Here is a 66547-nt window from a genome sequence, read left to right as displayed (position 1 = left end):
TCTGCTTTCTACCTCCACGAATTTGACTACTCTGTATACCTCACATAAGAGGAATCATACAGTATTTGTCTTTTTGCTTACTTCACTTAGCATAATGTGTAAAAAGTTCATCCATGCTGTAGTGTATCAGAACTTCATTCTTTTTTAAGTCTGAATGATATTCTATTATGTATATATACTACATTCTGTTTATTCATTTATTGGTTGGTGGATATTTATATTGTTTCCTATTGCTTAACTATTGTGAATAATGTTGCTATGAACATGGGCATACAAACATCTTTTCAAGTCCCTATTTTCAATTCTTTTGGAAGGCAACTACGTTCGCCACTATACCACCAATGCTAGTGCTTTTTTGGGTATATACCTAGAAGTGGGACTGCTGGATCATATGGTATTTCTATGTTTAATTTTTTGAGGAACCAACATGCTGTTTTCCACAGTGCCTATACCATTTTACATCCCTTTCAACAATGCACAAGGGTTCCAATTTCTTCACATCCTTTCCAACATTTTTTAAGGTTATGCTAATGAATGTCCCATTAGTGTTTTTAAATATGATCTCTCTTCATTTATGAAGTGCTTCAAAATAAAGGAAGAGAAGAAGTATGGAAAGAAAACCAATGAGGAGTGGTCGCTGGATACAGAACCAAGCATTTTGTGAGATGACAGCAACCAACATCAGAATCTCTTTTGGATCTGAGAGGGTACACACTCCAGTCTTTGGTACTTCTAAAACTTTTCCTGCATATTGTCAAGCAGCAACAAGATGAGACCATTGTCATTCTTTTATTCTATTAGCTCCACAGAACTAAAATATATTTATTAATAATAATGTTATAAAAGACTGATTCTCACCTAGGAGAAAATATTTGAAATATCTAAAACTGACAAGGGTTAATACTTTAAATATACCAATAACTCCTGCAAGTCAACAGGGAACATAAGAAATCCAATGGAAAATAGGTGAAGACTATGGATAAGCATTTCACAGATAGCGAAGATTGAAATTTATGAAAAAAGTCCTCAACTTCGCTAGAAATTAGATAAATAAAAATTAAAACAAAACACACATTGCACCCCTAATAACAGCAATATTTTAAATGTGAAAAAATAAAAACAATGTTGAAGAAGATGTGGACAGACCAAGAACTTCCATGCACTACTGTTGGAATGTAAACTTAGACATTCTGGAAAATGAACTGATGCTGTCTTATGAAATTAAATATGTTTAAGCCAAAAGAGGCAGAAATTCCTCTCTTGAATATCCTAGAGAAATTCTTGGACAGGTATGCAAGAAAATATGAACGAGAATCTTCATCACAGCATTGTTTGTGCCCCCAAGGTGTAAAGAAAGACAACTTACTGTCTATCACAATGCAACAAGATAAAGAAAATTGGTGCATGCACAATAGAATATGACGAAGCATTAAAAGCAACCATCTAAATGTATATTCAGCAGCGTGAGAGACATGATAAAACAAAATGATTAAAAATTCAGGCAACAGACTAATATATATATAGCATATCACCTTTAATATCATTTATGTGCATTAACAGTTCACATAGATATAGAACAGCACCACGTGTTTTTAAAGGTACATGCATATTAGGGATGTAATCAGCACATTAGAATGGGTGTCTAGGACAGGGAGAAGAGAATAGATATGATAAATAGGAATACAAAGGGAAAAACAAAAATAAAGCATATGAGGGGCCTTGCAGTGGACTGCTGATATCACCATGATGGTGATAATAACAGAACTGATGAACATGGTTAACTCATGTTTCCTTACCCGAGGTCCAAACAAAAAATTTAAAAAAAAAAAAAACAAAAACAAAGCAAACAAAGATCCAGTGATCAACAATCAATATCTTAGCTGATCATTTATCTATCTGTTTTATATCATGATATATATATATATTTATATCTATATCCCTCAACCCAGAACATTCCAGCATAGATAGCCAGCAATTCTACATAATAACAATAAATGCTTTCATTATACTTAATAGTGAGAGACTAAATGTTCTCCCCTTAAGATCAGAAATAAGACGAATCTGTTCTCACCACTTCTGTTCAATATTGTACTGGAGGTTCTAGACAGAGTAATATGGCAAGAAAAAGAAATACCATGCAGCCAGATGGAAAAGAAGAATTAAGCTATCACTATTTGAAGAAGGCATAATCTTGTATATAGAAAACCCTAAAGAATCCACATAGCAAGATTGCAGGATACAAGATTAATGAAAAAAAAAATCAATTGTATTTCTATGCACCAGCAAGGAACAATCCAAAGATGAATTCAAGAAAACAACTCCAGGCAGGGAGCTTCGGCTCACACCTGCAATCCCAGCACTTTGGGAGGCTGAGGAGGGCTGACCGCTTTGAGCTCAGGAGTCTGAGACCAGGCTGGGTAACATGGTGAAACCCGTCTCTACTAAAAATAAAAGAATTAGCCAGGCATTGGTGGTTCACAACTGTAATCTCAGCTACTTGGGAGGCTGAGGTTGGAGAAGTGCTTGAGTCCAGGAAGCAGAAGTTGCAGTGAGCTTAGATCTTGCTACCGCACTCCAGCCTGGACAAGAGAGTGAAACCCTGTCTCTTGAAAGAAAAAGAAAACGAAAAAGAAAAAGAAAAGGAAAAGGAATAGGAAAAGGAAAAAGAGGAGAGGAGAGGGGAGGGCAGTGGATGGGAGGGGCGGGGAGGAGGAAAGAGGAAACAATCGTATTTACACCAGCATCAAAAAGAAAGAAATACTTAGCAATAATGTAACAAAGTATAAAAGTTATACTCAGATGCAAAATATTGTTGAGAGAAATTAAAGAAGGCACAAATAAATGGAAAGACATCTCATTCATGGATAGAAGGAAAAATAATTAAAGGAAATATAGATGATACAGTAAAAAGATAAGATGGCAATATTCCCCAAACTGACCTACAGATTCAACACGATCCTGATCAAAATCCTAGCTATCTTACTTGCACAAATGGCCGAGCTACTTCTAGGATTCATATGAAAACTCAAAGGACCCGGAATAGCCAAAACAATCTTGAAAAAGAACAAAAAATAGGAGATTCACACTTTGCAATTTCAAAACTTACTACAAAGCTACAGTAATTCTGTGTGGTATCAGCATAATGATAGACATATCAATCCATGGCATAGAATTGAGAGTCCAGAAAATAAACCGTTATATTTATGGTTAATTGGTTTTCAACAAGGGTGCCAAGACAGCTTAATGGGGAAAAGAAGAGTCTTTTCAATGAATGGTTGCAGGAAAGTGGAATGTCCGCATGCAAGAGAATGAAGCTGGACTCCCTCCTTATACCACATGCAAAAATCAACTCAGAATGAATCATGGATGTACACGTTAGAGCTCAAAATTACAAATTTCTTAGAAGAAAACAAGCAAGTAAATAATTGTTGCCTTGGGTTAGGTAATAGTATTTTGTTGTTGTTGTTGTTTGTTTTTTGGTTTTTCTTTTAAGTTATGGCACCAAAAGCACAAGTGACAAAAGAAAAAAATAAATTGGATTTTAACAAAATTTAAAACTTTTGTGCGTTAAAAGATACCGTCATGAAAGTGAAAAGACAACCCACGAAATGGGAGAAAATATTTTCAAATATTTGCAAATTTTATGCCTGTTAAGGGAATCCGACAATAAGTTCAGAAATAAAAAGACAAGTAACCCAATTTAAATATAGGAAAAGAGTGTAGTCATTTCTCTAAGGAGATATACAAACATCCGACATGTACATGAAAAGATACTCAACATTACTGGTCATTAGGGAAATGCAAATTGAAACCACAATGAGATACCAGTATACACCTACTAGGATGGCTGCAATCAAAAAAATTCATGATAACAAGTATTAACAAGTCTGTGGAAAAATTGAAACCCACATTAATTGCTGGTGAGAATGTAAAACTGTCTGGTTATTGTGGAAAACAGTTTGGCAGCTCCTTGAAATGTTAAACAGAGAATTAGCATATGACCTGGCAATTCTACTACTAGGTTTAAATTCAAGAGATATGAAAGTATATGTCTACTCAAACTCACACAAATATCCATAGCAGTATTATCGAATAATAGCCAAAAAGTAGAAACAAACCAAATGTCTGTAACTGATGAAAGGATAAACAAAATATAATATATCCGTGCAATGGAATAATACTCAGCAATAAAAAGAAATAAAAAGAATAACACTCAGGTGTGGTGGCTCAGGTCTGTAATCCCAGTGCTTTGGGAGGTGGAGATGGGAGGATTGCTGGAGTCCAGGAGTTCAAGGCTGTTGTGAGCTATGATTGCACCACTGCACTCCAGCCTGGGTTACAGAGTGAGATTCTGTCTCTTTAAAAAAAAAAAAAAAGAAAGAAAGAAAGAAAGGAAAAGAAAAAGAAATGAAGAACTAATATGATGATTGAACCTTGAAAACATTTTGCTAAGGGAAAGTAGTCTGTCATAAAGGATCACATATTATATTATTTTATTTGTATGAAGTGTGCTGAATAGTCAAACCTATACAGATAGAATGTAGATTAGATGTTGCCAGGGGCTTGAGAGAAGAGAAAACAGGAGTGACTGCTAATAGATAGAGAGATTTTTAGGGGATGATAAAAAGGTTCTGAACTTACACAGTAGTGAAGGTGGTACAATTCTGTGAATTTACTAAAAACTATTGAATTGCGTGTGATGAATTGCTAAATTGTACAGTATATTAATTATATCTCAATAAACCTGCTTAAAAAAATACAAATTCTATTTGTTTGATGTTGTTTTTAACATCACTGTATGCCTTCTTATGCTGAAAGTCAGCACTGGAGAGGAAGAAAGCAAACTAATTCAATGCTTTTAAAGAAGCATGTTAAATACCTCACTTTAAATGATCAATCACTTGGGGGTGAAGTAACACACAAAGTAAATATGGAAATAAGATTTTTCTCCTTCTGTTGCACAGCATGAACACATTGACTACTATGGAAAAGAAAAAGAAAAGTCCAACCATGTTTGGCTAAAATGTACAGTGATATTTAACAGCACCAGGAAAAATTTCAGAGCATTGGATTTGGGCACATATTGAAAAGCCCTTCAGATTACCTTTTGAGATTCAATACTTGTACTAGTCACCTCAAAGAGAGTGAGGACATAATAAGCCAGAAGGGAAATAAGAAAAGGGGCTGTTTCATATGTGACCTTGGGAAGGATTATCCCCTGGTTGGGGATAACAGCAGTAGAAACTCACCATCAGGCTACTGCACTATCAACTTAGCTGCGGGGTACCTAGAAAGCCTGGATCCAGGCTGGGTGTGGTGGCTCATGTCTGTAATCTCAGCACTTTGGGAGGCCAAGGAGAGCAGGTCACCTGAGGTCAGCAGTTTGAGACCAGCCTGGCCAACATGGTGAAACCCCGTCTCTACTAAAACTACAAAAATTAGCCGGGCGTCCTGAGTTCCCAGGAGCTGCCTGGTGGCCCTGGTGATGGCCCCTGAGGCTGCAACCCCCATGGGCAGCCCAGCCTAGCTCTGTTCTCTGTCTTCTCACCCCACCCCCACTCCCCGGTGGCCTGAATCCCACTTCCTCATGGCCCGACTCCCAGTTCCTGGTGGCCCCATCCCCCAGTTCCTCATAACATGGTTTTTACTTCTGTGGATTTAATAAAACTTCACCAGCTCAAAAAAAAATTTCGCCAAGCGTGGTGGTGCACACCTGTAGTACCAGCTACTCAGGAGGCTGAGGTGGGAGAATTGCTACAACCCGGGAGGTGGAGGTTTTAGTGAGCAGAGATTGTGCCATTGCACTCCAGCCTGTATGACACAGCGAGGCTTTGTCTCAAAAACAAAAAAAAGAAAGAAAGAAAAGACTGGATCCATTATCCATAGCCGACCTTGGTCATCTTCACCAAGATAATAAAAGAATCCTTTGTTCTAATTCTTGGCTGAAAGAAAGCAATCTGTTGTGTCTCATGTTACATATGATATTTCTCAAGTCCAAATAATTATCAGTGTCTTTCATTTACATAAGGCATTTCCATAGTTAACGTCCAACAAATACCTATGTGGAGTGCCATGTTTATCAGACTTGATAAATATTGAAAGTACTTATACATTTCATAATTAACATACTGACCTTTATGGAAAAATTAGCTTTCTAGTGGTAATATGTTTGTACCACATATTTCAAATTAAATAAATAAGCACTTCAGAAGATGGAACTGTGTTTTATTTTTTAATATATTTATGTTCTCCTAACCCCTTAGAACCTAGAATAAGGTCAATCTATATTTACTTAAAAAGTTGGAAAGAAATCAGGAAGGATCAGGACAATAGACTTCCAAAAACATAGAAATGAAATGATAGTAATAGAAGACACACCCAAGGGACATATCACCATGCTTATTGAGATACTGTGTTCCCTGGCAGCCTGAGGTTCTTTGCTTAGAAGAAAGCATTTGCTTATAAAGTTCAGTATGATAGGTGAGTGGCATTATTTGTGGAACAAAAAACTTGCAAATGGTATAATTTAGTATTGCTTTATAACATCACTTGTCAAGTTTGTTTTCTTCAGCCTGAAGAATTTCTAATTTAAATTTTTTGGCATCTTGTTATATCTGCCTGAGAAGTCTTTGCGCTAATCACAAATTTGGACAGAGCTGAATTATTCAATCTGTCTTCTTTTGTGGTTTTGTGATTCTAGAAAGCTCTCAGGGGTAAAGATTCAGAAGTATCCCAGAATATCCCAATAGATACAAATAAAATAAACTAAATGAAAAATGTCAAATTAGCTGGGTGTGCTGGCACGCACCTGTGATCCCAGTTACTCGGGAGGCTGAGGCAGGAGAATTACGTGAACCTAGGAGGCGGACGTTGCCTGGGTGAAAGAGTGAGACTCTGTCTCAAAAAGAAAAACTTTTACTTTTTATCATTTAAAAAACTGTCAATCAGAAAACCTTCCCATTTCCTTTTAAAATCTGAGATTGACCCCACTGAGTATATAAGTAATACCAAAATGCATGAGTAATTGTCAAATTTGTTTGATCGTCATGCGGACAACCAAGTCAAATACTGTAAGGCAAAGCAAAACAGAAAATGTTAAAAGTCCTTTTTGGGAAGCAACCAAGCTTAGTGGATGCTGGATATATGGCCTAGCCACTACGCTATATGTATAGTTTCCTAGGACTTTCAGTTACTCAGACAGGCCCACGTGCTTCCGCACCACAATGCGTAAAGCTCTCTCCCATGCCTCTGCCATCTGCTCCTGACCCTGCACCCTGTCCCACAAGCAGATGTGAGGAGATGGGAGGAGAAAGCATATTAGAAATCAAATAGTGTCTGTTCTGCTCCCAAAACAATGCCAAGATAACACCAGGAGAGAATGACAGGTGGGAGAAATTTGAGCCTAAGATTCATTTGGACCAGATTAACTGGCTCGTGAAGATGGGCAGTTCATCATTTCAAATTTTATTCAAAACAAATCAAGAATTGCCATTCAATATTGATTTCATTTATTCTGTACTGAATCCACACTTACTGAGATAACTATTGGAGGTGTGGTCCTTGCTTTAATCTTCCAGTTTGTTTATGGAGATGGGGATGGATGTAGGAATAAACAATGTCAACATCTTGCAGAGGTGCTAAGGTAATAGGATATTACATTGGGGGTTCAAAGAATTAAGATGCTTTCAACTCAATCTTCAATTTCACTCCTGTCTACTAAAGGAGTCCCCAGGCCAGGCTCAGTGGCTTATGCCTGTAATCCTATCACTTTGGGAGGCCGAGGCAGGTGCATCACGAGGTCAGGAGATTGAGACCATACTGGCCAACACGGTGAAACCCCATCTCTACTAAAATACAAAAAATTAGCTGGGCGTGGTGGTGCACGCCTGGAGTCCCAGCTACTTAGGAGGCTGAGGCAGGGGAATCGCTTGAACCCAGAAGGCAGAGGTTGCAGTGAGCCAAGATCACACCATGCACTCCAGCCTGGGCAACAGAGTGAGACTTTGTCTTTAAAAAAAAAAAAAAAAGGAGTCCCACTTTGGCTGGAGGTAATTAGGTAAGTAGAGGGCTTTGTTCCTCCACATTAAGGAGTGGCAGATGGGATGGATGGTCGACCTATCTTGCTGAAAACATCTCAGGTGCACCGCAGAAGAAAAACACACACTGGGCTTCTGATTTGTCAAACGTGTTCCAGGGTTTGTTTGATGTGGCAAGAATATACATTGTCAGGGGAGGGGGATCCCCTGCGTGACACACAGCCTCCAGAGATTCCATTTCCATTCCAGTAAGCACCACTTACAAAGGTGAAAGAAGTTTAGGTTTATTCCCTAATATTGCTATTGACCACTGAGAGTGAACGTCAAATGTCTCAGACTCAGTAATCGCAGAAAAATGGTACACCAAACTCTGAGGCCCTGCTCTCAAGTCTTAAAGCAGGGCAAGGAAACTCTGGAGGGCTCCAAAAATGCAGAGATGGGGAGCAGGTACCTGTGCATCTGGTCTATGTCCACCTGGAGGGGAGTGCAGGGGCCCCCTATTTATTGCCCTCCATATTCACTTCAATTGGGAGGGAGTTCCCATATTTGGTAGGCCTTTCCCAGGATAAACCCCTTAGCCTCACAGTGAAGAGAGATGGTCTACTCCATCAAGTACGATTCATTCTATTTTTTAGGGTTTTTTTTGTTTTGTATTTTTGAAACAGAGTCTCATTCTGTCACCCAGGCTGGAGTACAGTGATGCTCACTGCAACCTCCACTTCCAGGGTTCAAGGCATGCGCCACCATGCCTGGCTAATTTTTGTATTTTTTGTAGAGATGGGGTTTCACCATGTTGACCAGGCTGGTCTCGAACTGCTGACCTTAAGTGATCCACCCACCTTGGCCTCCCAAAGTGCTGGGATTATAGGCATGAGGATCTGCACCCGGCCTAGGTGGTTGGTTTTGTTTGTTTGTCTGTTTGTTTTTAGAAAAACACAGTATTTTTAAAACTCTGTCAGAATTATACTATAGTTACGGAAGATTTTAACATTGGCAGAGGAGGAGTGAAGGATACATAGAGCTTCCTCGCACATTTCTTTGCAACTTCCTCTGAATCTATAATTATTTCAAAGCAAAAAGTTGAAAAATATCTGTTGGTACATTAGATATAAAGTAAATAAATAAATAATAAAACAATCTCTCTTCATTTAAAAGTGCTAGATGCATATTTGTCTGGGGTGTGTGTTACCTTAGATAATGTTTTGATACAACTCTATTATATAACATCTTCTGCTCATTTATACAATTATGTATTTGCTTACCGAATTTCTTCATTCACTGAATTTTTAAAAAATGTTTATTTCAGAGACAGGGTCTTTCTCTGTTACTCAGGCTGAATTCAGACTCCTGGGCTCATTCTATCCTCCGGCTTCAGCCTCTCAAATAGCTCGGACTACAGGTGAGCACTACTGTGCCCAGCTCATTTACTGAATATTCATTGAGCACCTATTATTTGTCAGAGCATTACTGTAGGTGCTAGGCATAGAGCTGAGTGAAAACACAAAATTTTGTCCTCATGAATCTTATAGTTTAATAGGGAAGACAACTATTTTTTAAAATCTGAAATGCATAATTGTTATTGTGACAAATACTTTGAAAGACAGTTATGTGGGGGAACAATCAAGAGTTTCCTCTGGCATTTTTATAAGAACTAAATGAGGTCGATACCCTATGTGAAATACTTTTAAACCATTAAGTTCTTTACAAATATTGGTGGTCATTAATATTTGGCACAAACATGGAAGTTCATTTTCTTTTAAATTCAGTCCTTCCCAAAGTGTCCCAATTACTAGCAGGTTTTAGTAGTCTCATCCCTCTCTCTGGCTGGACATCATTCTCCTACCTTCTACCCTGGGAAAACCAGATGCCACCTGCCCACACACCCAGGCACATAGTCTCCACATCCACACACCCTGAAACATGCACTACACAGAAGTATAACTTGGCTCAGGCTCCTGAAAAGTTGGCCCCGGATTCTCTGAGCAGCTGGCTTCCCTTACAGATTATTTCAGGACAGTCAGGAAGCCCGATTCTTTGGAGGGCCTGCTAGCATGGCATTGGGGATGATCCAAATGCTTTTGAGGAATCGCCAAGTTCAATTTTCAAAGAGCAGTGCCTCTGCTGACACCAGCGTCTATTCCCAAAGGAGAAACTTGACCTACTTTTCTGTCCCAGAAATCCCTTGGGGTCTTCAGCGTGGCCAGAGCCACTCACATTTCAAGTACAGTAATGGTTCTCAACTCCTACGCTCAGAGGCATGGGGCAGACATGTGGATTGTCATGCAGGGACCCAGATTTTGAGGAATGGGGCATGGGAATGTCAGTGGAGAAAGACACATCTGGCAGGGAACCCTTGGAGCCAAGTCATTAGACAAGAGCCGTAAGAGTGAAGAACCTTGGGGTTCAGTAGGATGTTTTGGAGATGCAAACAATTCACCTTGTGTGCAACTTCATGTTGGGGGTGGGAGAAGCTGACGATGAACTTAAAATAAGGCCAAAAATGGAGATGAGAGAACAGGAGTGAAATAGAAGATGGAGTGTGGGTGGAGGATGATAAATTTGGTACTACTGAGCTTGAAGTGCTGGACACCATCAGTGTCCAGAATACAGTTGGCAAGTCATGCCTGTAACCTCAAGACAGGGTTGAGATGAGACGCCATGTGAACAAGAGTCCATTGATGTGATAGAAGCAGTCAAGCTAGTTGGTGCATGTAAGTTTCCAACTCTACTGTTTCTCCCAAGCCCAGCTCTTGTGTTGCAGATTGATCCATTGCTACATCCTTGCTCCCTGCATCTCCATCCAGTTCCTGTACGTTGCTGGCTTCCATAGAATCTATTTCCCTAAACTCCGTTTGATGCAGAGACAGAGATACAACCTGCCATGGCTGACTTTTAATAATGTATTGAACTCCCCTAGCCTCAGTTCGTCATCTGGAAATGGGGATAATAGTAGCTCCTGCCTCACAGTGCTGTTGGCTGTCTTCAAGTCTTTAATACAGTATTAGTCAGTGCTCAACAAATGTCACTATTATTAATAGTTGGAAAGGAGGAGAGACAGGATATGCATAATGAAAAAGTGATTGGCTGGGCATGGTGGCTCCTGCCATTAATTCCAACACCTTGGGAGACTGAGGCAGGTGGATTGCTTGAGCTCAGGAGTTCGAGACCAGCCTGGGCAAAATGACAAAACTCTGTCTCTACAAAATAAAACAATAATAATAATAATAATAATAAAGATACAAAAATTAGCCAGGCATTGTGGTATCCACCTTCAGTCCTAGCTACTTAGGAGACTGACGTGGGAGGACGGCTTGAGTCCCAGAGGTGGAGGTTGCAGTAAATCCAGACTGTACCACTGCACTCCAGCCTAAGCAGCCAGACCCTGTCTCAAAAAAGAAAAAGTGATTGGTTACATTTATTCCAATGTTACATAAAAGTAGCAGTTTGGTTTAGATTGTTAACTGTTGACCAATAAAATTCATGATGCCGCAAATACAAAAGCACAAGTATGGCATTTGTATATACCCATATATGTATGTAGTCACACAAGTGTGTGAACAGACACATGCATATACACATATGTATTGTATATACATATATATGCCTCAGTTCTTCAGAAAAACATCACTCTCATTGTTTTTCTTTAGGGCACTTGCTATAATGACAATTTTGCCTTTTTGTGTGTGATTATTTGTGATGATTTGTCTTTTCACCAGATTGTCAGCACCCACCATGGCATGGGATATGTGTGGACTTATGCAGCACCATAGCTACTGCATAGCACACAGTAGGAGTTCAATGACAGCTTGATGGATGGAGAGAGAGGGTAGTAATGAGTGGAGAATGGCATCAGAACATTAGCTGCAAATAAAGGCTTATCTAGACAAATATTATTCCATCATTAAATAATTTGAGGAAAAAGTGGGTTTGTTTACTTCCCTGATTCCCTAATAGACTATTAAAATGAGTGATGAATAAATCAGAATGGACTTCTAAATTATAACTATGTGCTGTAAAATCTATAAACAAAAGCAAAAAACACAGTCATTTCCCTCAGCCCCGCTTCCTTCTAATTTAATGTGAGCCAATTCCTTGAGAGGGGGTGTTAAACTCAACCAACTCAGCCAGTAAGTATTTACTAAGCATCAATTATGCGTATGACATTACACTAGCACTGAGTGAAACTGGCAAGACGTGTGACCCCACAGGAGCTATAATGTTCTAAGAGGTGCAGACATATTTTGAGAAAATTAGCATTTGCAATAACTGACATTTATTGAATTCCATGTTTCAAACACTGTTCTAAGTACTTTTCAAAGCAGATCTTTATTAAACTTCACAACTCTCTGAAGTAGGCATAAACTATTACCATTTTATATTGAAGAAACTAAGGCACAGAGATAATAAGTTTCTAGCCCAAGATAACACAGCTAGTCAGAGGGACAGCTCTCGGGAGCCTATGCTGTTTACCACCACTCTTTATTCTCTCTCAGCAGAGCAGCTGAAGGTGGGAGCCGGAGGCAAGTTCAAAAATTAAGTGTACAAGCCGGGCATGGTAGCTCATGCCTGTAATCCCTGGGAGGCCAGGGCAGGAGGATCACTTGAGGCCAAGAGTTTGAGACTAGATTGGGGAAAATAGTGAGACTTCCTTTATACAAAAAAAAAAAAAAAAGAAAGAAAGAAAGAAAAAAAAATTAGCAGACTGTAGTGGCAATGCCTGTAGTCACAGCTACTAGGGATGCTGAGACTGGAGGATCACTTGAGGCCAGAAGTTCTAGACCTGGGCAACACAATGAGACTCTCTCTACAAAACAAAACAAAATAAAACAAGTGTAAAGAATTAGCTCATCTTTTTTGTACTGGTTTTTTTTTTTAATAGAAATTAAAATAATCTCCTTTTTTTTGTTTTTAGAAGTTGGCCAGCCTTCTTGGGGGCTCTGAAAGTTAGTCCATTTCAGGAAATTTGAACATACAATGGAACATTGGCCCAAGAACATTTTAAAAATTGTTTCCCAATATATCAATAATAATCAGTTGCAATTTGATCCCTTACAACGTATATGAGTTTCATTTTGTGGCACTGAGGGTGACCATATCCCAACGAGTCATTCTAAAACAAAGAATAACATAATTGGCATAGCCAAAGAAGAATTAAATGTCTCATTATTGACTGAGATGTAGACATCTCCAAAATCAGCTTGAAAGTCTACAAAGAGTTCTTGACCATTTACACAGCTATTTAGAGTTTCCATGTAACTGTTTATTAGCTAGGATACAAAATAAAAGGCATTTATTTGCAACTTATTGTGAAATATCTGTGCGCCATCTTACCTTTCTCAGCATACCTGAAGTTCTATTATTTCTTCCTCTGGAATCTTCAAATATAATTTGCAAGTAACCTCACCAAGCCACTCTAATATATCTTATTTTTTCAGGTGAAAGTGATCAAGTGACTTCCTTGACATTTTAACGATACTGTTCCCTCTGCATGAAAGCTCTTTCCTTACTTTATCTGGCAACCCCCTGCTCATTTTAGCAAATGCTTGTGCAATTATTACTTTACCAAAAAAAAAATTACATTTCCTCCTTTCTGATCTAACTCTTTCTGATCCCTTGTGTCAGTTAGGGATTGATTTTGGTGACAGACAACATCAATATAATAGACATTTATTTTACTGTCTTATAGCTTGACATTCAAAGGCAGGGTTGGCATGTTGGCTCCACAATGTCTCCCAGGACCTGGCATTCTTTAATTTTTCTGCTCCCTCATCCTTAATGTGTAGCTTTCCTTCTCAGGATTGCCTCGTGGTCTCAAGATGACTACTGGAGCTCCAACTCTGTCATCTGCATTCCAAGCAGGGAGAATAAAGAAGAGGAGGAGGGGGAAAAGACACTTTTCAGAAGAGTACAATATCCTATGAAGATTCTTTAAAGTTTATAAAAGAACTTTCCAAAAGGCTCATCCAATGACTACTCCTTTCTTCCCATTGGACACACATCTTTAAGGGAGGCCAGGAAAAGTAGATTTTTAAAAATCTGAGTTAACTGATAACATAGGGATTCTGTTACTAGGAAGGTAAAAATGGAACCTAGTTAGATAACTAGCAAGCTGTGTTTGCTCCCAATCTGTGGTGGTTTCAAATATGTCTACAAATTCTTGGACACATCCCCATTAAGAGGTGGCATCTGTGTCCCACCCTTGGAATCCAGCCTGGCCTTAGTGACTGTTACAACATATGGAATACAGAGAGGGATGACACTGCCAGACTTCCGAGGTTAGGTCACAAAAGGCAGTGCAATGTGCACCTGCTTCTACAGGAACACTCACTGTCTTGATGCCCTTCTGGGATGTTCCCTTTTGAGAATCAGCTTCTGTGTTGTGAGAAGCTCAGGCCACATTGAAAGGCTATGTGTAGGTTGTCAGTCCCAGCTGAGCTCAGTCTTTGAGTCATCCCAACCCAGACACCTGACATGTAAGCGAAGGAGCCTCCAGATGACTCCAGTCCCCATGACATCACCTTCAGCCTTAGTGACTTTTGAGATGCTGAGAACCAGAGACAAGCCATCCTCACTGCACCCTGCCTGAATTCCCAATCCACAGAATCTGTGAGTTTAATACAATAGCTGTTTTAAGCAACAAGGATTTGTTACGAAGTGATTGTAACTGGAACACATCCTTCCTCCAGAAAAGAGGCAATTGCTCCCAAATGTTTCCATCCCACTCTAGGTCTGCCTCTGCACTTTCTGCAATGTCTATTACCTAGGAAATGATGGCTCTCCATAAATGTTTCTTCAAGGAATGGGCTATATCCAGGATTCACATTTTTTTCTGCTTACTCGCTAACATGCCCATCTTCTCTGCTAGACTGCAAATGCTAAGGCAGGAACTGTTTCTAATGGCACATAGTGGGCTCTCAATAAAACCGAAAAGTTGAGCTGAATTTACAATGGATGACAGGGATGGATTTAGCTACTCGCTGTTAACACTGACTGCAAAAAAGTTACGTTTTATTTTTAGAGGAAAGCAAATAGGTTGTTCAAGTAATTTAAACCCATGGGAAAAAGCAAATTGGGACAAAGGCATGCCAATCACAATTCAGTAACCTACACAGCCTGGCCTTATAGCCCAGACTATATCATCTTCTGGACCTCACCAACAGGCCCTGCCTGGGCACACTTACTCTTGGAGGTGTCTGGCCCTGGAGAAGAGTGAAAGATGTGTTTGGTGACCTGAGCTCACTTTCCTTTGGCCTTCAAGTCAACAAGTGCTCCCAGTAAGTACAACCAAGAGATGCTGGGTACACATCATGTGTCCAAGACTCTGGCTTGGTCTCTATGGTTATAGAAGAATGCTGGGGCACAACAATATGGTGCATGGCCTCTCAATGGTCCAGTGCTGCTGGGCATGCAATTTTCAATGCCTGAAATCCATGACATGTTTATCAGAAAGAGTATGCTAGGTTATGCTGCAGTAACAAACATCCCCCAAATCTCAGAGGCTTAATTCAACAAAATTTATTCCTTACTTCCCTACAGGCCTAGCATAGGTCAGTATCAGGATTGTGCTCTTTTTGGTCACTCAGGGATCCAGACTGAGGGAGGCTCCACATACTGGTTCTCAAAGCTTCCACCAGAAGTGACTCATGTCATTTCCATTTCCATCATATTGGCCAAAGTGGGTCACATGGTCACCCTGATTTCACTGGGATGGAGAAATTCAGCCTACCATGTGGCTAGAAGAAGTTGGAACACGGCAAGTGAATGAATGGCCATTCGAGGCATGTGCATGCCTCTGCCCCTGATGAAATGCAAATATTCTTGGAACAAGGAGTCCACATTGTGCATCAACTACCATTAACAACTTCATGTGGTTATTATACCCTGTTTTTCTTGAGAATAAGTCTTGATGTAATCAGAAAAAATATCCGTGGAGACCAGAGGAGACAGTAAGTGACTAAGCTCCAGAAAAGAGAAAGGTCAACTTAGGAGGGGAGAGACAGTGGCTTTTGAGACTATCTACTCCTAATTCTGTCCCTAAGCAGCTAGCAGTTCTTGGACACAACCTTCAACTTCTCAGGGCCTTGGCTCCTAGCTAATGTTCTAAGGCTACTGGAGGACATTATTACTAAGCCAGAGGCCACTTCACCAACATGTTAAATAATCAGACTCTCACAAACAAGGAAACTCACATTTGGAGAGACAGAGAAAGAGAGACAGGGAGAGGAGAGAAAGACTATAACAAAGCACTAGCTCGAATGCGCATAGAGAGAAAAGTCAATGTTTTAGAGGCAGGGAGATGTCGTCTTCTGAGCCTCCCCAGTTCACCACTCCCTACAAGGCTCTCAGTCCTACAGGATTTACACTGGGGTCTTTCCAAATGGCAGGCTAGGTCTCAAAACATTTCTAGTGTCAATTTAAGAAATAACAAATCTTCATTCTAGGTAGAAAGGGAGAAGAACCTGCTCTCTTTTACATCTAGAGCTGCCCTTGAAAATGTGAGCTTATTAACCTCGAAAGAGGCTGGGGGAAGTATAAAGGGCTCCTAGGACAAAGCTCAGCCAAGAGAGACATTGGGGGCAGGTTTTATTGGTCATATAACCTCTTCCTGTAGGAATTTTATGAGGCGCTGTCAGGCAGAAGCAGAAGCTGCCTAACTGCTGGGTATCGGAGGGGCTAGGTTTGAAAGCATATTTTCTGCAGGATCTTGATGTATTTTTAAGAAGACAGGCAGGAATTACGAATTCCTCCTGATATGGGATTTCTCATTTTTCTTCCAGCAGAAGCGGGAATGGATTGCTCTGAGATTTGTAAGCTTCCTGTGCATTCAGGAGGGTGGCAGTTAGAATGACAGTAATGACTTAGGTCTCCTCTGAGGGTGGTTCCTTCATTACTAGGCCCCTCCACTGCTCCCTTCCCACTCTGTTAGTCACAGCTGTACACCCTGCAGCTAGCCTGTCTCTTTCTGGGACAGCCTGCCAACCACACCTGCCACTGCCCCAAATGGGGCACTAGAGACTGGGGCAAACCCTACAGAATTCTTTTCCCCTTTTTCCCTGGCAGCACATGTGCACACACACATCTTGTACACACAGACATACAAGAGAACTTGCATTTCAAAGAACACTGTGAGCAATTTGAGAAATGAATAGTGAATCCTGAAAAGGGAGGTGAGGAAATGGAGAGAGCCAGCCCCACTCACTTCTATTTGGGGAGGGGCAAGGAGCCAAGGTTGTTGGTTAATCACATGTACCAGGACAGCAAAGCAAAGGACTGATTTTCATAATCTACACATGAGACTCACATCTTTACCACATTTTCCTTAAAAAAAAACAAATCTGAAAGTGGCCATCTGCCACTCTATGCAGCAATGTGGAAAGAAGCCCACAAATGTCATGTTGAGCAAAAGACAGCAGACACAGATGAGTACTATATACACTTATTTATGTAAAAAAAAAAAGTGGGGGTGTGGAAAATTCGTGATGGTGTTGGCTAGAAAAAGTCACGAGGGCTTTCTGGGGGCTGGTCATGTCCTTGTTCTTGATCTGGATGCCAGTCATGTGAAAGTATTAAATTTGTGAAAATGCATCCCTTTTCTGCATAAAACTACAACAAAAATTTCATCATGCCACTCCCCTGCTTCAAGGAGTTCCTTGGCTGGCCGTTGTCTGTAATGACAATTGTCACTTCTCCATGAAACTTTCCTTGACCTCCTTCATCTTTCCCTACTCAGTTAAAACACAGGCTGCATGACCTGGTAATGTTTGATCGGTGTGTTTCCGCATTAAAACATGAATATCTCTAGGGCAGTGCCTGGGTCTTACTCATTTTTGGGGCCCAGGTACCTGGCGCAGTACCTGGCATATTGAAGACACCCTATAGATGCTTGATAAATAATGGATGATGTAGCGAATGATGGGTAACTGCATAGTCCGTCCTTGTTAGAACCCCAGGTCATCTTGGCACCAGCAGCATGGGTCACGGGCGTTCCAGGACTCAGGGTGCTTTTGGAAAGGGAAATGTGTTAGGAGGCAGCTTCCTGCATTCACAGCTCCCACAGCTTGACCCGCCACTCACCCCTGGACTCACTCTGACCTCTGACCCCACCACTCCACTGAAAGGTCTTTAGCTTAGGGCTGTAACGACTTTCTAAATGTCAAATCCAGTAGACTTTTCTTGAGCCTTATTATGGGTGAGTTCTCTGAGACATCTGATACGGTTGAGCACTCATTTTCTTAAAACTTCGTCCTTTGCTGGCTCCACAGATAATACTCTCTTATTCCTCCTCCCTGAAAGTTTCTCCCCCGACTTGTCTACTGGCTCCTTGTTCCCTGCTCCCATGCACTCAGGCCTGAGGCCACTGTCTCTTCTCTCTTCTCATTCTCCTACACCCACCTCTCACAAGCTGAAGCCTCCCAGCTCTGGGATGCTGAGATCCGACTTCTTACTGAGGGCCTCCTCCTGGGTGCCCCACAGATGTCCCAAGACACAATATCTGACCCTGTACTTCTCTTTTTTATCTTCCTAACCTACTCCTTTTCATTTCTGAAGACACTAGTTTTGGGAAGCAGTGTCACCATCCGCCTCTTCACCCAAGCCATAAACCCGGAGCCATTCTAGATGCTTCCTTAGCCCTCACCATCCTAACAAATCAGCTCCAAGTCCTGTAGATGCTTCCTGCTTGACATCTCACCTGCATGTTGCCTCTTCCTCACTCTCATTGCAGTTGCCTTGATGCTGGCTCCTGACATCTGTAACTCCAAGTTTTGCAATAATCTTCTAGTCTTTCCCCACTTCTAGAGTTCCACCCTTCTAGCCATCTTTTATTCCGGGTCAGCAGGATCTTCCTAAAATGCAAGTCAGATCACGTCACTTCTCTGCCTCAAATTCTTGCCTACAGATTCGTTTGCAAAGTCCTAACACTGACCACAAAGGCCTTCCATGATCTGGCCTGGTCGGTGTTTTCCTCTCTAGCTTTCTCTCCCACCACCACCCACTTTGCCCTCAGCATTCAAGAATATATTATTCTTCTTTTAGAAATCCAGGATGTGCTGGATGCAGTGGCTTACGCCTGTAATCCCAATATTTTGGGAGGCTGAGGTGGGTGGATCACCTGAGGTCAGGAGTTCGAGACCAGCCTGACCAATATGGTGAAACCTCATCTCTACTAAAAATACAAAAATTAGCCAGACGTGGTGGCATACACTTGTAGTTCCAGCTACTTGGGAGGCTGAGACAGGGGAATCACTTGAACCTCAGAGGCGGAGGTTGCAGTGTGCCAAGATCACGCCACTGCACTCCAGCCTGGGAGACAGAGTGAGACTCCGTCACAAGAAAAAAAAAAAAAAATCCAGGATGTTTGGTGCCTCTGCGCCTTTGCCCTTCCTCCAAGTACTCCACCTTTGTCCAGAATGCCACCATTCAAGCCACTCTCCCCAGGCCTGGGTTCCCTGCCTAATCCTTGCCTACCTTATCTTTCTAGGGTCACCTCAGGCTCACCTCTTCTGGGATGCTTTTCGCAAGCCCCTGCTCCTGGGTGGACCTGGCCATGCCTCCTCTGACCCCCAGTGTCTCTGTACACGCCTCTCCCACAGCACAGGGAGGAGTTCCATCTTCCCCTTCTGATCCTTGGTGTCCATGTCTTATTTGTGCCTTTGTGTGCACAGTGACCAGTAGAGGGGCACCCAAATGCCTGTGAAATGTCATTATTGAATGAATTACCCATAACTTTAGTTCTCATGGAGGTAAAGGGAAACAGAACAGAATGGCAAACTCAAAGTCTGAAGGAGAAAACTCACAAATACTGCAATATGACCTATGCAACAGAGAATGTTTTTTTTCTCCTGCTGCTTGTTAATGGCCTCTTATTTTTCCTTTGGGAGACCAACCTTGCTCCCTTGCATGGAGTATTGCTAGGCTCTCAGGAGTGGGTCAACAGATCTCTGGAAACTTCAGTGACTCTTACAAGGACCAAAAATAGTTTCTTCTGTATAGAATCTCAAGACTATGTGAATTCCTGTCCTTTCTGAATCAGGTCAGATTTTTTTTCTATTTTGTGGACACTTAAATCCCTCTAATAAATTATATTTCTCCCTTCCGTGGTCTGGGATGTATTTCTCTCGCTTGCACCTAAAGGACCTTTACAGATAAAACTGTGAAAGTCATCACAACCTTGATTTCCGCTCCTAGTCCCGCCCCAGTTGCTGCCTTCCCAGAAGTTGTCATTCAGGTGCGGTTCTGTCTCAGTCAGCTCCGGTAACTCGCCTGTGGCTGACTTCTGTGAATTTAGGCTTCCACTGTCTACCTGGCTATGATTGTCGTAGGGGAGCTGTTAGGGCAGCAGAGGTGCTGATCGTTTAGTGACAGGTGCAATCGTTACTACTTTCTAGCATGGGTGTTGTCTGACTTGGTGAGAGTGAGCAGGAAGGGAAGATTGTGGTGTTGAGGTTGGAACTACAGAATGGATGAAATGAGGGGAGGGCAGAGGAGTCACAAGGAAGGACAAAGTGGTCGAAGTATAAAAGCATCTCAACTACCATTTGAGGCCAAGGTTGAGTCTCTTACGGATTTTGCTTGGAGGACACTTTGGCCAGCTGTTTTTATGTTACCAGAAGTGGGAAGATTAATATATGGATATTGGTCCAGATGGAAACAGGGCATATCTGGCTTCTGCATACTTATTTTCCAAAAGCTCATTTGTAAAGCAGTTGTGTGGAACTCGGGATGTGTGTTCTCATGGAAACAATGTAATAAAGGGCGGCCATAAAAGCTCAAGTTAAGCCAGATCACAGCCGGGCGGGCCACTCCACGTGCGGAGGCTCCATCTACCATGATGAGGAGAGCCGGCCTGGAGATAGAGCCGATGCTGGACAAGCTGAGCTCAGTGATGTAGGGAGGAGACTGAGGCATCACTTGAGCCCCTGAATCTGTCTGTGCCTGCAGCACCTCTTACAAATTTCCTGGTGATGCAGTCCCAGCCTCAATAGACTCTCTTGTCCAAAATCTTCCTTGTACAACCACCACAAGCACCACAAACTACTCCTCTTTCCCTCTTTGGAATCCCAATGTCACTTATTGCCTGTGGCTCTCAACTCAAATCTTAAAATGGACAGAGTTAGGTGCCTTGGCCTTCTGAATCAGATGCCACCAGAAAGAAAAAACGAATGAAATGCAGTCACCATCCTTAGCTCAAAGCCTGGTGAGAGGGAGAGAACAAATACAACTGATTGATGAAGCACAGAGAGGAAAAGCAACTTGGCCAAAGACACAGAGCTCATCATCATGGAGTTTGAGTTCAAACTCACAGTCTGATTCCAGAGCCTGGCAAATTTGACTATCGCTCACATTACCTCTCTTTGAACTGTGAAAGATGTTTTTATAGGCATTTTTCTCAAGTTTTTATTTGAAAAGCCTTTGCCCAATGGCCCACAAAGACCTGGGGTGAGGGCAGGAGCTGGAATGGGCTTGTCCTTACCCAAATTTATCTTTCACTGGCCTGATGCTGCATGGGGGTTCCTGGGGATAGCTGTTCCTCTGGTCCAAAGTATCACAATCTAAACAGATTTGCAGATGTTCAACTCCTGGTTTGCCTTTATCAAGTTCAGCTGACAGTCCAGTGGGACCGGTTGCATTTGTGCCATGCACTCCAGCCCTCTCCCCACCGCTCCCCACCCCAGGATGGTTCCCTGAGGAATTGGAAGAAGCCATAGCTGTTGCCTCTGGTTTCCTTCAGCTCCTGCCACAGCAGCAGTTGTTCAGAATTTCATTACTTCTCTAACATTTTCAGTAAAGTCACTTGACACTCACCATTGTCCTGCCTTCCCTAGAGCACGTCACCTTCAGTCTTCATGCACCAGAGAATCAAGTTGCTAACAAGGTGCTGCAGAGAGGAAAGCCATGTTGGAAATCCCAGGCTGGCAGAAACCTGGAGAGCAGCTCTTTTCCTAGGACTTCATTTCCATGGCCAGAAGGAGAGCAGCCTTTCCTAAATCGCACCTGCCTCAAAGTTGGCCCATTTCTCTATTGCCTTGATCTCAATTAAAAAAAAAAAAAATTACAACGATGTCCTTTAAAGAATGCCACTAATAGCCTCTTGGCCTTCTACAGGATAAAGCAGCCAATTCGTTGGTCTGTCTCTATAGAAATCATTTCTCTACTATGTGGAGAAAATAAAATCCAAGATGGAGATGGTTATGTAAGAGGTATCTAAATGGGATCTAGGGGGCATAAGGAGTTGGATCCCAGTCATGTGCACACTCAGATGCAATCTGACCTGTTGAACTGGGCCAAATTGTAAAACCAACTGCACTGGACTTGAATTGTTTATACTGGGCCTGATCACCAACCTCCTGGAAAGACAGGTAGGCCAAACAAGACTGAAAGACATCCTAAGCTGTTAACCAGCCATCATCAATCACGGACTATATGAAAATCTTCCAGGTATGTAAACTTACAGAAAACCTTTATAAGCCCCTGCCCAACCTTGCCTGATCCAGTCGCTTGCTAGATCTGTGTCTCTTAAATTGCAGTTCTTAAGACCTTGATGAAAACACCTTTTCTTTTGTTTGTTGTACTGCAGTGTTGGTTTGGTTTCTTACTAGTTGACAACTGTTCCAGCAACAGGTTTCTTTTACCCATACGATTGCTACTTAAAATGGGGTCAATGCCCACATCCCCCGGCAGCTTATAAGAAATGTAAAATCTCCACCCCCATCCCAGATCTTCTGAATCAGAATCTTCAGTTTAAGAAGCTCCCCAAGTGATGTGCCTTTAAGTTAGAAAAACACAGATCTAGATCAGTGGTTCTCAAACTTTCTTGAGGATTAGAAATCCCTGGAGGGCTTGTTAAAACCCAGATAGCGGCCGGGCGCGGTGGCTCAAGCCTGTAATCCCAGCACTTTGGGAGGCCGAGACGGGCGGATCACGAGGTCAGGAGATCGAGACCATCCTGGCTAACACGGTGAAACCCCGTCTCCACTAAAAAATACAAAAAACTAGCTGGGCGAGGCAGCGGGCACCTGTAGTCCCAGCTACTCGGGAGGCTGAGGCAGGAGAATGGCATAAACCAGGAGACAGAGCTTGCAGTGAGCTGAGATCCGGCCACTGCACTCCAGCCTGGGCCACAAAGCGAGACTCCGTCTCAAAAAATAAAAAATAAAAAAATAAAACCCAGATAGCTGGGCCTTACCCCGGGGTTTCTGATTCTTTTGTTCTGGAGTGAGGCCTGAGAATTTGCATTTCTAACCAGTTCCCAGATGATGTAGATGTTACTTGCAGAGAACCACACGTTGAACATCCCCAAGCTAGATCATCACTTCAGAAACCACTATGAAAGTTCTTTTTTCCTTCTTCATTTTCAATCCATTGCAGACTGATTCTTTTGTAAAATATAATAAACAAATTACAAAAAATAGAAAAGACACAAAACAAAGCCCTGATTTATTAACATTATTGTTAGATTCAACAGACATAAAGTTACTGTCAAATTGATGTAAGAGCTTCTAAACATTTACTCAGTTTCTGAACTTACCTAACACAGACCAGTGACAAATAGTTTGGAGATCATGGTTTGGGTAGCACTGGTCACAGCAGCAACTCTAAAGTACAGTAGGGACACCCCTGGGGAACTCCAAGACCCCTTTGGGGATCCACAAGGTCAAAATAATGTTCATAATGATGCTAACATGTTAGTATTATTATATATGGTAGAGTTTTCCACAGGCTACATGTAATGCAAAGGATTGGACTGCTTTAAATGCAGAAGCAGATGAGAGAATACCGTCAGTTGTCTTCTTTGAAGCCAGACATTAAGGAGGTTTGCAAAAAATATAAAACAGGCTGAGTGTAGGGGCTCACACCTATAGTCCCAGCACTATGGGAGGCTGAGGAGGGAGGCTTACTTGAGGCTAGGAGTTTGCGACCAGCCTGGGCAACATAGCAAGACCTCCATCTCTACAAAAATAAAAATAACAAAATTAGCCAGGCATGGTAGCATGCACCTGTAGCCCCAGCTACTCGGGAGGCTGAGGTGGGAGGATCATTTGAGGCTGCTGTGAGCTATGATCAATTGTGCCACTGTGCTTCAACTTAGGGGACACAGAGCAAGACCCTGTCTCTAAAAATAAATAAAGTAAAACAGTGTCACTCTTGATTATTTCTTACTTTTTTGGTTTCAGAAAATAGTTATTTTTATAAAACGTAACAAAGAATTTGTTACTATTGTTAAATTAATTAATATTGTTGAAACCCCTCAGTTTTAATATCTCCTGTGGTAAATACGGATTGTATAGCTCACATAAATAAACGCTCTTTGTAGTTCTTCATAGTTCTGAAGAATGTAAAGGGGCCCAGAGCCCAAACAGTTTGAGAACAGCTGGTCCCAGTCATCTTCGGAGAACAATTGCACTCATCTTGCTTGCGATTTTCAAATGCCTGAGTCTGCATGAATTGCAGGCCTGAGGAATTTGGAGCAGAACTGCAGTAGGCTGCCTTTTTTCTACGTTGAACAGTAGGAAAAAGAGGGGTAGGGTAGAGCTTGTGACTCATTCTCTGTTTGTTCCATTGAGGATTCTGTTGAGCTTCAAGTTACAGAAATCACCAACACTGTGGCTTCAGAAAATTAGATTTGTTTTTCTCACATAACAAGAAATATGGAGGTCCATTTTAGTGGTTTAATAATGTCACTAGTGACTGATCCTTTCTTGATTTTTGCCAACATATATTTAATATATGGTCTTCGTTCCTCATGTTCATTTCATGGTTCCATCTACTTTCCAAAGATGGGGAAGGGTGAAGGGCAAAGGTGTCTGCTGATTGAGCCAACCCCCTTCAGTGTTTCCTGCTTACAACACACGGACCCTTCTATCTGCAGTGAGCGCTAAGACATGATTTGTAACCAGACATGCTGCTTGCCCAAATAAAATGGGGATTTTCTTAACAAGAAAAAGGGGAGAATGGGTATTGGGAGGCAACTGTCAGTATCTGCCACATGCCAGAATCCTTAGAACTTAGCAGAATGTCTAGCCAAGAGTAAGGCTCAATAAATACTGGTTGGATGAATGAGTGAGCTATATTACATGCACACAATCAGGTCTAAGGGACCACAAAATGAAATCAGAATCAGATAGGGAATGGTAGTGGGGATAGTAATTTAAATGATCCATGCACTGAAAAAGGAAGGGACCCTCCTCCCTCCTCATCACTCACTTTCTCTGAGGCCTTCCCTGAGGTCTTTATGTTCTCACCTTGGCAAGTTCTTTTTCTCCATTGGCCCCTGGTGCTTATATGGTTCCCCTTAATGGAGCAGTCCTGAGGCTCTAGAAAAACTTACAGCAGCCTTATCTTCCCAAAGTGCTCTGGCCCCTAAAATACTCCTCCTCTAGGCCAAATGCTTCTCTTTTCAGCTGCGTTTAAAGTGAAACAATTTGTATTATGAAAAATTTTGAAAATGAAAATAGATAAGCAAGACTACTATAATCTAGAGCAAGCCAGTCTCAGTATTTTGATGCATAGCCTTCTAAAATTTTCTCTTTCTATATATACTTTCTTGTTTACAAGTTTGGAATACATACTATACTGTTTTGTAATTCCTCAATTTACTCTATCGTAAACATTTTTCCATGCCAAGTAACAAATGTGTGCTATAATTCTACATGTTGCTACCTTGGATTTCATTGTAATGTCTCATTTGCAAGTGATCTCACAAGTTTCCACAACTCCACAAATCAGACCTCAGGATTCAGATCCACTATGTCAGTTAGGGTCCTATGAGAAGCAAATGCCAAGATAGAAGGAGAAATGCAAAAGATTTAATGGAGGAAATTCTGTAAAGGGTAAAGGAGAGGGGAACGTGAGTAGGCAGGGAAAAGCTTCAGAGTACATGCAGGCCTGACTCTTGTGAAAGGAGAAAGAGAAGGAAGAGGTTTAGGTAGGATGAGTCTATAGACTGCAGTACAGCTCTGAGAAAGTCACAGCCAGGCCAGTGAGGAGCCTCAGAGAAAGAATTGTCCATTAGGAAAGTCCTGATAGAAATGGCCTGGTTCTTGGACCCTTATGGAGTTTAATCATTTGCTGGCAGCCACCTGAGTATGAACATTGCAGTGGATCTGAAGTTGCAGCAGCTGGAGGCTCTTAGCCAAGGACATTCCTCTCAGTAGGTCCTCTTAGAAGTTCACGGATGTCATGTGAATTCTCATAGAGATTCTGCAATTTCCAGCAGAGTATGTAAATGGAGCAGAACCTAATTCATCTAGAATAACAGGCCAACTGTCCTGTGCTAAGCTCTTTTATTAGGGAAAATGTTTAGGAAGCCACTCCCATACACTGGTCCTTTCTGGCAATAGTCAGGGGACTTATTGCTTTCATAGTATTGACTGCGAATGAGCTGTTTACTTAACTGACAACAAAAGAAGGATGACCAAGTCAGTATAAGCAATAATTAGGAGAGAAGTAAGTCCATGGTGCATGGTACAAAGACTCATGTGCTTGCTAAGAACAATAACTCTCTCAGGCCAGGGCAGGAGTGCATTCTGGGTCCCTCATAATATGCATCAATCTGACAGTCTGTATTGATCTCTAAAGATTGACTGTAACTACTTTGGAGCATGTCTCTTCTGGCTAGCACTGATTGGTGGCCCTTTTTAACTGTTTCAGCACACTTTGCTTCTCCCTCTAATCCAGGAATTGAAAACTCAAATTTATATGAGGGGCTGCGCCCTAGAAGCTGAGCCTGGTACAGGAATTTTGGTGCATTTGATTTGCTGCAGAAGTACTCTCTGAATAGGGTGTGAGGGAAGCAGGGTGGAGTTGGGGAAGAAGCTGAGCTAGGATATAGCCTCAGCAGGAGTCCTGCTTCAGCCTGATTCCAGAGAGAGCTCTGGTGCCTGAGTTGTATCACCTGGAGACAAGGAGACTTGTCTTTTTGTACACCTATATTGGTCAGTCATTGGCAAGGCTGCTCCTTATGGGAAAGAGCACAAAATCTTCCAGGGAGGCAGTTCCTATTTGACTGAAAAGGAGACAGCTGGGAACTGTGTATCTTAAACAAAAGCCTTAAGCCAGGTGTGGTGGCTCACACCTGCAACCCCAACACTTTGGGAGGCCAAGGTGGGTGGATCACTCGAGGTCAGGAGTTTGAGACCAGCCTGGCCAACCTGGTGAAACCCTGTCTCTATGGAAAAAATACAAAAGTTAGCTGGGCATGTTGGTGGGCACCTGTAGTTCCAGCTACTCAGGAGGTTAAGACAGAATAATTACTTGAACCTGGCAGGTAGAGGTTGCAGTGAACTGAGACTGCACCACTGCACTCCAGCTTGGGCAACAGACTGAGACTCCATCTCAAAAAAAAAAAAAAGCCTTACGATTCCAACATCAGAAGTCCTACCTATAGGAGCAATTGGGATGTGTCTGGGTGCGGTGGCTCATGCCTGTAATCCCAGCACTTTGGGAGGCCGAGGTGGGTGGATCACCTGAGGTCAGGAGTTCGAGACCAGCCTAGCCAACATGATGAAACTCCATCTCTACTAAAAATACAAAAATTAGCTGGGCGTCGTGGTGGGTGCCCATAATCTCAGCTACTTGGAAGGCTGAGACAGAAGAATTGCTTGAACGGTTGCAGGAGGTGGAGGTTGGAGTCAGCCAAGATCACACCACTGCACTTCAGCCTGGGAGACAGAGTAAAACTCCGTCTCAAAAAAAAAAAAAAAAAAAAAGGTAGGGGAAGGGATGCAAATGGTCACCATGTATATAAATAAAATAGTTATAATTAAGCATTAATCAGGCTGGACTTTAACCCACTTCCTTGTAATTGACAGTCACACGGCACTAGATACTGGCCATTTGCATCCCCATTGTTCCCATAGATAGGATTTTTGATGTTAGAATCATACGTCTTTGGTTTAAGAATTGCTTAAGGTGTTTTTGAGATCCAGAATTCCAGTGAAACAGTGCTGACACCAACTAGTCTGAAGACTCCCACAGAGAAAAGAAATCAGCATGAGAATACAGTTACTTCATCTCCCTGTCCTATGACTTCACCCTGCACTCTTTGACCAATCAATAATCTCCACATTTTAGTCCACTCCAAAACCCTAAAAACCTGTATCCCCATACTTCTTGGGGAGACATATCTGAGGCTTCCTCTTGTCTCTTCATTCAGCAGTTTTGTGATTATACCTCTTTCTCTGCTGCAACCCGGTGTCCCAGCATATTGACTTGGCTGTGCACATCAAGCAATGGACCTATTACTGCTACAATCATATCCATTCACACTCCAGCCAGCAGGAAGGAGAAAGGGCAAAGAAGGGCAAGCACTGGCCTTTGAAGCATGTTTCCAGGAAGTTGTAGACAGCATTTTCACTTATATCCTGTTGGTTAGGAGGTAACTACATAGCCATGTCCAAGTGGCAAGAAGGCTGAGAAATGCTTTACACAGTTTTGGCCCAACCTACTTTTCCTATTTATTCCCTTCTACTTATCTTCATAAATTTGCTTATTCATTAACTTTCTCACACATTCACATTCACTTGCTCATTAAATATTTACTAGTCTCTATTTTGTGCTACACCTTATATTATCCATTAGATATTCAGGGGTAGATCAGGGCCATTGTACTCAAGGAGTTTCTATTTGATAGGGGTGAACAATACTATGAAATGAGTGAGAACAATACATTCTTATAGGTGCTAAGAAATCTTTCTGCAGAAGGGACAAAGGCTGGAATGGTGGATTTTACTTGGGGGAACCAGAAAATACTCATCAAGGAAGTGACTTTTGAGCTGAATATTGGCAAAGGCTAAATTAGATACGTGGGAAGGGCATTTCAGGCAGAGTATAGCATGAACAATGGCTTGGGGTTGTACACAGCATGACCCATTTCAGAAATGGCAAGACTCTGGTAAGTGAGAATCTATGGTGCAACAGGGGCTGGGAGGTAGAGGAAGGAGGCTGGGGGCAGCTGAAGTTGAGGATACAGGCAGAGGCGGATCCTGGAAGATCTTAAAGTTATCCTAAGGCTGTGAGTTGCCAACTTCCAGCATAAGCACCATTTATTTATTTATTTATTTATTTAGAGATAGGGTTTTGTTCTGTCACCCAGCCTGGAGTATGGTATGATCATAGCTCACTACAGCCTTAACCTCTTGGGCTTGAGTGATCCTGCCACCTCAGCCTCCCAAGCATCTAAGACTAGAAGCATGCATCTCCACACCCAGTTAAAGCATCTAGTTTTTGAGGGCTTCTGTAGATTTGGGAGCTTGCTCTGTCCATGTGCATGACAGGCTAGAAATACTGAAAAATTATCACTTCCCTCTTCCCCCAGGAATGGCCTTGAAACAATGATTAAAAAGAATTGGTGGATAAAAATTTCAGCTCCTTGGCCCTGAGCCCCAGTTGCCTAAATAGTAACTCAAATAGTAACTTGGTTGGCAACTTACCTTTTATTGGTTTCCATCCCTTCTCTCATTCTCTTTTCTCTTTATGGGTATTTTCTGGAATCAACTTCCAAATATATTTCTTGCACTAGAATTCTGCCTCTGCGTTGACTTCTAGGGGAACTACACAAAACAATTGTGTGACTTTTACTAAAGGTAGATTGGCACCATGGGATGACTATTTACTAACAGCCTTAGCAAAGTAAGCTTATTGAAATGAGGACTTGGTCTCATTTATCCTTGAACTCCTTGACCCATAAAAGGCACACAACACACATTTGTTACATAAATGAATAAAACTTGGCAGATAACTTTAAGGTAAACGTTAGACAACCCCAGTTCAGAAATGATGCTGGACAGGGACTTTCTCACCAGCTAACTTTCTTTGTAAACTCCTTTGGCCATCCTCCCTCAGGCTACCTGTTCCATCTTGAAGACCATACTTATCTTTCGACTCCTCAGGCTATTCTCAAGATTCTCTAAATTCCTCTCCCTTTATGTTCAGAACTATTATCCAGCTCTCTCTTTATCTGCCTTAACCAATTCTATCATGAAGCTTCTCATTCTCAGACGCATCAAGGTAATTTTCCAAATAAACACTGCCTCTCCCAGAGGTTATTTCTTAAAATTGAGTATGTTATTCCCTAACCTTGTGGTGAGTTAGGCAAAGCAGACAAAGAAAGGTTTAGCAGGTTTTGGCCTGGGTGTGGTTTCCATAATCCCTTGCTTCTAGAGGGTCATGTGGCCAAAGGTCTCAAGATTTGTGACTTTCCCAGTTTCTTCTATAGATAACATCACTATTTGGCCAGGAGCAGTGGCTAACACCTATCATACTAACACATTGGGAGGGTGAGGTGGGAGGATGGTCTGAGCCCAGGGGTTTGAGACCAGACTGGGCAACATGGTAGAAACCCATCTCTACACAAAATTTTTTTGAAACCTGGGCACAGTGGTGTGTACCTGCGGTCCCAGCTATTCAAGAGACTGAGACGGGAGGATTGCTTGAGCCCAGGAGCTCGAGGCTACAGTGAGCCACTGCCCTCCAGCCTGGGTGACAGAGTGAGACCCTGTCTCTGTAAAAAACAAACAAATAAAAATCACTAATGTAAAATCTAAGATTGTTTTCTTTTTGAGATGGTTTTCAGACTGACCCCCGACCCTAAGACTCGTGACTCATGACTCCACTGGTCCTGTGGCCCCGCCCAGAGGTGGACTCCGTGCATAAGGACTGTTTTCCAAACTCCTGTGATTTCATCCCCAAGCAATCCCTACCCCCCTGCTCACCACATTGTCCATAGAACCCCTAACCTCTGAGCCCTCAGGGAGATGGATGTGAATGCAACGCCATGGTCTCAGTGAATCGGTTTTGTCTGTGCAGTGGGCAGGAAGAATTCATCAGGTGATTACACATTTTAAAAACAAACCGAAGAAAAATTCAAGACTGCACTCACTGATGGTCAGTTTTCTGATCTTGAGTACACATTGACTCAAAATGGATCGTGAATGAAAAGGTATCTTTTATTGGTCATTATGATCCAACCAAAATAAATTTCTGTTCTATCAACCTTGTTCCCTGAGGAAGATGAAGGGGCTGAGTAATCATAGTCTATGTCCTTCTCTCTGGGTCTGAAAGGGAGACACACCAGTGAGAAAGAGGCCCCCCTTTATTTACTCAAGGCCGGAAGAGGCTAGGCCTGAAAGCACGGGCAGGGATGGAAAGTTGGCAGTGTCCTAGGATCATTGAGCTGAAATGACAGCTCTCCCTGGTATAGGGAGGGTGGAGGCCTGTGGGCCCAGCCTTGAACAGGAAAAGTCTGGAATTTCCTCCTCCATCCTGAGATGGACACAGCTGAGCCACTTCCTACAGGGGACATAGGAGAACAAGATGGTGCCATTTTATTCTCTATGTCCACATGATTCACAAATGGGGGATTTTTTTTTCTGTAAGTGCCTGAGGTTAAAGAGAATCTAGGTGAACACATGTGTGGGCAGCCTATGTGGGAGCATGTTGTTCCATTCTGCCCAGTCCCTAGAAGATTCCTTCTGCTAGCATGGAACTATGCCTGTCTCATTCTCCCCTCCTCCCATCTTCCCCTTCCACCCTATCAATTACAGAAATTAGGGGCAGAATCAGGCTAGGAGGAAAACATAACTAATACATAAAACAGGCTCTTTGTCATCTTCTCCTAGACTCAGAGAGACCAGCCCAAGAGGTGAGAGAAACCTTTATTCCACACAACCCTTTGGTGGCCACACACACTTCTACTTTCCCAAAGCATCCTTATAACTGCCTAGTGAGTTCACATTGCTTCCTACCTAGGAAGAGCTGACTTATCAAGGAAGGGGAATTGCAATAGAGAAAGAGTAATTCCTACACAGCTGGCTGTGCGGAAGACCCGAATTTTGTCATGACTCAAATCGGTCTCCCTAAGCATTCAGGGATCAGAGTTTTTAAGAATAATTTGGTGGGTGCTGGAGGAGGGGCAGTGAGTGAGGAGTGCCGATTGGTTGTGCCAGAGATGAAATCACAGGGAGTAGAAGCTGTCTTCTTGCACTGAGTCAGTTCCTGGGTGGTGGCCACAAGATCAGATGAGCCACTTTATCCATCTGAGTGGTGCCATCAAGTGCAGGGTCTGCAAAATATCTCAAACACTGATCTTAGGTTTTAGAATAGTGATTTTATCCACAGGAGCAATTTGGGGAGAGTCAGAATCTTGTAGCCTCTAGCTGCATGACTCCTAAACCATAATTTCTTAACTTTTGGCTAATTTGGGCAGTCCAGTCCCCAGGCAAGAAGAGGGTTTGTTTTGGGAAAGGGTTGTTACCATCCTTGTTTCAAACTAAAGGCTATAAACTAAGTTCCTTCCAAAATTAGTTTGGCCTACACCCAGGAATTAACAAGGACAGCTTGGAGGTTAGAAGCAAGATGGTGTTAGTTAGGTCAGGTCTCTTTCACTGTCTCAGTTATAATCCTGCAATGGTGGTTTCATTAGAGTTTTTCAAATATCACATGCATAGGAACACTAGTGAAGCAACAATGACCAATAGGAAAACAAGAAAATCTAGACAGGAACGAAGGTAGAGAAAGCAGTTCCGGGCCAAGGAAAACCCACTCACTATCACTCTTAGCTGCTAGGGACCAGCACTAATGTTACTGGGGGTCCTTGCTCCCAGAGCTCCCAAGATGGCGGCAGGCCACTTCCAAGATGGTGGCAAGCCTCATGTTCTCTGACCGGGGTTCTGGGCCTCACAGATTCCAAGGAATGGAATCTTGGGCCATGGGGTGAGTGTGACAGCTCCATTAGAAGCCATGGGTCACGGAAGAGAACCGTGGAACCCAGTGACTACTGTTCAGCTCGATTAGGACAAACCCAGGCACTTAGCCATGCAGGAACAATGGCAAGCCTTTAGCCTGACTGGGAGTGGCAATGGGCACCTCCCTGGATCAGGAGCACAGCGGACACCCTGCCTGATCCGCAGGGATGGAAGTCAGCGGCGGGTCTGCGACAGCGGCAAACAGCAGTGGTGAAAAAGCCAGCGAAAGCTCAGCTGGAGCCCTAACAAAACGCGGACCAGAAGAGTGCAGTTGCAAGATTTAACAGAGTGAAATAGAGTGAAAACAGAGCCCCCATATAAGGGGAGGGGACCTAAAGGGTGTTGCCATAACGGGCTCGAATACCTGGGTTTATATCCTGATCCTTGTCCCTCCCATTGTGCTCTCAGGCAATAGATCATTGGCTATTTCTTTACCTCCTGTTTTTGCCTGATTAGTATTTTAGTGAGCTCTCTGATTGGTCCGGTGGGGGCTAAGTTGCAAGCCCCGTGTTTAAAGGTGGATGTGGTCACCTTCCCAGCTAGGCTTAGGGATTCTTAGTTGGCCTAGGAAATCCAGCTACTCCTGTCTCTCACTAACACTCTTGCAGGGAGTGTAGATGAGGTGGGGCAGGAGGTGGGAAGAGTGGGGCCGGGTGTCAAGAGCCCAGAATCTGACTGCCTGAGTTCAAGGCCTGGCTATCTCATCTGCATGACCTCAGGCAAGTCAGTGAACATTCTTTGTTTGTTTTCCTATCTGTTAATCTTAGGATACAGCTATTTTAAGGATTAGATTTGTTGGAGAATTCTTCCCGCAGAGCCTAGTCACAATAAGTGCTAAATACATGTCTATTATTATTAGTGGTAGTACAAGTAGTAGTATTATGATTTGATCATAAATGAAATTAGCTATTATTAATTACAAAAAATCAGGCAGAAACATAGTTAAAGGCCCTTATTAACTCATGCTATTAGGCCATAAATCCCTGAGTTTTTTATTTTATTTTGTTTTATTTTTTATATACATACCCAAAGCATCGCTGTTAGGCTGTGCCCTGAAGCAGTGTCAGTCTTTTAAAAACATGAACAAATAATCATCTTTGTGTGGACTTTTAGGGTAATCAAATCTTCCTTTCCAGAGTCCTGTTAGAGTGAACATGCCCTCTTTCTTATAAAGGATTTTAAAGTCATTGTTGGGGCTCAGAAACTGATACCCCAAAATATAATGCATTGACATGCTGAGCTGAAGAAAAAGCAGAAGAAGCCTCAAGGTCCTCCCCTACCTAAGATCCAGACCCACCAGGAGAACACTTGCTTTTTCTTACCCTCCCTGTAAGACCAAGAGCGTAACTACCCCTGAACAGACCCTTTCACTGTCAAAGAAAACTATTTACAAATCTTCCTTGGGATCCATGCCTTCTCACTAGTAATTCTTCAACAGAATTCCTCTTTTCCTCCCTTCCGTAATCTGTTTTCCAGGATGATACATATGCCTCTGAATCTCACTGGTGGATGATTGGGTCCCCTGTATACATGTTAAATAACAAAGGCTCCCTTGTATACATGTTAAATACATTTGTATTCCCTTTTTCCTATGAATTGTGCTCATGTCAGTGATTTTGGAACCTCATCAGAGTGTGAGGCCTCTACTTCAAGCTCTGATGCTCAGGGCAGGACTTAGTGCCAGAAGGAACTAGGACATCAAGTGGCCTGCGTTCTCCGTCTTTCTTCCATGCAGCATGATCTGAGAGATACACTGGCTTTGGCAGCTGTCTCGTTCCTTCCTCCTCCCTTCCTTTCTTCCTTCCCTCCCTCCCTGTCTTTCTTTTTTATCCGTTTGTTATATTTTTGCTTCTTATGATTATTCCTGTCTTTGAAAGAGGAAGCACTAACAGAAAAGGGCCAGTAGCCCATTTTCATGCCCACTAGTCTGCCCTGACTCTAAGGGGTACACCAGGGTGCTTGTTGAGATTCCTCACAACATCCCTTAGGCCACAAATAGCTCCTTGTTTGTGAATTGCTCTTTCTGGATTTTTAACCACATTTTAATCTTTATATTCAGCCCTGGGATGGTTTAGCCTTGAGCCTTTGTCACTGTCTTCTTTCCCTGACTAGACGACTTGAAGGAGACTTCTCAGTCATTTTAGATAAAATGACTCACCCCTGTAATCCCAGCACTTTTGGAGGCCAAGGCGGGTTGATCATGAGGTCAGGAGTTCGATACCAGCCTGACCAACGTGGTGAAATTCTGTCTCTACTACCAGTCTTTACCAAAAATACAAAAAATAGCCAGGCGTAGTGGTACGTACCCGTAATCCCAGCTACTCAGGAGGCTGAGGCAGGAGAATCGCTTGAACCTGGGAGGCGGAGGTTGCAGGGAGCCGAGATTGCACCACTGCACTCCAGGCTGGGCAACAGAACGAGACTCCATCTCAAAAAAAAAAAAAAAAAATCTAGGAGATTTCAAGGGAATATTCTCTAGTAGAGTAGTGGAATTTCCCATAATATAGTATTCTGCAGTCAAAGATATTTGGAATTGCTGGTTAGAATAAACTTTTTTTTTGGATTGTAAAACATGCAAAATCTCTAATTTTTGTTTGTTTGTTTGTTTGAGACGGAGTCTTGCTCTGTTGCCCAGGCTGGAGTGCAGTGGTGTGATCTCGGCTCACTGCAAGCTCCACCTCCCAGGTTCACGCCATTCTTCTGCCTCAGCCTCCCAAGTAGCTGGGACTACAGGCACCCGCCACCATGCCCGGCTAATTTTTTGTATTTTTAGTAGAGATGGGGTTTCACCATGTTAGCCAGGATGGTCTTGATCTCCTGACCTCATGATCTGCCCACCTCTGCCTGCGAAAGTGCTGGGATTACAGGCTTGAGCCACCGAGTTCGGCCAAAATCTTTAATAGATTAAGATTGAGAAATAAAATTCTAAAGGCCTCCAACTGACTGAACGAATGCCATCTTGGTCAAGAAGACTCCAGAGAAACCTTGGATGTTGAATTCCCAGCCCTGATGGGATGGGAGGCGAGGCAACTACTCATTACACCCCTCACCTCATCTGTCATTAAGCATTCTTCCTAAGGGCTAACCAGAAACCAGCCTTTCCAAAAGACTGCATTGCTGATTTCAACCAACTGCCTGACTGCTGCCTTTTCCTTTTGTGCTTTCCATGTAGGTATTGACCTGCATTCCTTCCAAGTAAGAGACCACCAATCATGGAGTGGTTTTGGCATTTTGCTGAGTATGTGCAGGGAGGATTTTCATGTCCTGTACTTCACCTTTTGAAGTCAGAGTATCGAAAACTTCACGTTTCAGATTGTGCTAATGCTGCTCCCCCCACCTTTTTTTTTGAGATGGAGGTCTCACTCTATTGCCCAGGATAGAGCACAGTCATGCAATCTCAGCTTACTGTAGCCTTCACCTTTCAGGTTCAAGCCATCCTACCACATCAGCCTCCTGAGTAGCTGAGACTGCAGGCGCAGGCCACCACACCTGGCTAATTTTTGTGTTTTTTGTAGGCCCAGACTGGTCTTGAACTTGTGGGCTCAAATGATCTGCCCACCTTGGCCTCCCAAAGTGCTAGGATTACAGGTATGAGCCACCATGCTAAGCTTGGGCGTGGGATTCGTTGAGAGGCATGAAGCTCCACTGCACATATGCATATTTCTCCTTTCATAAATATTAATAGCTCCTCCTCCAGCTTATTGAATTTCAGTGTGTTGGCCACCCTGCTGAGCATAAATCACTATCTCATTCTTCCCACCATGGAAGTGTCTGTTTCTGGCTTCTGGGTGGAGACTACACTTCCCAGCCTATCAGAATGGCCACCCTGCAGGTTGCAACCCTTTGTGAGAGATAAATCTCACCTTTCCAAATTTATGAACCTCATCACTCTTCAGTTGACAATATGCATTGTAAATCTGCCAAAGATTAAACTATAATTTACAATAATTCATACACACACATGTAAAATGAGAGAGAGCACACATCAGAGGACAGTTTTCATTGAACACTATTTGGGAAATGAAGTTCTAAACAATGGAATATCCCAAAACCATTAAAAAATATGCAATGGGCTTATACGTGATTTCTTAGAAGACTGTTTATGCTATATCAGGTAAAAATGCAAATCACTAAAAAATATGTATAAGTTATTTTCGTTAGAAAAATAGCAGTTGGGCAAATGTAAATACTTGGATGTAATTATACCTCATAGGCATAGAAAGAAGCTGGAGTTCTGTCTATTACAGTGGAATTATGACTCCCCTTGCAGTGGGAGGGTGTATTAGTTTATTCTCACTTTGCTATAAAAAATACCTGAGACTGGGTAATTTATACAGAAAAGAAGTTTAATTGGCGCAAAGTTCCTTAGGCTGTACAGAAAGCATGATGCTGGCATCTGCTCGGCTTCTGGGGAGACCTCAGGAAGCTTACAAACATGGTGGAAGGCAAAGGGAAGGTGAACACTTCAGATGGCTAGAGAAGGAGCAAGAGAGAAGGGGAGGAGCCATACACTTTTTAATTTTTTTTATTATTTTTTATTTTTTTGAGACAGAGTCTTGCTCTGTCACCCAGGCTGGAGTGCAGTGGCGCGATCTGGGCTCACTGCAACCTCTGTCTCCTGGGTTCAAGCGAGTCTCCTGCCTTAGCCTCCCAAGTAGCTGGGACTACAGGCACGTGCCACTATGCCAGGCTAATTTTTTGTATTTTTAGTAGAGACAGAGTTTTACCGTGTTAGCCAGGATGGTCTCAAACTCCTGACCTCATGATCCGCCTGCCTCGGCCTCCCAAAATGCTGGGATTACAGGTATGAGCCACCGCACCTGGCCGCCACACACTTTTAAACAACCAGATCTCGTGAGAACTCTCTCACCTCACTATACAGTACCAAGGAGGCATGGTGCTAAATAATTCATGAGAACTCCATCACCACAATCCAATCACCTTCCACCAGGTCCCACCTCCAACACTGGGGATTAGACCTGTACATGAGATCTGGGCAGGGAGACAGATCCAAACCATATCGAAGGGTGATGGGAGTGGTGGGAGAAAGGAGATAATTTATTTTATAGAAATTTTAAATTAGCGAAATTATGATTTTACTCAACTTTTTGAGGGCTTTCTTTATTTTTTAAAAGTAGAAATCTTAAAAATCTCAATGAACGTGTCTAGTAGAAGTCCTTTCTCCCTGTACCTTTAAGCTTCTGCTAATACAAAGGATTGAGGTGAATTGAAAAAAAATACATGAACCCAGTGTTGGAGCTTTGGGTCTTATTTTTATCAGGAGGAATGTTTGTCTGTCACTTAAATGTGACCGTTAGTGTTAGTTTCCTGAGAAAAAAATCTACCTCTCTCAGCTTTCCAATTTTGGGCAAGAATGTTCGCTGAAGATAAATGCGTAAGGGAATAAATGAAGAATAGGTGTTCATGGTTAACATCTAATTGCTACAGAGTTGGGGAGTAGAAAAATGAGAATGTCTATAAGGAATTGCTTTCTTCTTCCCCCACCTTCCTACCGCACATCAACCGAAATGGAACGAGTTGTTGGTTTTCTTTCTTAACTGTACCAGGGAGATGTTTTAATAATTCTTTGTTCGCAAGCTCCTGGTACCTCCAATACATTTCCCCTATCAGCCAATTTTGTGTCCATTGTTCATAGAATTGTTGCTGTCTTTCAAGAAAGGGGAACACTGTTACAGTTAAGTAATAAAGGGATAATGTTGGGTAACAGATGCATGTGGAACAAAGAGCTAGAAAGATTTCATGATATCCAGTGAGTTATGACTATAATAATGTTTTCTACTTGAAACAAAGAAAACTGGTAGCAGGTTCTGTCACAGACTTTTACTCCCGTGCTTGTCTTTCTGCTACGAGGTGTCTGGTTCCTGTCTCCAGTCATGACGGTGAGGCTGAAGGCTTTAGGTGGGTTGGGGTGGTGTCTTATGTGGAATTGGACCCCAAGGAAACAAAACCTGAGACAAGGATTTGAAAGTACCATCAGGGGAGTGGGCAAGTAAGATAAGAAGGAAGAAAACCAATCCAAGGTGTGTTAATGTTGCTTCCCCAGAGGCAACTGGCGCTCAGTCCTGCTGGGGACATCTGGAAGACTGTGTCCTCAGAGTTGGTATGTCCAAGAGGGGAAACTGAGTCATTTATCCTCCAACTCTCATTTCTCTTTGGCTTAGGGCTGCTCCTGGAGCATCCCTAGCACTGACCGATAGTCCTATGGGTTGGTTGGCTGAGCACTCCAGAGAAAGCCCTTAGAGGGTCCTAGGTGCTTGTAATGCATGCCTGGAAAAGGGGAGTGTCAGGGGGTTCTGGACAGGGCATGGGCAGCATCTTTCATAGGTCAAATATATAAGGATGTGATGCTTTTACCTGGGCCCCAAAGTTGGACTATCCTGTCTTCCTGTTAACATTGGAATAGAGCTTGGGGAAAGGGGAGTTAAAAATAAGGAAGAGCACAGGAGGCAAAAGAGAGATAGAAAAGGGATAAAGAAATGTGGGAGAAGGGAAAAGAGAGAACATAAGGTAGAGAAAGCTGCAAGTGGCAGACGGTATCAGCAAAGTGTCTGGGTTTTTTTGAGGCAGTCTTACTCTGTCACGCAGGCTGGAGGGCTGGAGTGCAGTGGTGTGATCTTGGCTTGGCTCACTGCAACTTCCGCCTACCAGCTTCAAGCAATTCTCCTGCCTCAGCCTCCAGAATAGCTGGCACCTACCACCATGCCAGCTAATTTTTTTTGTAGTTTTAGTGGAGACGAGATTTCACCAAGTTGGCCAGGCGTGTAGCAAGGTGTCTTGGTACTGCAGGTCAAGGGCATTGTCTACATTTGTGCTTATTCACAGGATAATGCAAATAGGTGGAGACACAATGGAGTGAAGACAATGCTTGCGATAGAAGTAGTTGCTGCCACTTGGAAAGAACTGGGCCCCATGTAGGTTGTTTCACAAAGATTAAGTAACTGTAATTTTCATAAGGGACATGCAACTTAGGTATCATTGCCCTATTTTGCAGATGAGCACCTTGAGGCGTAGAGAAGTTAAGTGATTTGTAAGCTGCCACTTGTAAGTATCAGAACCAGCTCCAAAATCCATGTTTTCTCCCCCTACAGAATGTTACACAACTCAGAATCACTAAGAAGAAAAACCAAAACTGAACTTGGAGTAAGGGCAGACATTGTCTGAGTATCCTCAACATTATATCTCTGGCTTTGACACAGGGACGTGACCAGTGTGATTTGGCAAGGTGTGTTGAGTTGGTATCAATTCCCGGGCCACCAAGGATGGAAGCACTTTGCAAAGAATCAGGCTTGTTTTGCCTTCCAGGATGCCAGACACTGCGGCCTGCCCCTCAGTTTCCTGTACAGAGCTCAGCTCCTCGAGGATTGCAAACCCCGAGGACAGCTGATGATCTCATTCTTGGTGTGGAGAACATCCTTGCTGTTCTCATTATGGAAGCAACCTCACCAGCAGTAAGTGATGACTGCACGTAACTGTTTTGGGGGGCACCTATACTCTTAGGAATAACTGATGTCTTAGGGCAGGTTCCCTGAAAGCAGAGCCTGATAAGAAATTCCTGTGTAAGTTATTCAGTGGGAGAGAGTGCTCAGAAGACTCCTGTAAGGGAGTGAGGGAAGGAGGACATGCAGGGGGAAAGCTAGGTGAAGACGAAGTCTCAGCTGGAGATAGCTTCAGCTTGATCCCACAGGAAGCTCCAGAGCATGAACTGCACTCGAATGAGGGCCAGTTTGAGGCAATGGGGCTGACCAGTTTTACATCCCTGCTAATTGGTTTCTGACCAAGGTCTGCCACACAGTGGGTGGGAACTTTGTGTGTGAAGGGCTCCTATTTGATCAAAGGTAATTTCTTCGAGGGGCCACTGGAGGACAGCAAGCTTGGGGGTGCACTGGCCAGTAAAGGCCATCTGGGTAGGGCACTAACAGCATCTACTTCAGTTGGATGACAATTTTTCCAGTGAGGATGGGGAGCAAAGTCCTGTGTGAGCAAAGTAAGAAAGACGACTGGCCGGGCGCGGTGGCTCACGCCTGTAATTCCAACACTTTGGGAGGTTGAGGTGGGTGAATCGTGAGGTCAGGAGTTCAAGACCAGTCTGGCCAAGATTGTGAAACTCTGTCTCTACTAAAAATACAAAAATTAGCCAGGTGCGGTGGCGAGTGCCTGTAATCCCAGCTACTCTGGAGGCTGAGGCAGGAGAATCACTTGAACCCGGGTGGCAGAGGTTGCAGTGAGCCGAGATCATGCCACTAAACTGCAGCCTGGGAGACAGAGTGAGACTCCATCTCAAAAAAAAAAAAAAAAAAAAAGAAAGAAAGAGAAAAGAAAGATTACTAAGCCAGAAGACATATTGGCTATAAAGTTAGTAAAAAGCCTGCAAGAGCAATCACTGGAGCTGCATAATGAAGTCCAATCAATACATGTATAAAGATTGCTATGTGAATATCTGTACAAGTAATAGGCAAGAGGTAACTAGACTTTCATCTTTGCTCTGAAGTGGGACCTGCACTTTTTAGACATTTTTTCAAGAACTAGGGAGGACCCAGGAGTGACCTGACTGCATGAGCCACTGACTTTTTCAAATAAATTTGGCTAACAAGATTTGTTGGGCTAACAACTCTATGCAGGACTGCTTCCAGGCAACTCAAATGAGCTAATCCTGCCCATCTCATGGAGTGATCCAGGGATGTCAGGAGAGCATACGGAATATTTTCTGTACCTGAGAAGACAGCCAGCATCTCAGTGGCACAGCAAGCAATGCTGTACTAGCTTTATTGCTCTATCTGATACCCGGAGGAGATGACTTCTTAAAAACAGTCCTGTATCTGATCCCATTATCCGACTTAATGCACTCACCAAGACCTCTACATAGCTTGCTTTATACTTTTCTTATTTAGCTTCAGCTCCTTAAGGTCAAGAGCCTTGCCTAGCTGAGTACCTGATCCTCAACAAATATTTATTGAGCAAATGAATGAGTGCTGAGTATATGCCTCTAATGGCTATATAAGTTCTCTGAGCAAACTCATCTACACTCTGACTTCTGATGCTGAGCCCCACAACCTTCACGGTTCCCTTGTCAGGTGCCTTCCTGGTACGTTACACCAATAGGAGACTCCAAGGGAGATTGGAAGACTGGAAGTGGGGCAGAGGGGTGGGGAGAGACTTTATCATTCTTGTTTTGCTGCTGTCCTGATCAGCATGGCTCCAGCACTAGCACTTTCCCTGGTGGCACCATCTGGCTTTCCTTTTCAGCTTCTGTCTCCCAGGACCACCCTCAAAGCCCCGTAGAAGGACCAGCAGCTGCTAGGTGATACATCCTCTTCATCATTCTATCTCCATGGGGCTCCTCCTAGGTTCTAGATTCTATCAGAACTCAAATTTCTTCCCTTTGTTTGCCTAGCCATTAGGGTGGAAGCTACTTCCTGCAGTTACTACCTTAGCATTTCCTTCTTGCTTTTCTCCAGTATCTATGCAATTATATTCTCTTTGTTCGAATACCTTATGTGGCTTTGGTGTTTTGGTGTTTGGCACTGGCCGCTGACTCTTTTACATTATCTTTTAGCAAAACTCTGATTTAGACATTGCTATCTCCATTTTGCAGATGGGAAAAGCAGTGCAAAGAATTGTTGAGGAGTGTCCTCAAATTTACACGTCTAGAACATCTTGGAAAAGGTGATATGTGTTAGTCCAAGAGACTGCATTGGAATCCTGCCCTCATTATTTATGTTGTTCTATAGTTTTTAATTCACATGCAGCAAAATTCACCCATTCTATTGTATGGTTCTATGAGTTTAGACAAACACATAAAGTTGCATAATCTCCACCACAATCAAGATATGGAATGGTTCCAACAGTTTAGAAAAATCATGCTGTTCCATTACAGTCAATTCTTCCCCTACCCCCAGATCTTGACAACCACAGATCACTTTCTGTTTTTATAATTTTATCTTTTCCAGAATGTCATATAAATATAAAATATAACTTTTTGAGTCTATCTTTTCTCATTTAGCACAATTTATATGAAATTCATCAATGTTTTTGCATGAAAAGTCCATTCTTTTTTGTTGCTGAGTAATATTCCTTTACATGGATGTACCATAGTTTTCCCATTCACCAACTGGGAGAAATCTGGGTAGTTTCCAGTTTTTGGTGATTATGAATAAAGCAGCTACAGACATTCACATATGGTTTTTGGGTGAACATAAGTTTTTGTTTTCTTGGGTAATTACCTAGAAGTGGGACTTCTGCATCATACAGTAACTGTATATTTAGCTTTATAGGAAGTGACAAAATTGTTCCAAGGGGCTGCATCATTGTGCATTCCTACCAACAGTATATGAGAGTTCCAGTTGCTCCACATCTTCGTCAGCACTTGGCACTGTCAGCTTTTGTTTACAGTCATTTCAACAGGTGTATCATGATGTGGAATATTGTTAAAACATCTGGAAGAGACTTTGGGTCACATAAGTTCTTCTTGAAAGACTGTATAATGTTGTCGTTAAGGAATTCAGACCCTGCAGCCAGCTTTGGTAGTCACTGCCTTTATGAACATGGACCTCAGTTTTCTCATCTGTAAAATGAGGATAATAATAGGATATCTATTTTAAAAGGTTGTTATAAAATTTAAATTAGTTAATATATGTAAAGCACTGATACAGAATAAGTGGCACCTGACTACTAATTATCATTGCTATTATTTTTCTCAGCTCTGGCCCATCCTGCTTAGCTACATGACGCCAAAATTTGAAGAAAGATAAAGTTGAAAGGACATGTCTTGGACTCCAAACAATAAATCTTAAAGTCTTTTAGTTTGCATCTTCTATCTTTTCAAATCACTGCACCACAGATTTGTCTTAAAGCCATTTCATATATAATGCAACGCCCATCCTTACTTTGCAAAACCCCAATTTTAAAGACAACATTTGAACTTCAGTGATTAAAGGAGGCTTTTGAATTGTTATAGATTCCCATCTCCATCTAAACAATATGCTTTTAATAGGAACACAGCTTGTGATTTATACCATTTCACTCTGCTCTGCAGTGCGGTCTGCATCATCAACATTAAGATGAAATTACCCTGCAATCACAAACATGGAACTCATACTTGTAGTAATTGCACAAAGAAAACCTCATTATCCTGCAATATGCACTTCAAAAACAAACATACAACCTTTTCTCCCTCTAGTGGCACATTTAAAAAGCAACCTCAAGTATCACAGAGGCCAGTGTTGCCTATTACAATCGAGAGAAACAAATAGTTTACACTTGAAAGATTCATAATATTTGTTTATCGTCGATTTTAGTAAAAAATTTGCATTTTGTTTATACAAAATGATGTTGCTGTCAAGATAACAGGCTAGATCATAGCCATAGTGGAATTTCATGATTTATCATCACTTGGCACTTTATTTTTCATCAAAAACAATAAAGAGAAATCTACAAACACTAGGTAGTCAGGGGTTCTGATTCCTGGTTACCTCTTGGAAGAATGAGACCACTTCCAGTTCCCCGCCCTTGCCCTTTATGTGTTTATGGGCTATAGAGCTGAACAACAATGCCTTACTGCAGAGGTTGAATAGTGCGCCAAAACTCATGTCTACCTGGAACCTCAGAATGTGACCTTACTTGGAAATAGGGTCTTTGCTGATGCAATTAGTTAAGTTGAGGTCATGCTGGATTAGGTGGGCCCTAAATCAAATAACTCATATCCTTATAAGAAGAGAGAACACCCAGGATGAAAAACACACAAGGAAAAAGTCCACGTGGAGATGGAAGCGGAGATTGAAGTCATATATATATACATATATGTATATATTTTTTTGAGATAGAGTCTTGCTCTGTTGCTCAGCCTGAAGTACAGTGGCATGATCTTGGCTCACTGCAACCTTCGCCTCCTGGGTTCAAGTGATTCTTCTGCCTCAACCTCCTGAGTAGCTGGGCCTACAGGCACATGCCACCACACCTGGCTAATGTTTGTATGTTTAGTAGAGATGGGGTTTCACCATGTTGGCCAGGCTGGTCTCGAACTCCTGACCGCAAGTGATCCGCTCACCTTGGCCCCCCAAAGTGCTGGAATTACAGGCGTGAGCCACCGCGCCTGGCCCTGTAGTGCTATATCTACAAGTCAAAGGATGCCAAGGGTTGCCTGTAACCGCAGAACCTGGGAGAGGGACATGACTAGATTCTCTCTCTGAGTCTCCAGAAGGAACCAACTTTGGCAGCACCTTGATTTTGGACTTCTGGCCTCTTGCACTGTGTGAGAATAAATTTCTGTTGTTTTAAACCATCCAATTTGTGGTAATTTGTTATAATAGCCCTAAGAAACTAATATACTTACTCCAATGGATAAAAACAACAATGACCATGATTTCAACAATGTTATATAAATTAACTCATTTAATTGTCACCATAACACTGACATAGCTGTTATTATTATACTCACCTTACAGATGAGTAAAATTGAGTTTCAGAGAAGTTGGGTAACTTGCCTAAGGGTACATAATTTGATATTATTTAGGTGTGGCAGCCATGTGTTCTCTGACGCCTTCCAAGTGCCTGAGATTGTCATTTCTTTTCTGTTTCTTTTCAATTGAGCCTCGACCTCCCAGGCTTAATTCATCTTCCCACCTCAGCCTCCCAAGCAGCTGGGACAACAGGCACATGCCGCTGGACCTGGCTAATTTTTTAATTTTTTGTAGAGACAGGGTTTCACCATGTTACTCAGGCTGGCCCTTGAACTCCTGTGCTCAAGCCATCCACCTACCTCAGTCTTCCAAAATGCTGGGATTACAGGCATGAGCCACTGTGCCCAGCCTTCTCTGTTTTCTTTATGTGTTTGCTAGTTTAAAATTTTGCTTTATTGAAGAATAAATTTAAACTACTTAACAGTTAAGATACAGTAAACTACTCAAATCTTAAACGTATAACTTGATAAAGTTTTACACATGTAGATATCCGTGTAACCACCCCTGGAAGACCTGTCACGACTCTTCTTAAAGAGTATGATTTCCAGGCTTTTTAATATTATAATATCACAAAAAGTAATATAGGTTCTTTATAAAACTTTCGGACATTATAAAGCTACAACAATGGAAAATTTCTCTCCCACATCATCCCTTATTCCTCCACCCAGGATTAATCATTGTTAATGCGTAGAGTGTGTGTCCCTCTGAACCTTTTCTATGTTATGTTTGTATTTATGTCTGTAGATACACACATAAAACTTGTATAAGCATATGTGTTTTTGCACATGCATATTCAAGCATATGCACACACATGCACACACACAGAAACACACAGTTTTTCTAATGTGGTATAATTTAATAAATATCATTCTGAAGTTTGCTACATTTTCATTTAATAAAAAGTTCTGCCTTTTAAAATGTTCAGGATATAGATCTACCTGGAAAGAGCCGTACTTTTTCTGCTATCAGTCATTTCTACTTTAGTGTGAAAGAAGTTTCCAAATGAAGAAAGGTGGAGCAGACATTCCTGCTGGGCCCGCTCCACTCCATTCTTCCTCCGGGTAGTCTTATTGCAGCAGGTGGCGAAGCAAAAGCCCACATTTAGCAGCCTCACGTGCAGCTGGGGGGCCACATTCCTTCCCAGCAGACAGCTGCGGGATGTGGAAGGTGGCAGGGACTGAGAGACTGTTCTGCTCCTGGCTGTGGCCAATTGTGCTTTGTCTGCAGCTGTGGAACAGAGGTCTCCCGCTCTCCAAAGGCAGCATAGGAGAAAGCCATTTATCAGATGCGTTCCTGCAGCTCATGCTGTGACATGGCTTCCTGGCCCCAGATCGTTACAGAGGCTGTGTGGCCTGGGAGCCAGGAGAAGGGTATGTGGCTTCCTGAAGGTGGCCAAGTCACGGGGTGGTGTCCAGGGAGTCACCCCCCGGGAACTCAGTCCAGAGCCCGGCTGCTGTGCTCCAGTGGTTTTGCAAGCCCCTACTTTCCTATAATAAATCCCTTTCTGTTTAACATAGGGTGGCTCTGACATCTGCAATTAAACTACTGAATCAGGAAAAAAGGAAGCAGGACAGAGAAAGGCAATGACTGGAAAGTTTTACTTCGGGACAACATCTCTGAATTATTCACATATAATGGAAATGAATCATTCTGACTCATTAATCAATGATGAAATGAACGATAAGCAACAGAGGATGACCTGAAACATTTATATTTGGTTTATATCATGTTAGAACATCTAATTTAACACAGATGTTTCATGCCCTGGAAGTTCATACTGCTGCTGGGAAATCACAGAGCTACGTTGGGAGCATGTAACATCCTCTTTTCCAACTCTTCTCACTGAGCATCTCCCTGGAGGAGGCCAAAGTCATCTCTCAGACTAAGCTCAGAACTCAGTGAAGCTGTAGTGACATTGGCAACAACTATAGCGTCATACGCATGGCCTGAATGAGAGCTGTGATTGTTAGTGATGTCCAGGTATGTATCTGTCATCTCAGAGTGACCCTGAGAAAGGCGTTCATTTGGAAGCTTTTCTCCCCACACTCTATTCTAAGTGACCCATTGCCCAGTGGACATTATGAAGTCCTGGAGGCTGCCAGTCTCCTCACTGTGACTGGAGTCATGGCTCCAAGCTCTGCCAGCTTCATGCACCTGGGGAGAGTGACCAGCAGCACTGCCCAGAGTCTCGTGCTGGCCCTGCTAGAACAAAGACCTTGCAGGATACGCAGTCATCATGACATGCTGATGGCAGATTATGTGCTATTTGCACATTTTGTTTTCTCTTTTGTGTAGGGATGCCCAGGATGGTCAGGACATTTCCGATGCTCCACCTCCATCCCTCAGTGCTCGCTAGTCTGTGCCTGCAAACAGTGTTATTCAACAAAACTGGGGTTCACTAACCCAGTGCAGTTAAATCCAAACATCCACACTGAGGTTTGCAATGGGAGAAAGGAGAGCGTTTATTTGCAAGGCGCCAAGCAAGGAGAATTAGGCAGCTCCCATTTAAGATCTGACCTCCCCTGTGACTTGGAAGTAAGGGTATTTGAAGGCAGAGATAAATTTCAGGAAAGCGGAAGTTACAGGCAAAGTCATAAATCAATACATGGAGGCTGTGCTTCAGTTTGACCTAAAGAGGTGAGATATCTTGAAGAGGGAGCTTATAGGTCATAGGTAGATTCAAAGATTTTTTTATTTTCAATTGATTAAGGAGGCAAAACTTTGTCTAGACATGTGAGGTCAGCAGAAAAGAATGTGAGCTCTGGCCTGTGGCGTGACCTCCTCCAGGTCCCTCAGGAAGAAATTTAGAACAAAGAGCAGTGGTTTGAGTTCAGTCCTCCGTTCCCCTCAGGGTCTGCAGGCCAGCAGATCCATTTGATGGGGGTCTGGGTTTCTGAAAAACACCTGGGAACATATGTTAAGATGGTATCTTTAGCTTCTATAGAGAACACAACATCTCATGACTCTAACCTCCCTGGTTATTGTTTTAAGCTACTATTTCCTTCTTGCTTATCAAGTTGCTCATGTTCTTTTCCCTTGAAGGAACATGAGATTTTCCTTTATTTCTAGGCTTAGAGGGATCTTGCAGGCCCCTACCAGGGGTCCCTACTCCGCTCAACGTCTTCCTACTTTCTATGACAAGCCTCTTGGACTCTCTTTCTGAGGCCTCTCTGTGGTATTAGGAGCAGGCTTGGCCTATTGGCAGGGCAGGGTGGAACGTGTGGAGGAGCTGGTGCCCCAGGAGGAGCCCACAGCCAGTGGATACCTGAGAGGAGGCATCTCTAATGTGTGTCCCACACCATCTCCCAGAGTGTGCCAGTAGTTTTAAGCCCCATTTGCCCATGTCTGTAACCTGCTCATTTACTCACCCATCCTTCAATGCTACCAGGCTGGATGAACTGGGAGAGATCATGGAATAAATATTGAAACTTCATTCTTTGTTTCAATGTTTATAAATAGAAATAGTTATATTACATCATAAAAGTCTTGAATAAAAGTCGTTACTGAGAAGTAATCTTACTGATTTTAAAAAATCTGTAAGATGTTTGAACTGGAAGGCATCTTAGCATTATTAGCCTCTGTTTTAATTTATGAGAAAACTGAGTATCTTTGGAGATATTGAGGGAGGAAAAAGGCTTTCCACTATCCTCTTAGGTTCAGCACCTGAGGACTGTAAATTGAACAGACAAAGACACATTAATAGGACAAGAAGTACAACTTTTACTGATGCTAAGGTTTTTATGTGCATGGGAACTTCTCAGAAAAGAAATGAAAACACAAACGAGGTTAGATTTGGGGGCTTATATAACATTTTAACAAGGGGTGATAAATTGTGGGAAAACAACTAGACAAAAAGTGAGAATCGAGGGTTTTTATGGGTGGTAAATTGTGGGCAGGTGACTAGGAAACATAAGGAGGAAACTAATGGAAGATCAAGGCTATTTATTTATTTATATTAATAGAGATGGGGGTCTCTCTATGTTGTCCAGGTTGGTCTCGAACTCCTGGGCTCAAGACGTCTGCCCATCTCAGCCTCTCAAAGTGTTGGGACTACAGGTGTGAGCCACGGCGCCCGGGCCAATAAGGATTATGGTCTGTTTATGCAGACTAAACTTGATGTGACTCTCCATTTCTGGTAATAAAAGTCAGTGTCCTTTTCCTGGTACGGAGAAACACCTTCCTTGAAGGAAAATTTATGCTCTGCTTTCAGGCAGATAAGGGAAAGGCAGATAAATTTTCCTGCATTTGTTGTTTCTCAATTGCCTTCAGTTTAAAATAATACTCATGCCAAAGTTGCACACTATGGGGTGGCATATTCTGATCCCCTTTAAGTTCTAGGAACCCATGAGGATCCAGAAAGGAATGAGTTATGTAACGGGTAATCCTGACATATAGAACATTTGATTTAAACCTCAGAATTAAGAAGGAGAGGGGAAAACTAATGACCTTGAACTGAGAGTACAGAACACAAAAACCAGAAGTGTGTCAGGGATTTCTACCTTGTATACGATGGAAGAGAAATCAGAAACTCTGAATGTTAAAGTTAAAAGGGAAGGCAGAAAGCCTTCCCCTTCAACTTGTCAACTTTAATGATAAAGAAATAGGGGTGTAGAGAAGTTGAGTGATTTGTCCACCAGGACATACATAGATAGATGATAGATAGATAGATAGATAGATAGATAGATAGATAGATAGATAGATGGAATAAATGATTACAGGGCAAGATACTAGTTTGAAGGAACAGAAATCTCAACTCAAAATGGCTTAAACAGTAAGAAGATTGCTATTTCTTACAAGTGTTGCTGGGGAATAGCATCAGGGTAATTAATTCGGTGGTTCCACAAGGTCATCTAGGATCATATTCCACCCTTTTTCAGCTGCCCAGACCTCCACAAATCTTAAGATTAACTCCTTTATGGCTCTCAAATGGCTCCCTAGTTCCATGTGTTGTTTGCATATGGGTATCTGTCCAATAGAAAGAAATAAAGCTATTTGCTCTGAGGTTGTTTCCTTTTGTCAGTAAGATACTGACAAAAGACTCCACCCAGACTTCTGTCCCGCTTTATTAACCGAGATTACACAGATCACACATTTTATCGGCTAAGATTAAGCAAACCACTGGCAAGGAGATTCCCCTCCTTTTGGGCTGGAGAGACTGTCGTCACCTGTCCCATCTGCATGATTGCAGAGGAAGGTAATACACGGAGGAGGGTAAATACAGGAAGGGATTAGATCAGGAACCAGTGTGGTCTGTCTGGAACCCAGCATCCAGGAACTTTTGCGACCCAAACCAGGTTTGCTCCAGAATTTGGAGACATGTCCATTAAAAGTTGTTGAAAATTAGGAATGATGGTATGGATGATGAGGGTGAGATGCTCCTTAAATTACTGTAAGAGATCAAGGCTGTCACCTAGACTCTCATAAAGAAAGTGTTGACTTAATAATTGAAGATGAACCACATTCTTGGAGACTGTAAGGGGTCCCTGAGTGGGGGCTGTTTGTGGCCAACAATAATGCGAATTTAAAAGGAGAGTAGAAATTCTTCCAGGTTTCACCCGTATGAAAGGGAGTGGGGTGCTTACTCTCTCTCACCACAATTTTGTCCATGGAAAGAGACCTTCTTGTGGCAGAGGAACTCTGCTAGAATGCCACATGTGGAAGAGATGATCACACAAGATCTCCTATGTTCCCTCCCACTGGTGTTCTGCATCTCCGCAATGCCTGAAAGCAACACTTTAATGATTACTTTGGCTTTCTAACTACCTTTGCCCTAGGAAAGAAGTATCTTGGATGAAGAACTTGAGTACTTTGAATACTGAAAAGGCATTTCCTCTGCTGCAGATTTATAACGTGGCATCATTCGAATGTACAGACTAGTCTTTGACGGGGTGGGTCTGTGTATTAGTCCCTCTGATCAGAACTGGAAAACGAACAATTTTAATACTGGATGTGCAATGACGAGGCCCAGACCACAAGCACGTGTTGTCCACGCCAAGGGATGACTTTGGAGGCCCTGCGTGGGCTATCAGCTGGCCAACCCAGGAACCCAGCTATCTCCCCTCCCTTCACCTACTGTCTAGTTATCACTGCATCTCAAGGCAGGACTCTGTGAGCTGACACATATCAAACCCGATGAGCTGCTCTTGGGGAGGTTTCCTGATTCCCTCCTGCCAGTTCCTCTGTAGTCCTTCGGCCGGCTTCAGACTCTCAGTTCCCGAGCCTTCCTCTTGGGCTGTGCAGACTCAGAGATTGATGAATGCACTGGGCCGCAGGGACCTGCACAGAGTTCCGGCCTCCTGGAGGACATCAATTCGGCTCCCCCTTTTCCCTTCAGTGGTAATTGAATGTCAGGATAACAGATGGAGGGTGGGGAAAATAAACCACAGTCTCACTTTCCACAATGGGGGAAAGGCTTTGTGGAGAAAGGAAGGGTTAAATTGTTCAAGACTTAAATTTCAGTTAAGTTTGGTGTTTGTTTTTCTTATTAGTTTGGAGAGAATTTGGCAAGAAAATGCAAGTACATCCTAATTTCTCAACTATATGCTGACTAAAAATTTTCTTTATAAAACTGGATATTGGGCCGGGCGTGGTGGCTCATGCTTATAATCCCAGCACTTTGAGAGGCCGAGGCGGGCAGATCACCTGAGGTCAGGAGTTCAGGACCAGCCTGGCCAACATGGCAAAACATCGTCTCTCCTAAATAATACAAAATTAGGAGGGGCATGGTGGTGTGTGCCTGTAATCCCAGCTACTCAGGAGGCTGAGGCAGGAGAATCGCTTGAACCTGGGAGGTGGAGGTTGCAGTGAGCTGAGATCATACCTGGGCGACAGAGCAAGACTCCGTCTCAAATAGATAAAAAATAAAATAAAATAAAAGTTGATATTGGCCAGGTGCCATGGCTCACACCTGTCACCCAAGCACTTTGGGAGGCTGAGGTGAACCCATCACTTGAGCCTAGGAATTTAGACCATCCTTGGCAACATTGCAAAACTCTGTCTCTAGAAAAAATATGAAAATTAGCTGGGTGTGGTGGTGCACACCTGTAGTCCCAGCTACTCTGAAAGCTGAGGTTAGAGGATGGCTTGAGCCCAAAAGGTAGAGGCTGCAGTGAGCCATGATCATGCCACTGCACTGCAGCCTGGGCGACAGAGGAGTGAGATTCTGTCTCAAACAAAACAAAACAAAAACTAGAGATAGATCCATCCAACGGGAAACCTCCTAAATAGTAGGGAACCAGAAAGAATTCTGAGACAGTGGTTAGAGCATCTGCTTAGACATTTATTTACTATTATAATTCTAAGCAAGTCAACTGGACATGTCTGTAAATACTGAAATACTTGTCCTACTGACATTATTATATGAAATTTTGTTTTTTTTCTTTTGTTGTTTTCCTACATAAAACTTCGATAAACTTTGATTAGCTTTATCTGCCCATCCTCCATCTCCCTCCAGGTGAGACATCTGTTTTTTAGGAAACCACCCCTCCCTAACTCTTGGTCAAATTTCAGGTGAAGATGACCACACCCACCCCTGGCTGTAGCAGTGGTCAGATGATCCAGTACTGGAAAATCCACATATTCAATGGATCCCCAAAGATATTGGTCCAGAAATGGGAACTGGACCCAAGGCAAACCTAATGACTTTATTCTGTGATGCCTCTTTGACCACTTGGAAAAGAGACGTCCTCTTTCCTACGGTATTGCTAGCCATAGGAAGGGTATAAGCCTGAAGACACAGTGGCCAATCCGATAATTATGTCACTATAAAGGAAAGTAGTAATGGACCATGTGGAAAGAGGAAGAGGGCCCATGAAGATGTTGTCTGAACTGAATCTGGCCGTGCCTGCCATCTCTATTACGTGAGTCAATACAATCCTTTTTGTTTAACTCTATTTAAGCTGGAGAACTTATACATGGAAGAATTCTAATGCCATCAACAAGTTATGTCAGCTTTAACTTCAGATTTTTATCCCAATCACATCCATTACTCATCCGCTCTGCTGTTTCCATCCAAATCCAAGCCAGTATAATGTGTCCATATATTGTACTTTCCAAAGTAACTCGTGGCCCTTTGGTTTTTAATTTTTTTTGCTAGATTTTGTAATTAATTTTTCTTTTTAAAATTCTCATTTTAAAATAATGTATAATTTACAAAAATTTGAAAAATCAGTACAAAGATTTCCTGCATACTCTTTACCCAACCTCTCCAAATATTAACCTCCTAATCCATCACAAACAATGGGTTAATTCCAGGAAGTTAATACTGATACAATACTGTTAATTAACCTGCAGGCGGCCAGGCATGGTGGCTCACACCTGTAATCCCAGCACTTTGGGAGGCCGAGGCAGACAGATCACGAGGTCAGGAGATCAAGACCAGTCTGGGCTAACACAGTGAAACCCCGTCTCTACTAAAAATACAAAAAATTAGCCGGGCAAGGTGGCAGGCGCCTGTCATCCCAGCTACTCGGGAGGCTGAGGCAGGAGAATGGCGTGAACCTGGGAAGCGGAGCTTGCAGTGAGCTGAGATCGCCACTGCACTCTAGCCTGGGTGACAGAGCGAGACTCCATCTCAAAAAAAAAAAAAAAAAAAATTAACCTACAGGCTTTATTCAAGCGTCACCAATTGTTGCACTAACATTCTGTTCCTGGTCAAGGTTCCAGTCCAAAATCACAAGTTAATATAGTTTTCTTGTCTCCTTGAGCTTAACTTAACCTGGGACCATTCCCCAGTCTTCATGATTTTGTGGCTCTGACACTTTTGAAGAGGATATGTCAGTCATTTTACAAAATTTCCCTCAATTTAGGTTTGTCTGATGATTCTTCAAGATTAAGTTCAAGTCATACACTGTTGGCAAGAACGGCGCAAAGGCGACATTGTGTCCCTCTTGGCGCATTATATCAGGAGGTACATGATGTTGCAGAGCAGGGGTCAGCAGATTTTTCTGTAAGAGACCAGATAGTAACTATTTCAGGGAAGGGACAACACACGCAGTCTCTGGCATATTTTTCTTTGTGCTTGTGCCTCTGTATTTATAATGGTTTAAAAGTGTAAAATGCGTTCTTAGTTCCTGGTGCGCAGAAACGGACTGAAGGCTGGATTTGGCCCATAGGCCAAAGGACCCCATGTGTAGACGGAATCTTTGAAAACATAAGCTGTTAAGGGCGTGCCTCTGCTTCAACTCCTCTTCCCCCACATTTGTTTTTTCACCTCACTTAGTAAAAGCTTGAGTCCTGTATTAGTTCTCTGCAGAAATAGAATCATGGAACAAATAGGATGTGTGTTTGTGTTTGTGTGTGCGTGTGTGTGTGTGTAGAAAGAGAGAGAGAGAGACAAAGAGAGACAGAGAGAGAGATCTACTTTGAGGAATTGGCTCACGTGATTATGGAGGCTGGCAAGTCTAAAATCTACAAGGTGGGCTATTAGGCTGGAAACCCAGGGAGGATCCGATGTTGCAGTTGAAGTCAAAGGTTGCCTGCTGGCTGAATTTCCTCTTGCTGTGGGGAGATCAATATTTTGTTCTTTTCAGACTTTCAATGGACTCAATGAAGCCCATCTACAATATGGAGGCTAATCTGCTTTTTTCCAAGTTCACCCTTTAAATATCAAGCTCACTCAGAAATACCTTGAGCATAATGTTTGACCAAATATCTGTGTGCTGCGGCTCAGCCAAGTTGACAAATAAATGTAACTATCATCAGTTCTTACCAAAGCTTGTAGAATCCTTTGTGATCCAGTCCCAGTTACTTCTCCAACCTTCCTTTCACACTCTCCTACTTGATAACTGTGCTAGGTCTAGACCAGTGCTTCTCAAACTCTCCTGTGCCTCAGGCTCACCTAGATGGCTTTTGAAAACAGATTTCTGGACCCTATACCCAGAGTTTCAGATTCAGTACGTCTGGGGTGGCACCTAAGAATTTGCAGTTCCAAAAATTTCTCAAGTCATGCTGATGCTGCTATCCTGTGGTTCACACTCTGACAATCACTGTTGTAGATATGTTCTTCTTTCTCAACAAACAAAAACGAACAAAGCACCCTTTCAGCCTAGAGCCTTTGTCTGGATTTTCCTTCTACCACAAAGAATCTTTCCCTAGATATTTGCAGAAAGTTCGATATTGGTAAATGCTTAATGACTGACTCTAAACAAACAAACAAACAAACAAAAGCCTCTTTCACAGCATTTGCTGGTTTCTAGTGTATAATTCCTCGGACCTGATTTTGAGCTACCAATATGATGCCCCTGAATGTGGAGTTGGGAAGAGATGTTTTCCACTGGTTCTTGAGGTCCAGTGTGAGCTGGCTCAGCACACCACTGTTTGAGTGACATTTTCATGTCTCTGCTCAATGCGACCTCCCCTGAGAGGCTTCCCTGACCATCTGATAAAATAGCGCAACTGTCCCCCAACCATTCTATTTCTTTTTATTGTAGTTCATTGCATTTATTTCTACCTACTGTAGGTTTCTTCCCCTACTAAGTAGTAAACTCCAAGGAAGCAATAATTTTTTTTTTTTTTTTTTTTTGTCTAATTCCATGCTGTATTGTGACCTCAGTGCCTCGGTGACAGTAACTATTTGGTTCAGTGAATGAATGAATAAATTTATCTATGTATTTGTTGTCAGTCTCCCATATTAATCCACTGGTAATACCACAAAGGTGAGGGTTTTTTCTACTTTTGTTCACCATTGCATCCTCATCCCTGACCCATAACAAGTATGGAAGGCATAATTTTTGAATTTTTTGTTTCTTAGAAATGGAGTCTAACTACATTTCCCAGGCTGAACTCGAACTCCTGGGCTCATTTAATTCATCAAGTTGTGAGAATAACAAAGAAAGTGGGAAATTATGATACAAATGTACAAAGAGCTTTACACCTATCCAGCCTCTAAACGTGCGGAAGGAAAATGTCTAGCTCTGTGATGGAGGGACATAGACAAGGAAGATCTTGGGACACCTTTCCCATTTTAATAATCCTATTTGCCGATGGGAAGAAACAAACACTTTAAGTGGAATCTGTCTCAGGGTCTGCTCCTACGAGAACCCAAATGGAGGCACAGGGCTAAGGGGTTATGATTACTTTTCTTGGTTGCTACTCTTTGGGAGTTTACAGTTGAAGAAGCTACGACCTTCACACAGTTATGAGAGCACAAGATTGACAAGTCTACCTTCCTCCAAAGAAGTGTTTGCAGTGGCTATTTGGAGGGAGATCCAATCCAAGAAGTCAGAACTTAGCAAAATGTTCTAAGGATCAAGAGCAAATAATACCCAGTTACAGAAGTAACCCTTTTATAAGCTGGCTTGTCAGACCATGTCCCTGAAAAGGCAAAACTGTTCAGGGAACCTAGTGAGTGTCAGCCCAAGAAATATGGGCAGCTCATCTACATATCTTTTAGTGACCTTCTGGAATGACAGCCAAGCCACCAACGCTTCCCTGTTTGCAAATGATAGAGATCTCATTTCTGGGGACGACAGGATTGATGTGGCAGCCGCAGTGCCATTAGACCTGGAAGATGCTCTGTTCTCATTACTGTCTCCTGGCAACATAGCACCAGATGCCGCCGTGAATATTAATGATCCTCATTCATGTAACCTTTAGTGCCTTCCTCCAAATCACCCAGGCTGCAGCCGGGGACTGCTGCTATCTGCTTCTGCTGTTTCCATCTCAACAAATCTCTTCTTCTCCTCCTGTTTGAGAAAAGAATTATTAATGAGATTTTTATTTAAGGAGAAGGTTTCTACCTCTCAAGGGAGATGCTCACTTTCCAAGTCATACCCTATTTGCTAAGAAAGATAACGGCATCCCCATTCTGCTGGAGCTTGTGAGCAATCACTTTCATTGACTTTATCAGCTGGATGGAATATGTAATTTGTCTAATATCTTTGCGTGTTCATATGCAGGGCTTAAAAATCAACATGGAATTGGGCAAAAGGGGAAATTAAATACGACTGAAATCTCAGTGGGGTTCGTGCTCTTCATCAGCTTTCACCAACTGCAGGGCTGGCATCATGCATGTAATGATGGGTTACCCCAGACTCTGTCTGACTCCAGTTCCTTGGCTTCTCACGCAAAGGCCTACCCTTGGAAAGGCAAGGAATATCAAATGCTTCCACCTGGGCTGCCTAACTCCTTTAGCCCTTCGCTTTGTTTCTTTGGATCTCTGAGATACTGGCCAGAGGTTCTTCCTGAGGGTAATTTAAGGCACTTCAGATAGTAAAATGTCCCCACTTTTCCCTCCATTTCTTCCCTTCCCCTAGTATTTAGTGAGAGGTATAAATTAGTGGTTTCAGAATACAAACTTCAGAGGCAGCCAGGTGCATGCATGAATCCTGGCTCTGGGATCCTGAACCCGTTGCTCAGACTCACTGAACCTCGATTTCATATCTGTAAAGCGTGAATAAAGGCACCTACTGCACCCAGGCTGTCAATACATTAAGTGATATAACATATGTGAAATGCTTAGTCCAGTGTCTGGTATATAGTTAGGACTTAAAAAAAATGGCCTGGTGTGGTCGGTTGTTTTATCAATGGCCCTTGATGAAACAGTCTTCCTGGTATGGGACACGACTCACCTTGACTTTATTTTTTCTATTTTTTTTTTTTTTTTTTTTTTGAGACAGAGTCTCGCTCTGTTGCCCAGGCTGGAGTGCAGTGGCACAATCTCGGCTAATTGCAGCCTCTGCCTCCCGGGTTCAAGTGATTCTCCTGCCTCAGGCTCCCAAGTAGCTGGGACTGTAGGCATGCGCCACCACACCAGGCTAATATTTGTATTTTTAGTAGAGACAGAGTTTCACCATATTGGACAAGCTGGTCTCGAACTCCTGACCTCAGGTGATCCACCTGCTTTGGCCTCCCAAAGTGCTAGGATTATAGGAGTGAGCCACCACGCCCGACCTCACCTTGACTGTTCAGATCCTTAAGATAGTTGCTAAGGAAGACGTGCATGGTGCGAAGCATATTTATACACTGTTCTTAGGGGAACAGTGTTTTACTCAGATGGACTCCTATGTTGGTCTCTTGACACTTGTTAGCTTTTCTACTGTGCATTCAAGAAAGCATCACTGAGCTGAGAAAATGAGCTTACAAACCAACCCAGTTCTTCTCTCCTGCCTTAGATGGAGATTTGTGGGTGTTCTAGGTCATCAGAGGTATAAAAGCTTCTGGAACCTCCTGTTCCTGAGAGCTTAGATAGAGGGCAGTCTCGTTGATGACTTCTTACTCCTTCAGGGCTGACTTTGTCTCCCAGTGGAGTAAGTTACCACATACCCGAAATGGTCCCCAAGTTTCCGTCATTAGAAATGCATTTATTGGCCAAGCATGATGGCTCACGCCTGTAATCCCAGCACTTTGGGCGGCCGAGGCAGGTGGATCATCTGAGGTCAGGAGCTCAAGACCAGCCTGGTCAACATAGTAAAACCTTATCTCCACTAAAAATACAAAAATTAGTCAGATGTGTTGGTGTGTGCCTGTAATCCCAGCTACTTGAGAGTCTGAGGCAGGAGAATCACTTGAACCCAAGAGGCAGAGGTTGCAATGAACCGAGATCACACTATTGCACTCCAGGCTGAGCAATGGAGCAAGACTCTGTCTCAAAAAATATAAAAAACAAAAAAAACTCCACCCACATTTGTTTGGGTTAAACTTTGTAAACTCTAAAAGCCTCCTAGAAAATTCAGATATCCTCAAAGGATGTCACATTTATCCAGTTAACTCCTCATTGTGAGACAGGACGTTTATATTGCTGGGCGGCCAAAGTGGAGGCATTGCTCTAGGGCAGTGCTATCCAACAGAACTGTAATGTGAGTCCCAGGTGTCATTTTAAATTTTCTAGCAGCTGCATCAAAAAGTATAAACAGGTGAAATTAATTTTAAAACATTATTTAACCTGTTTCAAACTCTCGTTATTTATGTAATTTTTTTTTTTTTTTTTTTTTTGAGACAAGGTCTGGCTCTGTTGTTCAGGCATGAGTACAGTGGTGTGGTCATGGCTCACTGCAGCCTTGACCTCCCAGGCTCAAGGAATCCTCTCACCTCAACCTCCAGAGTAGCTAGGACTACAGGCATGCACCATTGTGCCTGGTTAATTTTTAAAATTACTTGTCTCAACGTAGGGATTGGGGGCTCCCTACGTTGCCCACACTGTTCTTGAACTCCTGGGCTCAAGCAATCCTGCCATCTTAGCCTCCCAAAGTTCTGGGATTACAGGTATGAGCCACCGTGCCCTGCCTTCTTTTTATTTCAATGTATAATCAATATTAAATAATTATTAATGACATATTTTACATTCTTTTTGGACCAAGTCTTAAAATCTAGTATGATGTTTGCACTTGCAGCCCATCTCAATTTGAACTCCCCACATTTCTGGTTTTCAATGGCCACACAAAGCGAGTGGCTACTGTGCTGGACAGACAGGTTCAGAGACCCAGCTTAGTGCATTGTACAGTGGGGACAATAATCCTGATTGCATAGCATGCTGTGCTCATTAAATGAGATCATGTATGAAAGTGCTGTGTCATCCTTGTAGGACCACACAGGGTGTTTTAAAAGTCTTTGTGCAGTTTCAAGTTTTAATTACTTCAGAAATTGCAAACTTACAAAAACCAGGTTTTGGAAGTTTGATTGTTTAGATTTGTTTGACACATATTTATTTTAACCTATTTTCTTTTATTATTCATTTATTTATTTATTTTGTGGAGACAGGGTCAACACTATGTTGCCCAGTCTGATTTCAAACTCCTGGCCTCAAGCCTCTCAAAGTCCTGGGATTACAAGTGTGAGCCACAGTGCCCTGTCATGAATTTTAAATAATACATTTTAAATTAATTTCTTTTTTGAGATGGAGTCTTACTTTGTAACCCAGGCTGGAGAGCAATGGCATGATTTCAGCTCACTGCAACCTCCGCCTTCCAGGTTTAAGCGATTCTCCTGCCTCAGCCTCCCAAGTAGCTGGGATTACAGGCATCTGCCACCATGCCTGGATAATTTTTGTATTTTTAGTAGAGATGGTGTTTCACCATATTGGCCAGGCTGGTCTCTAGCTCCTGACCTCAGTGATCTGCCGGCCTTGGCCTCCCAAAGTGCTGGGATTACAGGTGTGAGCCACAGCGCCCTGCCAAATTAATTTTTAAAATGTGCAACTGTTTCTGGGTGATGCTTTCTAGACTGCGGGTTGGTAGCATGTTCTGTTGCTCTTAGACTGTTTTTGGTGGGGACAGTGACATCAAAACTGTCATGTATGTATGGAAGCCTCAGTTTTTGGATGATCACTAACAGCAGCTGATGAAAGTTTACAACATTCAATAATTGATGAGAGTGATACATAGCATAAGACGATGGTTATGTTGAATTAATAAAAACTTATTACTATTTCAACATTTTCATAATTAACCTTTCTGGTGCTATTTATTGTAAGTTAGTAGATTTATACTTCCGAAATTATAAAAGCTTAAACTTGCACCAGCCTTTCAGACATCCTGTATTTATGTTACTCACCATCGAGGTGGTAAGAATTGCTTTTCCACAATCACTCCTAGATTGTCTCCACAAAATTATCCCCAAAAGAGCTATGCTGCAGATATTGTTATAACAGCTCTGACGGTCAAGCAGTCGGTGGCAGTGGACAGCCCTTACATGACCTGGAAAATTCCTCATCCTAATTTGTCTTTGGGAATTAGGACCTTCTACCCACCTCAGAGAGATGGCAGATATTTTTCCTGCTCTGTGGGACAACTGAACTGCTTTGCATTTTTCTGGAAGCACTGAAGGGAAGAACTCTGCAACTATGCACAGTGTTCCTGGACATTTATATAAACTGCCATGTCTTGGTGAAGCATAGTAGTAAAATTGATAATAATGAAAAACCTACCAGGAATGTGTAAATAACTTGGTTTCAAAATCAGTAGACTCCATGAATCTGAAGGCTATGACTAAGATTCACATTAGTCTACTCAGCTAACTGTGCTTATTAAGAAAAAGGGTCCCTTCCTCTGAGATAAATAGCCGTGCCCCAGTATACATGGCTTAGTGAGTGGAATGTGACTGGATTTCACCCTCAACTGAACTCTTTGATTGGGTATGTTTGTAGACAATCTGTACAACTGTTCGTGGTGGCGCTGGCTACTACCTCTTAAGACAGAAATAGTACAACGAATAGGGCAGAAATCTAGCTGGCTCATGAACCAGTTTGGATAGACCAGGTTTCATTGGTTGGGCTATGGTCTGCTCCGTTGCCTTTAAAAATTAAACAAATAAAATACTCAGCTTTTGAAGACAGGAAAAGTGAAAAACATGAAATGTCCTTAATTTTATTTATTTATTTATTTATTTAGAGACAGAGTCTGACTCTATTCCCAGGCTGGAATGCAGTGGCCGATCTCAGCTCACTGCAGCCTCTGACCCCTGGGTTCAAATGATTCTCCTGCCTCAGGCTCCTGAGTAGCTGGGATTACAGGCACCCACCACCATGCCCAGTGAACTTTTTGTATTTTTAGTAGAGATGGGGTTTCACCATGTTGGCCAAGCTGGTCTCAAACTCCTGACCTCAGGTGACCTGCCCTCCTTGGTATCCCAAAGTGTTGGGATTACAGGTGTGAGCCATTGCCCCTGGCCCTTAATGTTATTTGGAAGCAGTGAAACTCAACTTCTGGCCTTTGCCAATAGAGTAAAGACATTCCATTTCATTAATATTTTCTGTCCTTTCCCCAGATCAATTGAATATATCACATGTCACAAGACCGAATTACATTTATTCCCCATAATTTAAAACTGGAATTTGAGCCAAAAGAACTCAGAAAGGAGAAAATGATTTCTTAACACTGTCTAAATGGATTGCACTGTTCCCAAGTGAGGCCACAGCCCTTCAGACCAGAAGAGTACACACATTTATCCAATGAATGAAGAAATAACACTGAAATTATGTTGAGTTCATTTTCTCTGGCTTTGATTAGAGATTAAACAATTCCCAAAGAATGGTAAAAACAAGAGAAAATATACATTTCCCATGTGTTCGAGCAGATGGCATATGGAAACTCAATGAACTGATGATAAAAATACATACCCATAGTATTGACAGTTATTGGTGTAAAGAGAATTTGGAAAAATCTAACTGGCTTTGATGATGAAGACACTATTTTTTTGGCTTCATTATTCTAACTGAAAATGGAAAGAGAACTTGTTTCCAGTTTCAGAAAGAATTTCAGAACTACCTAGACACTTCCTATAATTGCACCATTACTTTTAGTGAGGATGACAGGTCAGGAAATCTTCATTTTCTAGTGCCTTTCCTTTTTCTCTGTCACCTATACATGCAAACACACATATTTCAGTCCGTCACAATTTAATGGAACAGTTAGTTCCTTTCAACTTAATTCTCTCCCTCACAGCCTATGGTCATAATCCGGACTCATCCAGAGAAATGAGTGGAGGGAGTTCAGAAAAGCTCCCATTTCAGCTGCTGTGTGGAGTAGACACCATTGGTATCCTGCCTACATCCCGTCACACTCACCATTCCAATGCCAGCCGAGGGCATCCTCCTACAACATCGCTACTCCACCTGAGGGCTTTCTCTCAGCCTATAACTGAACCAAGTCAGAAATACCAAAGAGTAAATGCCATCAGGAGCATCACTCAGTCAGTGATGGATAACAGCTGGAGGATACATACCTCAGCTTCCTCCCCCTTAAGTGGGACAACTTTGAAGTGTGTTCTAGACTGTTTCCTCTCCTGGAAGAGAAGAATGTCTCTGTGACATCCTTCTCCTGGAAGAGAAGGGTGTCCAGTGAAATGTGAATTTCAGATAAACAGTGAATAATTTTTTAGTTAAGTATATACTAAATATTGCATGGGTCATTCTTGTACTAAAAAATTATGCATTGTTAATAAAAAAAATTCAAGTTTTATGGAGCATCCTGTATTTTTGTTTGCAAAATGTGGCAACCCCACCTCAGAGGGATTGAGTCCCAGTTGCCCACATGGTGACCTGCTGATATTGTAGCCTGTTTTGGCATCTCTCCCTGTACCATTTCACTTCTGTCCTGTGGAGGCTTCCTGGGCTTCCCTCCCACCTGAGGTCAGATTCCCTGGAAGCTGATCTGAGAACGAAGATTCTCACACAAGTGAGTTTTGGAGGAAATGCTTCAGGACAAACCTGTAAAGAAGGTCAGGGGAAGGAACTGAGCAAGGACCTGGTTTTAGGAGAAGTCTGGCTTCTGCCTGATCCCACAGGGCACTGGGGAACATGACTGACATCACAGAGTTGTCACACCTTGAGTTTGAAGGGACTGACCTTTGCCCCATCCCCAACTCCTCACATTAGTCAGTCACTGGCTGTGGTCTACCCAGATGGAGTGTACAATGGAGGGGACACAGGAAGGCACCAGCGACATCTACAACACTCCTAAACAACTTGCCCTCAGGGCTTGTTTCTGAGCAAGCTGAAGCTAAAAGCATTGAACTGCTGGTAAAGTCCTTGATGGCACCTAATTCCACAAGGATAGTCATTCCTCTAAAGACTAAATTCCATGAATTCCCTGAGGGCTGGGACTGCAACTTATTTGCAATACTTCATACATAATAAATGGTCAATAAATATTTGATGAATTGAACAGTACATAGAAACAAAACTGATATATCTGCAATGTAGACATTAATACAAAACATATGTTAGTTTAGTACTTACTGCCTGCCATATAATAAACTAGGCACTCAATTAAGTTACTCTTCATTCTTTCGTGTGTGTGTGTGTGTGTGTATGGTTCTGTTTTTATTTTTGGCTCTGGTTGTTGTTTTTGGAGTAGCTCAATTTCAAAATTCAGTGAACAAAAACCATTGCAATCATGTCTCAGAAATACCCTGGAACTAGTCCCAAGTTTTAGTGAATTAACAAAATACAGGAACTCGAAAAGCCCTGCTGAGTGTCACTGAAGCACAGATGGCAGCGGCTAAGAGATGGAAGTTGAGGGATGATTAAAGACCCGCTTTCCTTAAATAGTTCCCCTGGTGGTCTCTCCTTTTTGTGTAGGCAGCTAACTATGTCAAGGAAATGTGTGACACCACGGGAACTGTTGGTGAGGGCCAGAAGGCCCACTTGTCAAAGTTTCCATTGCTTACATCTCGAGATGCTGCCTTTCCCAAAGAAGCCACCTAACCCGACTGACACTGCTTAGTGGGCACTGAATCTCCAGGGTATGGGCACCAGAAGAGGAGGAGAGACAGATGGGATACGGCAGCACCAAGTGTTGATGTGCTCATCCTGGGCTGGGGCAGTGCCACCCAGCTCTGGTGGAGGGAGTTGCAGAGGACATGGGATGCAGGACAAACTAGATTTCATGGAACTCAGTCAGCACTGGATCACGTTAGACATAAAAGAGAATGGCCAGAGTTCCAAGCATGGGAACCATGGCAAGAGCAGATACAATGTTCCTTTGGGTCTTTAAGTGCCCCTGTTTAAAGACAGAATTGGTCCCAGAGGCAGTTAGCCCACCATCTTGGAGACTGGAGGAATAGAGGCAGGAGTCCAGAAAAGGATTTCCTTTTCAAAGGAAAAGGTCTAGAATATTTGATGCTGTGCAAAGTTGGGATAGGGGTGTGTGTGCACATTCAGCCAAACCCTGGGCAGACAGAATCAGTAGTAAAGCTTCAAGTTCAGAGCATGGAGGTGGGAGTGGGAAGGGGTGAGGACTGGACAAAAATATAGAACTGAAGCAGGAATAAGGGAATGTTAAAGAGAAAGCTAATGGTCAACTATTTTGGAAAACTCTTCGAAAGCATACATGAAAGCTACACATTTACATATCCTGTTATCTGGGAATTTCACTCCTTCCTACATACCCAACAGAAATGCATACATGTGTTCAGCAAAAGTTATGTATATAGAGACCATAGCAGCATTATTTGTGACAGCACAAAACTGAAACAACCCAAATGTTCTTCAACAGTAGAACAGACAATTGTGGTCTGTTCACATCATAGAATACTACTTAACAGCAGAAATCTAATATTAAAGGCAAAAACATGGATGCATCTCACAAGCATAACATTACGTGAAAGGCTCCAGGCACCCAAAAGTATGTACTTTAGGATTCCATTGATATGAAATATAAGAACAGGCAAAGCTAATCTACATCGCTAAAAGTCAGAAGAGTCATAATCTCGGTCCAGGAGGGATTAGTGGCTGGAAGTGGGCACTGAGGCTGCTGGTGAGCTGGTGATGTTCTATTTCTTTATCTTGTTGCTGGTTACTTTGTTACAATCATGGGTTCAGTTTGTGAAAATTCCCCCCAGCTATACACTTAAGATTTATTCTGTATGTATATTATTATTTTTTTAAATTTACTTACTCTTTGTTTTTGTTTGTTTGTTTGTTTTTTGAGATGGAGTCTTGCTCTGTTGCCAGGCTGAGTGCAGTGGTGCCATCTCAACTCACTGCAACCTCTGCTTCCTAGGTTCAAGCTATCCTCCTGCCTCAGTTTCCTGAGTAGCTGGGACTACAAGCACACGCCACCATGCCCAGCTAATTTTTGTATTTTTAGTAGAGACGAGGTTTCACCATGTTGGCCATGATGGTCTCAATCTCTTGACATCGTGATCCACCCGCCTCAGCCTCCTGAAATGCTGGGATTATAGCTGTGAGCCACCGTGCCTAGTCTATTTATTTTTATTTAAGCTCTGAGGTACATGTGCAGGATGCGCAGGTTTGTTGCATAGATAAACATGTGCCATGGTGGTTTGTTGCATCTATCAACCCATCACCTGGGAATTAAGCTCAGCATGCATTAACTATTTTTCCTAACGCTCTCCCTTCCCTTACTCCACCTTCCGACAGGCCCCAGTATGTATTGTTCCCTTCCTTGTGTTCATGTGTTCTCATTGTTAAGTTCCTACTTATAGGTAAAAACATGCAGTGTTGGTTTTCTATTCCTGCATCAGTTTGCTGAGAATAATAGCTTCTAGCTCCATCCATGTCCCTACAAAAGATATGATCTCATTCCTTTTTATGGCTGCATAGTATTCCTATGTTCTGACTGGTATTGCCTAGATTTTCTTCTAGCGTTTTTATAGTTTTGGGTTTTACGTTTAAGTCTTTAATCCATCTTAAGTTAATTTTTGTATAAGGTGTAAGGAAGAGGTCCAGTTTCAGTTTTCTGCAGATGGTTAGCCAGTTCTCCCAGCATACTTATTAAGTAGGGAATCCTTTTCCCATTGCTTGTTTTTGTCAGGTTTTTTGTAGATGTGCGGTCTTATTTCTGAGTTCTCTATTCTGTTCTATTTGTCTAAGTGTCTGTTTTTGTACCAGCGTGCT

The 66547-nt window shown here is 42.5% G+C and overlaps 2 long non-coding RNA genes across 7 annotated transcripts; one reads left to right on the top strand and one right to left on the bottom strand.

The window, feature by feature from the left end:
• Positions 1 to 11391: 11391 nt before the first annotated feature.
• Positions 11392 to 15306, bottom strand: LOC108580668. 2 transcript variants are annotated; one of them, XR_001892051.2, is made up of 3 exons: positions 15218 to 15306; positions 13368 to 13880; positions 11392 to 11422 (listed from the first exon to the last, which is right to left on the bottom strand). It is a non-coding gene; the product is annotated as an uncharacterized LOC108580668 (long non-coding RNA). The 2 variants fall into 2 exon arrangements; XR_001892050.2 differs by lacking the exon at positions 11392 to 11422 and adding an exon at positions 12803 to 12840.
• A 193-nt stretch (positions 15307 to 15499) lies between these two features.
• LOC103888130 lies at positions 15500 to 53638 on the top strand. Of its 5 annotated transcripts, none has more exons than XR_001892047.3 (6): positions 15897 to 15982; positions 21860 to 22472; positions 39886 to 40019; positions 40100 to 40245; positions 46770 to 47232; positions 52762 to 53638. It is a non-coding gene; the product is annotated as an uncharacterized LOC103888130 (long non-coding RNA). The 5 variants fall into 5 exon arrangements; XR_001892046.3 differs by lacking the exon at positions 52762 to 53638 and adding an exon at positions 51027 to 51861; XR_001892049.2 differs by lacking the exons at positions 15897 to 15982; positions 46770 to 47232; positions 52762 to 53638 and adding exons at positions 15500 to 15583; positions 43495 to 43596.
• The last annotated feature ends 12909 nt before the right edge of the window (positions 53639 to 66547 follow it).

The sequence above is a fragment of the Papio anubis genome, chromosome 16 (assembly GCF_008728515.1).
Source record: "Papio anubis isolate 15944 chromosome 16, Panubis1.0, whole genome shotgun sequence".
NCBI lineage: Eukaryota > Metazoa > Chordata > Mammalia > Primates > Cercopithecidae > Papio > Papio anubis.
This window is presented reverse-complemented; position numbering and strand designations above follow the sequence as displayed.